This window comes from Phascolarctos cinereus, unplaced genomic scaffold, assembly GCF_003287225.1.
Source record: "Phascolarctos cinereus isolate Bilbo 61053 unplaced genomic scaffold, phaCin_HiC Scaffold_5;HRSCAF=322, whole genome shotgun sequence".
Taxonomy (NCBI): domain Eukaryota; kingdom Metazoa; phylum Chordata; class Mammalia; order Diprotodontia; family Phascolarctidae; genus Phascolarctos; species Phascolarctos cinereus.
Window position 1 is genome coordinate 1 of NW_027555958.1, and position 53,017 is coordinate 53,017.

Genomic DNA, 53,017 nt, shown 5'->3' on the forward strand with positions numbered 1-53,017 from the left:
TTGAGTAGTGGGCTGACCTAGTCAGACCAGCACTTGGGTGGCTGAATGGAGGATTGAGTGGAGTAGGAAGAGACAGGAGCCAGGCAGACCCACCAGCAAGCTGTTAGAATAGTTCAGGTGTGAGGGGATGAGGGTCTGCACCAGGCTGATGGCAGTAACAGAGGAGAGAAGGGAGTATGTTCTAGAGATGCTACAAAGGTGAACTCAACTAGCTTTGGCAACAACTTGGACAGTATCCTAGTTTGGGATCCTGAGGGACTGGGAATACAGTTTTGCCCTCAAGAGTAATAAAGAAGGTAGAAAGTGGGGAGGGTTTAGGAGTAATCATGATCTCCATTTGGGGTGTGGTGAGGTAAGGAGACCCTAGACGTCCAGTCTGAGGTGAGTGAAAGGCAATTGGTGAGGCAAAGTTGGAGGTTGGCAGAAATTCTGGGGTGGTGAAGATAGATCTGAGCTTCATCAGAATAGAGAAGTTCATTAAATCCATGGCAGCTGCTGAGATGACCCAGTGAGCCCCTCCACTGGCCCCTCTGAGAATGCTGTCATCTTACTTGTCAAACTCACTTTTTCCACAATACGAGTGGAAATTATTTGCTGGAATGCTCAGTTATAACTGGAAACTGCAGAGCCAAAAAAAGATAATGCCCTCCAAATCCTGGAACGTTCTTTGATCCTGGAATCCTAGAATGACAGAGCTAGAAGGGGCCTTAGTGGTCATTCACTCCAAGCCCCATATTTAACAACTCACTTTGGTTCTCTTGTGATGTTTGGCAAACTCATTTTTCCCCTTATCTGATGAGATGTCAGCACTCTGTCTCCTCACCAACCATCAGCTGGAAACTGGCAACTCAAGAAAGGGAGACTCAACGTAGAGCCCAGAATCTCCTCTGATGCTGGAATCCTGGAGGGACAGCTGGGAGGGAGCCAGGGGCTTTTGTTTTGTAGATTGCTTGTCCAGCTCACTTTGGCATCCACTTAGGGTTGTTTGACTTGCAGACACACAGCAAAGGCAGTAATCATTTTTTATACCAATACTTCAGTGTTTTGTCTCAGTGTTAAGAGTAGTGGGAGATGGCTGAGGTTGTGGTGCTGTTAGCATGAGGCTTGAGCCGCCATTATATTGGACATCCTCAGACCATTTGTTAGTTACACCCCCATGGTGCTGAGGCCCTCGTGGGGTGGATCTCCCTTGGATGGATTGCATGGAGCTACACAACCTGTGCCCTCATCAATACCATCTCATGGGGTCTTATTGCTTCATTTGAACACCCCCATTTTGGCAGGGTCTACAGCTACCAAACCCACATATGGGTGCTACAAAACTACCCTACTCTTGGTCAGTGGGCTCCGAATCTAAATTGGACCCTTTCTGTGGCTGAAGAGACTCCCTGATGAATGCATCCATCCACTCCATCAAGATTACAGCAATCCCCTACAAATCTCCTTAGTCAGAGTTTGATGTCTGCGTGCCTACATCATTCTTGAAATGGGTAGATCAGACATTGTCCCTGACAGTGCAGAAAGCTGTTACTGCATTTCCTCACTCCTTTGGAGCGATGTCATGGGAGGTCTGGATGCTCAGATACAGCCCAGGCTAGGGAGTCCCACCCGACTTGGCAGAGCGTGACTCTCAGGAGTGTTACTGGCGCTGGCACATGTTCCAGCCAGCGGCAGGTAACAGAGGCAATATTACCATGAGAGGCTTTACCAGTCTGCAGGAGCTATTCAATGATGTTGGTCAGCAGCCACACGGGGTCTTGCTGGAGGTGTGTTAATTTAAGAGAAAATGCCCGTGGGACACAGAAGTCCTGGGTCTGACAAGGTTTGCCTAGCCAGGTCCAGAACCTCGCGTTTCTGAGCCAGAGTGACGCCTGGTCTGGAGTCCCTCCATTAAGGATCTGAGCCTGGTCAGGCTGGTTTGCTGTATGCAGTGTTGTCAATGTTTCCCTGGCTTGGGCTTCTGGGAAGAAAGGTATTACCATTTCCACAATCAGCAGCAGTCCCAAGCCTCTTGTGATTGTAAACGCACCCGGCAGATGTAGGAAGCCACTGATGTCAACAGTATGATGCATTATGGCCTCAGTAATGAACAGCAAGGCCTGCTATAGGCCAGGTACCGTATTGGGTGCTGGGGATACAAGGACACAGCACAAGAGAATCCTGGTGCCAAGGAGCAGACGCTAAACACCCCAGAATGTCCGAGGTGGAAGGGGCCTGAGAGGTCATTTGCTTTAAGCCCCATATTTGACAAGAGCCTTTTGTGGTCTTACATAACCAAAGTTCTTTTTCCTCTTGCATCCATTAGCATATGTTTGCCTTGCAGATCCAGCAACAGTGATCAGAAACTGCCAGGTGGAAAAAGGATAGGGAAAGATGGAGGGAAGAGGGACCACTTCCCCACTCTATATGGAGCCAGGTCTTTCAAGTGTTGGAGGTCCCATCCGTCTACTGAGCTGGGTCCATCTATTGGAAGGCAGGCTGGGAAAGAGCACTAGCTGGTCCTAGATCTGCAGGTTCTCTGGCATTTGTTGTCATGTGGAAGCTCTGGCATTTTGCTTGGAATGAGCAGGAATATTGGCACTCATCATGAAGAATTCGTTTAAATGTTCCAGCTTTGTGGATGGATGGGTGATGGGCTAGATATAGTGAAGAAGGGTTGAGAAGAAAGTACATTCTTCTCTGCTGTACTGTTTTCATTCTACCTCTTAACACTCTCCATGAACCCAAATGTGCCAAGCCTATTCTTTTACGGGAGGAAGGAGAAGGCCTTTGCAGAGGATGGCCTCGGTCCCGAAGCTGAGCTCTTGGTTGTCCTGACCCATAGAAATGCTGGAGAAGAATTGCTTCATTTGGTCATTGTTAAGACCCTAGAATGTCCAAGAATCTTAGTGAGACAGAATTGTAGGGCAAAATGGGGCCAAAATGGGGTCACAGGTTTCCTGTGTTGGACAGCACATTTCTGTACTTATCAAAGTGACTGCTTTCCTAACTGCCTCCAAATTCAATTGCTGTTTAAAAGGGAAGTAGAGGCAGGAGAGGGGGGACAGCAGGCCATTATCCCACATTAGCCCTTAGCGAATGCCAGGCAAAGAGCATCCCCATTCTCTGTGCAAGTGTGGCAAGGTCCTGACGGTCATCTGACAAGCCCCACAGGAAGACTGAGGTCAAATCCCCCAAATCATGAACTCAGTTTCTTTATGTGATGTTTAACATCCAATTGGGAATTTCTCTTTAAGAATTTGAGGACTTCAAGGACATGGGCAATGGGAAGAGTGCCCCCCCCGTCCCAATCTGATATCATAAAGGAAGGAAGAGGGTCTTGCTTTTTCCTTCTGTGTCTAGACAGACCTTTTCATTAGTGCCCAGGGTGGTTTAGCAAAGGATGAGTGGTCCCTCCAGAGTGTCCTCTGGGACAAGACTGTTCACTCCAGTGCCTTCTAACTACCCCTTGGACCAGCTTCTGTTTTTAGGTGGGGATTTCAGATGTTTCTAAGTCTGCATGAAGTAACAAATGTCATTCCATAATTTTGAAATTCTTTAAAGCACTAAAAGACCCATGATTGTGAGCAGACTATTGGGTCTTCTTTTATGACAAATTAATTTTCTAGATATATTTTCTCCTTTATGACACTTTCTAAAATAGGGAACCCAATTGTTCCTTCTGAAGTTGTCAAAATGCATTTTCCATTTTTAATCTGCACTTGGCAACATTTGGACTTCATTGGTAGCATGGGGGGTGGGTGTCAGAGTTTTACAATGGGAGGAGACTTTAAAGGGTGTGAGGTCTCTCTGAGGAAAGGTCTAGAACTATTCCTTGACAGTCATTTTAGGTGAAGATAAATGCTCTGAAGCCCATTTTCTGTAGGTCTGTGCCAGCCCCAAGAGTGTGTGTCTGTCTTTGTAGGCTGTTGCAGGCTTCCCCAGGAGAATGGGGCTGTGTCTGTGTGCTCTCCTCCTTGCCTTGTCATCACTATTTGTTGACACCCCATCAGCTGTTTGCTTCCAGTCCTAGATGAGTATTTTTGTCCCTGTGGAAGAACTCGCCATGATGTGGTCAAAAGCCTTTACAGGTCTTCCTTGTGCATGTCTGTGAATGGAACAGGTAGGTTTAAGTGAGCACCCTCAGGAAAGAGAACTCTAGTGTTATTAGGATTTCTTTTTTCCCCTGAGATAGAAACTGGTAGGCTATTGGGGGGGGGGGATTGGCAAGACGCTTGGCGTTAGGTGACTTGCCCAGGGTCACACAGGTAGTGTCAGATATCTGAGGCTGGATTTCAACTCAGGTCCTCCTGACTACAAGGCCAGTGCTCTGTCCACTGTGCCACCTAGCAGCCCCAAGCTGGTAGATTATTACCTAGAATTAAATCTAGATTTACTTTGGTTGAATCAGTAAGCTTGTTTGTAAAGGTAAGAAATTATTTCTTTCATCTTCCTAAACTTGTGAGTGAGGGGGTGTGTGTGTGTGTGTGTGTGTGTGTGTGTGTGTGTGTGTGTGTGTGTGTGTGAGCTGGGACAGGTTGTTGTTTTAAGTGTTCTCATTTATATAGAAGCCTTATCTAGGCAAAAATCTATCTTATCTGGTCCTAATAGACTCATACACATTTTATACTATGTTTTCATTTTCTGTGCCTTTGAGGTAAAAGGGTTTCTGTTTGTTTTGTTTTGCTCTTTAAGTAGAATGGCAACCAAAGTCTTTGAAATGTCTATGGTTTTATGCTTCCTTAGGGTGGCATTTAATTTCTTCTTGTTCTAAATTTAGCCACTTTGGGTGAAAAGAGCAGGAAATGGAAGAATTCAGAGTGAAGAGCAAGATCTCTCTTCCTTTTTCTTTTGAGATGCTATTGCCTCAACAAATTTAAAAATTTAAATTTAATTTAAAAATTTTAAAAAGGAAGCAGGAAGTGTTGCATATAATAAAACCCACTCAGTGAAAAGTTGAAAATAAACTTGAGAAAACTAAAATGGCTGAAATAAGGTCTAAACAATATGTACAATAGTCATTAGTTTTGTATGTACAGAACTTCTCAATAATTTTACCATTAGCTATTTTATTGGTTAAGAAAAAAAGGTTGGAAATTTGAAGTCATTCTTTATTATGACTAATATTTGTTGACATGATTATCACAGAGGCAAAAATATGGAAAATGGGAGTTCCTCTAATCACCTTCTAGGTTATAGATATGTATTTCTATATTATGTTTTTGAGGATGAGGAAAGGGTTTTTATTTTGTTTTGTTTTTGGAAACTAGACCTATGGACTGTTTTTAATTGTGTTAAAAGATTCTTAAAATAGAAAGCTGTCACCTTTTATTATCTTGCTGCATACAATGATTTTGGGAAGCAAGTTCATCAGTCCCCCTTCCTCACTCTGGTTTTGCCAGGGCAATGCTTTGCATGTTTGCCATTGAGTTAACCTTTCCCTAATTGAACAAGGCATATTTTATTGCTGAAGAAGCATTTCATTGTATTTTGAGTCCTAAAGATATATCCAGTATGATGTTTCAAATATGTATGAAAATGGAGGATATGGAAAGGTTTGGTTTTTCCCCCTACAAGAAAGTAAAGCTGAATATGATTTGCCTTAGAAAGATTTAAATTGACAAAACAGGAAAATGATAAATGTTGGAAAAGATGTGGGAAAATTGGAACACTAATGCATTGTGGGTAGAGTTGTGAATCGATCCAACCATTTTGGAGAGCAATTTGGAACTATACCCAAAGGGCTATAAAAATGTGCATACCCTTTGACCCAGCAATAGCACTTCTAGGGCTGTATCCCAGAGAGATCATACAAATTGTACCCACATGTACAAAAGTATTTATAGCAGCTCTTTTTGTGGTGGCAAAGAATTGGAAATTGGAAATTGTGGAATGGCTGAACGAGTTGTGGTATATGAATGTAATGGAATACTATTGTGCTATAAGAAATGATGAACAGGCTGACTTCAGAAAAACCTGGAAAGACTTGTATGGTCTGATGCTGAGTGAAGTGAGCAGAACCAGGAGAACACTGCACACAGTAACAGCAACACTTTGATAGACTTAACCCTTCCCAGCAATACAAGGATCTAAGACATCCCCAAAAGCCTCATGATGGAAAATGTTACCCACATCCAAAAAAAGAACTATGGAGTCTGAATGCAGATCAAAGCACACTATTTGCTATTTTTTTCTTCTGTTGTGTTTTGTTTCCTCTTTCTGGTGGTTCCTCCTATTTGGTTCTAATTCTTCCTTACAACATCACTAATGTGAAAATACTGTTTAATGGGAATGTAGATGTACAGCCTATATCAGATTGTGCACTATCTTGGGGAGGGAAGGGGAGAAAAATGTGAAACTCAAAAGCTTATGGAAGGGATTGTTGATAATTCAAAATAATTTTTAAAAAAAGAAAGATTTAAATGCTATGAATGGAAAAAAAACACTCTATAAATTTGAAACCAGAGTGCATGCAGACTTAATGCTCCTTCAAAACAAGGGGAGAGGAGAATGGAGAATCTTGGTGCCCTCGATGTGTAGGATCCAACTCCAGAAGGCAAAAACCCCCGAGCTCTGGAGAGAATCACATTCAGCTTTGAGAATGTGGCCTTCTGGTATAACCCTAGTGCTAGATTAACTGTCCTCTGAGAAGGAAATGGGAAACACTCCTAAAATCTTTGATCCTCTCCAATACGTTTGGAAAGTTTGAGATTTTTCAATTAGATTAATTTAAAATCTGCATCAAGATTTTGACTTGAAGAGTAATTTCCGTATTGATGGAGAAGCCGCCTATTTGGTCCCTTAGAACAGAGGCAGCCAACAAACACCCAGCCCAGACCAACTACATGTAACTTGGAAATGTTTAACAGAATAAATGAAAGACAATACAACAAAGATCATGTTGATTTGGAGTTTGCTAAGTCAATCTGCAGTCTGGTTTCAGTTTGAGTTTGACCCCACTGACTGAGAGCATAACTGGGATTTATGTTGAGGGCCAGAACTGGAAAGTCTAAATATGGGATAAGGAATTTAGGTTAGAGCTTGACTCTTTCCTTTTCCTACCCATAAGGGCTTAATTATTCGGAACATTTGGCTCACCAACTGCCTAAGAGGTTAGAACACTGTGACCCTTAGACCTTGATAGTAAGCAGGTGTGAACAATTAAGGATGAGCATAAGGGCTGGGGTTAGTCAATGCCTCAGGGATTATTGTTAGCTTTCACTATATAATCCAGACCCTCAGAATAATAAATTGGCTCAGTCTTTCACTGACCCACCTGGCCCACGTTTCTTCATTTCACACTCCTCCGTTTGCGGCAACACTTAGTCATGGGTGACAGATTTACCTCATTTTATTGCACTTTGCTTTCTTGTGCTTTGAAGATCTTGAATGTTTACAAATTGAAAGTTGTCGGCAACCCTGCATTGAACAAGTCTATTGGTACCATTTCTCCAACAGCACATGCTCGCATTGTGTCTTTATGTCACATCTTGATAATTATCACAATATTTCAAACCTTTTTATCATATTACATCTGTTAAGATGATCTGTGATCAGCGATCTTTGACGTGGCTGTTGTAACTGTTTTGGGGTGCCATGAACCATTCCCATATAAGATGGAAACCTTAAGTGATAGATATGTGTGTGTTCTGACTGCTCCATGACCAGTTGTTGGTACAGCAAACTTCATTGTTGTCTTATTTTAAGAAACTGCCACAGCCACCCCAACATTCAGTAATCACCGCCCTGATCAGTCCAGCCATCAACATCAAGGCAAGCCTCTCCACCAGCAAAAGATTACAACTCACTGAGGGCTCAGATGATGGTTAGCATTTTTTAGCAATAAAGTATTTTTAATTAAGGTATGTACAATATTTATACATAGTATTATTGCACACTTAATAGATTATAGTATAATATAAGCATAACTTTTATAAGAATTTGGAAACCAAAAAAAAATCATGTGACTTGCTTTATTGTGATATTCACTTTATTGCAATGGTCTGGAAATGAACCCACATATCTCCAAGGTATGCTTGTACAAAGATTTGTGAAGAGGTTGCTTACAATCTGGATCCTAATTAATCTGATGATTTGTCCCCAGGAAATCTCTGGCCAACTCAAGCAGCTCTGTCTTCCTCTCTGTGTCAGGTCTCTTATGTTGTGCTGAGTTGCATTTCCTTTTCTTCTTCTCAATCCCCCCCAACTCTGTCTTCCATCAATCCCCTCTCATGGCAACTATGATAGACCTGGTTTTCAGAGGAATGGAAGACAAAAACCTACATACCTAGTCATTGGATTATATCTACTGCTGAGAGTTTGAAATGAATAAACTGGAATGTAATAAGAAAAAATGTATTGAACACAAATTAGCACACAAACTGAGCTACTAGAATATGAATCGAAAATCTGGTAGCTTATCAAGGGAATATAATGGTCTCTCCCATTGTTCTGTATTATTAAAGTAACACCCCATGAATTAAAAATGAAGACTTCTCTTTGATACAGTAAACTTCTTGAGAAATGCAATGTTAGATTTTAACTTGTTTCACGTTTTATTTGCTTAATCAATGACCTTGAACTTTAACGAGGAATGCGAGACCCACAATAAGATGTAACAATTAATTAGGTATCAAAACTCTCCTCCATTGGTGGGTTTGGGAAGTATTCTATCTTTTTAAAGCATACAGTTTAAAAATTACGAATGATATGATGTAATGATAGAGAGAATGCATGCTCTTCATGAAAATGCTTGCCTGTCTCTGACCTGGAATTCCACAAAGTAGAGGAACTTGACAAAGGGGAAAAGAATAAACTTACGTTAGGGTCATATTAAAAGTCGCCTTGCCCCACTGCACAAGAAAATAAGCAGTTGTGCTTTTTTGGCTGTGATGAATGTCTGACCATGAGGAAATGGGAATGAGACATGACAGACCGAGGCAGAGATTGGAAGAAAGGATGCCTCTCTTGGACTCCTAAGGAGGTTGATAGTATCAGAACTATCTGACATTCATTAGGACACCCTAAGTCAGGGGATCTTTACCTGACATCCAGGAACTTTTTTAGAAATATCTGTATAACCGTATTTCCATATAATTGGTTTCCCAGACAATGCTATTTTATGTATTTAAAAACATCACTCTGAGTCAGGGTCCTTTGGTTCCCGCAGACTGCCAAAGAAGTCCATGATACAAAAATAAGAACCCCTGCCCTAGATAATTGTTTGGCCACTGAGAAAATTAAAATTATTCTGTGTCATTTAACAATTGATTCAGTTCTGTAATTGACTGTTCTGTATTGCTGCTCCATTCTGTGTAATTGCTCAGTTCACATTTTCCCATCCCTGAGTCAGCTCTTCCTCTGAGTTAGTTACAAGTTAACTTGTTATCATCCCCAAATGTATAGTGTCCACCCTGCAAAATTCTTAGTCCCCAACAAACCCTTCTAAGTGCCAGAAAGCGTGCTAACTCAGGTCTACTGACAAGACCTGCAAGATTCATACAATTAGGTAAGGTACCAGAACTGGAACCTAGGGTTCCTGATTTCAATCTTCTACTTCCAGCATTCTCTCTACCACACCACTAGAAGATAATTAGCTTACAACAGAGGCCTTGTAATGCCAACTCCCTCTGCTCATTCGCAATGGTCTCTGTTTTGTTTTTATTCTTACTTGTCCTATTTAATATGTGGTTCATTTTGAAAGAGGACTTTAACTGTCCTTTGGCAAGTAGGTGGAATATAAATTGAAAATAAATGATAACTAGTTATAAATGATTTGGATTTAACTAGAACCTGGAATAACCCATTGTCCTTTTACTCTTCCAATAGCATAAATAGACTAAAGTTGCCTTTATATAGTACTCATGTTTAATTTAAAGTAACATGAGGCTTTTTAACAAAACACATTTAAGATTCTTGAGCCAGAAACCCTAGACAAGCAATTATGAGATTCCAGTACTAAATAACTAGGGGACTCCAGGGAACAAAGACTAATGTACTTTAATGAAGCATGACAACATTTTAGAGGACATGATACAAATTGAGATAAAGTACCATTTATATTTGGTAAAATATATTTTTGTCTAAAGATAACTTGATCTCAAGTAAACAATTATTGTTAAATATCATGGAGCATTATGCCTTGTGTTAAATAGTGTAATTACTTTCCAAGCCATGGGATTTCAGTGAATGAGTCATTTTTTTCTAACGAATTCCTTTCTTGCAACTCATATACAATTTGGGGATCACATTTAGTTATTCATTTTCCCCATACAAAAGTATATGCCCTTGGTGTAAATGCCTCAATTTAAAATAGTGAAATTGCACATAATTGTGTTTACTTATATATGAATATATTGTATTTCCCTCCTCCCCCTTGCCTGCCCAGTAGAATGTCAGCTTCCTGAAGATAAAGGATTGTTTTATTTCTGACTTTCTATCTCTGGAGCCTATTACAGTACCTGGCACTAGGTAACAAGGGGTTGATAAATGCTTCTTAATAAAAATAATAACAAAATAAAATGGTGAAATTGCAGTCATACAAAATAAATTGGCCAGGGTTCTTTTTGTACAAGTGTGCTTATATTATTAAAGCCTTATCAACTAAAGCAAAAACAAACAAACAAAAGACCTGCAAGATGCTGACGGGTCCCACAAAACAACTAATGTTCCTTAATTGTCAGAGAGGGATGGTCACTAGGCCCCCAGGTGTTAGCCCCATTGTCCCCACCTCTGTACTCCCCAAAAACACACACACACACACACACACACACACACACACACAGGGGAAGTGTGTCTACACCACCACTAGCCTCACTCTCTGGCCCAGGGGGCTCTTCCTTCCTAACCTCCCAACCCCAGCATGCATGGTGTCCTAGACGACGGGGGACCAGCCCCAGCCACCCCTCCTTCAGTGCCCCCAGCTCACTCTCATTCTCTAACGGTTCGCCTTTGTGTGGCTGGGCCCCAGGGGCTAAGACTGACCAGAAGCAGTCCCTGGCCTCTAAATGTGTCCATGAGGGTGGGGGCCGAGCATGGGCGCTGCCCTCTAGATCTGTCCAGCGCTTACCTTCCCCCTCCTCCCTTGAAGCTGACTCACAGCCCTCGGGTCCCTCCCTCGGCCCATTGGCCAACAGCCCAAGCCGGACGCTGGCTGTTTCGAAGTCCCCCATCCCTGCCAGCCCGCTCCCCTTGCTCCGAAGCACTGTCTTCCAGGGGGCTCAGGCGGCTTTCCTCAGTTCCCCGGCTTGGGGGCTCTTCTCTCCGAGGCCAAGCCTAGCCCAGCTAACCGGTGCCCTCCTCCCCAAGTCAGGCCTCCAAACATTTGTCATTTGCCCCTCCTCCCCTCCCACGTGCAACCCTGGTCCCTCGTGCTTGTGGCCGTCATCCGCCATGCTGCCTGACCCTGTCGCCCCGGACCCTCCCCACGGGCCCCTCTGTCCAAAGTGGATCCTCTCTCCCTTCTATGCAGCCGCCGAGATGCTCCAGGGGGCCCCTCCCTATGGTCTCCAGGTCACATAACCCTAACCCTAAAGGCGGCGTTCAAAGCCTCTGCCCCGCACTGGGGGTCCGGTCTTCGAAGAGAATCCCCTGCCTCCACTCCCTGACGGCGCCTCCCTCCCAGGCCTGCACGGCTGAGGGAAGAAGAGCGAGACCAGGCGCACGCGTACAACCCACCCAAGCCTACAAACTACGTTTCCCAGAAAGCAGTGCGCACACGGCAGTCACACCCGCCCCCTCCCTGGGCTGCCATGGAAACCGCGACGGACGCCTGGCTCTCACGTGACTTCCGCTGCCTATCGGCCGTCTTCCGCGTCTGGGCCGTAACTTTCCGTGGAGTCAGTACGACGGTCCTCTCCGCCTCCAGGGAGAGACCGAAGTGATAGCGTCTGAGGGCGGCACAACCAGTGCGGAAATCCGTTTTGCATGATTTCACACGTGTGATGGGTGTCCGATTGCTTGCCTTTCTTTATGATCGGAAATAGAGTCTGAGGCTCCAAATTCTGAGCATGATGACTTTTTTATTTGCAAGGCAAACAGCTGCCAACAAGCAAAGTCATCTGCACTCAGAGACAAAGGAGTGATTTACGGAGGTTATTTTTATAGTAGAAAAAGGGGAATTACAAGTTACAGGTGCCTGAGAAATTTGCTTTGAACATAATTCAGTTGGACGAGGTAAGTCACTTGACCTGCAGTTGGGCCAAGCACACCCAGGGACAGTCTGGTGTAACTTGTTCTTGTGGCCGATATTTGGGGCTGGACGTAACGGGGCGTCTTGGGCGGGAGGGCGGGACACTCTTTCGATTCGTTATTCCATTGGGCAAGAGTCTCCCATCCGTCATCCTGTTCGTTGGGGGTGATTGCTCTAGCTGGAAAGTTACGGCTGAGGTACGGGTGGTCTGGAGTGTGGGAAAGAGAGGAAAGGTCTGTGCCAACCTCAGCTCTGCAAAAGCAGGAGTTTACCCTGGCTGACAAGAAGAGGGACGCAGCCCCTGACAGAAATTCTCTTCATAGCCAGCTTAATAATACTGTGATTGCATATCTCTTCATCCAAAAGCTATCTGAATGAGACCTTACAAACTGAAATAAATCATCAGGATAATCAGTACTAACTTGATTAGGAATTATTTCTTTCACCTCCATGGGTTGGGGAGGGAGAGAATTTGGAACTCTCTCTCTCTCTCTCTCTCTCTCTCTCTCTCTCTCTCTCTCTCTCTCTCTCTCTCTCTATATATTATATATATGTATATATACATATGTGTATATACATATGTGTATATACATATGTGTATATACATATGTATATATATATATTTTTTTAAAGGAGCAATTAACTTGTCCAGGGCAAACTCAGCTTCCTAATTCTGTGTTCTAGGTGGTCGTGTCAGATTGGAGAACTTCAGAGTTAATTGGGGAGAAGTGTTTTATGATATTTTGACCAATGTGCATTAGTTGTTTAGGGCTTAGTGTTGGAGATGAGGATTCAGTCATTTACCTACGTTAGAAGGAGCTTGTTCACAAGGAAACACACAGACTCCGCCATTTCTTAGGAAGGAGACACAGGAGGGCTTCTAGTACCTCTCTCACTAGCAGGTTCGCTTTTTGATCCCGACAGGAAGATAGGAATAGAGTCATAATAAGGGGTTAAATAAGCTCACTTTATTCTAGTCTAGTCTTCTCAAAGGGAGTTTGCTGATAATGAGAGCACTGATGCCTACAGCATTCCCTAACAGCCCTTCTCACAGGGGCCAGCGTGAAGGGGGGGAAACTACCCCTCCTCTCAGTGGGGTCAATCCGGACCAGTACAACTTGTGCCCTCCCCTAAATCCCCTCAAGCCTCGATAGGAGCCTGTTGAGGCAAACACACAGATTCCCCCTCCCAAGCCTTGATGGCGGCTGGTCAAGGCACAAAGCATTCAGCCTTCACATTCACCCTTATGGGTATCCCCAGTCACTGACCAGTGCTCACTTTATAGAGCAACAGACAAAGAAAGCGTATTGCTAGCAATAGCCTCACAATTTTACATTGCTTCATCCCTATATCTACTGCAACTATGCAGTAGAAACTGTTTTCAACCATGATCATGACAGCTCACATCCAGCACCTGGAGAGTATATGGCTGTGGATCCTGAGAAGAAAACTCTAAGAAAGAATAACAAAAAATCCACCCAATACACACTTCCTTACAGAGGTTTCTCATTTTGAGGTCCTGTTTTTAAGTCAGGAAGCAGGGAAGCACGTCCAGAGAAAAGGGGTATGTCCTGTTGCTTGAGAGCTCTAGTATATATATATGGCTCCTGGAAGCAGGAGGAAAAGCAGACAGGATCTAGTTTTCTGTGTTACCTGAGAGGTGCCTGAGCAGCCTGGGAGAGACTTCTGCCAGTCTTAGGCTGAGGGGGAGGATGAGTACCAGAGTGCCAGCCCCACAGATTGACCAGTCCAGGGAGATACCCAGGACCAGGGAGGAAGTGGTCCTGGGGCCCCCATCACATTTGGACTGAGGGAGCTCCCTTTTCAGATGGATATTGACAAGTAGTTGTTTGTCGGTTCCAAAAGATGTAACTGCCTTGACAGAGCTAAGCCTTGCATGAAGGGCTCTCCTCCCGAAAGGAGGGCCTCCTGCCTAGGGTTGGGCTGTGTACATTCTTTGATCCGTGCAGCCCCAAAGAAAATCCTGTTCTTCTGTGACTGTTAATGCCAGGTGAGCCATAGGAAAGGACCTGTTTTGGCTACTCAGGAGAACTTCCTACGTGAGGGATTCCCTGGTGCTGGTGGCCCCTGGTGATGTGCTGAGCCTCAGGATGACTCCAGAAATGGGCTCCATAGATAGATGGGAGAAGACAGTAGAGTCTGGGAAGTGGGACTGGGGGACAGCCCCTGAGCAAGTCCCTCAGCAAGACTTTCAGAGACAGGCCTTGACTGTCGGTCCTAGAACTGAGGGGGAGGGAATGAGCTTGAGGGGAATTGGGAGGTTATATGTGTTTATGATGAGATTAAGCAAAGATCCCTCTATTTCTATATGTTTTTAAAAATTTTTCCCAATTAATATAGAAACTCCATCTTTTTTAAAGATAAATTTACTTATTATAGCTTAGTCATTGATAAATGCAAACATCCCAAAATATAAAGAAGAACCAGAAGAAGGATTTACATGAGACGGAATTTCTTTTGGGAAGTTTGTATTAAATTTCACATCATAGAAATATCATTACCAGGTTTACTTCTTTTTGCTTTCAAAGACACATCTTTTCACAAACTATGTGGTCACACACCTTGTTCTGAGTTGTGGGTTACCTAGGGCAGTAGTAGAAAGACTCCTAGTTCACTGGTGACCCACATAGCTTAAGGGGTGTCGGGAAAGACCCTTAGGACCCCCACAGATAGGGGGCAGAATGAGGGATGGGGGATGGGCAGCCTGAGAGCCTGACGTGAAGAAGAGCTGGAGGAGCCTCCTTCCCATGTCTTGGTTGGATGCTCTGGATGGGGGTGGACGGGAGAAGGCCAGGAGGGGAAGGCCCTGAGGGAGGGGATCAGTCCCCAAACCAGTGAGGGCCCAGGCCCAGCAGCAGGCAGGTGTCCAGTGGAGGGGACCAGGGAGGGAAAGGGCCTGGGGCTCGTGTCATGGGGGTAGCTTTGAAGGAGTGCGCTTTTCTTGGGGAGGCCACGATAACTGTTACCCGGTATTTGTAGGGTCCGATGGGTTCTGTTTGGGCTTGGTGTCGGGAACAGCTCCCCAGCATTGGAGCCATCCAGGAGGCTGCGGGCCCTATTAGGTAGTGAGTTCCCCAGCCCTGGTGGGTTTCCCCTGGAGCCCAGCTGATCCCTCGTTAGGGGAGCTGTAGAGTGTGCAGTCCTAGGCCCCAGATCTCCCCCTGGAAGAGACCTCCGAGGCCATCTATCCATCTCCCTCATTCTACAGGTGAGGAAATGGGTCCAGAGAGGTCAGGAGTTACCCAGGGTCACACTAGTTGTAAATCTTGAATGCCAGACTCGAACTCAGGCCCTATTCCTTTGATTGAACCCTCTTGCCACTGCACTGAGCTTCTTCCTATTGTCTCTGGTGCCTCTTCCAAGCTCTGAGGTTCTGGATTCTTGGTAGACCAGGCTCCTGGCTTCTTCCTGCCTGCAGGTCCTCTTCATTCCAAGCCGGCCAGGAATAAATAAAGCCTGCATATTTGTATCTTGTGTTTGCCTGTGTTGTGTCAGCAGGGGTAGGTGAGAGGTCCTGGGAGCCCTCAGAAAAGGGAGTCCTCTTTTTATATCCCCAGTACTTAGCACACAGCCTGGCACACAGCAGGTGCTTAATAAATGCATGTTGACTGACTGACTGATCCTCAGTCTATTCTCTGTACAGCTGCCAAAGGGCAGGGCTGCCCATGTCACTGGCTTTGTTCAGTAATCTCCAGTAGCTCACTCCTCTGTTTGTCATCTGAGATCTTTCCTCTTCAGCCTTACAACGAGGTAATTTCCTCCCTACACACACGAGGGTGCAGTGAGGCTCCCTTCTTGCCATCCCTCACACACGACTGCCCTTTCCCAATTCCATGCCCTCCCCTCTACCTCTAGAAATTCTGGGTCTCCTTTCCGACCCCTTCAAGCCTTTCCTCCTTCCCTGAGCTGCCCCTAACTTCTCTGCCCTCCCAGACGGACATTTTTCTGATGGTAAATTGAGTCATTTTTTTGTCTCAGCTCCCACCCAGCCCATAGTCATTGAGTGTGCATGGCATCAGGCAAACTAAGGCCTAGGAAAGTCAAGGTCACCCACTGCATCGGCCCATCTCCGGTGGGCTTAACTTTTGTCTTGCTAGACATCGATGTCTTTGGGCAACTCTGCCTCACGTGAATCCGATTCACTGGCAATTCAAGACATCACCCTGAGATTCCTTGATCCCCTCAAGAACTGGGCACGCCCACTGCTCACAGGGCGAAAAGGCCCTTAAGAGGGGAAAAGGCTGTTTGTACAAAAATCATAGCAGCCCTTTTTGGGGGGGCAGAGGACTGAAACCTGTCTGAAGGAGGCGCTGTCCGGGGACTAGCTGGCCAGACTGGCATGTGAACGAAAGGATGGCCACAGACCCCTAGAGAGGGAGGAAGGAATCTCTACCAGAATACAGATATCCAGATTAACAAAAGAGGACTGCAACAACCCAGTGTGGGAACCAGAAAAGTTAAAGAGGTGCAGAGAAAACTCCAAAGGAAAAATCCGAGATGGGGGCGGGCGAACAGACAAGGGAAATTGCATAATTTATTCATTCCATTATCTCAATAATCTGTTGGACATCCTACGGAAAAGGAAGCGCCTAGGAATCTGCCTGTGATGCAGCCACGGGCCAGAGGGGGCAAGTGGGGGCATGGAGGTGTGGGGGGAGGATTGTAAGGGGTGTCTTGGGGCGCATGAGAGCACGTGAGGGGAGCACCCAACCCTCCCCTTCCCCCCTCCTGCTGGGGGGGTGGAGCTGGGATTAGGAATAGAGGGGAAGCTCCAGGGCCCCGCCCACCCCCACCCCGCCCCTCCGCAGGAGGAGCACCTCCTCCCCGCCCGGAAGTAGCTGCGGCTGGGCTGGGAAGGGGGCTCGTGGCCTCCTGGTCCACTCTCGTGCTGCCGCCAGGGCTGCCCTGGTCACTGCCAGGCAGCCGACCGAAGTGGGGCCGGGAGCGCCTCTGTCCAGCCCTGCGCCTCCCTTTCCCCGCCTTGGCACGAGCTGGCGCCTAATTAGTGCCTGTCCGGATTCTACGAGGAGGTGCCCAGAGAGGGGAAGGCTGTGGGACTCAAAACCGCCCCTTCCACGTGGGACGGCTCTCAGGGAGCTTTCAGCCAAAGGCCCTGGGAGTGAGCCTTCTCCTGCCCCCGGGGAGTTTATGTTCTACCGGGATGGGGGTGGGGGCCAGAGATGATAAGGGAGAGCCCTGTAGGCCGAGTACCCAGCTTGAGCAAAAGGGTGGAGGGGAGAAAGGCAGATGGGAGGCAGGCCTCTTCATCTCAGCCTTTCTGGTCAGTGTCATGTTCTCGTGCAGGGGAAGGTTCGAGTGCTGCTTTTGTCCTAAGTGGCTAATGGCCAGCCCAAGGTCCATCCTGTCTTCTGGGGCTCTCCTTTCCAAAAGAAGACTGCTTCCCTGGTGCCCCCAGGGTCAGCACCAAGCGTCACTGGCCTCAGCAGTGGAGGGAAACTTCACCCAGGCAGCATCAGAGCACAGTCAGGGAGAAAGAAAGCCCCAAGAAGGGCAGCCAGGCCAAGACCTGAGCTTTTGGCAGGAGAGGTAAGATTGAATCCTTTGCTCCCAGGGACATTGGAGAGCCCCTGGGACCTCTTGGGCAGAGCAGCACCTCCATCTGAACTGGGCTGTATGATTTTCCTGTTGTATCATGTTGGCCAATCTGATAGGTGTGGTGTGGTACCTCAGAGTTTTGATTTGCTTTTGATTTACATTTCTCTAATCAATAGTTATTTAGAACATTTTTTATATGACTATAGATGGCTTTAATTTCTTCACCTGAGAACTGCACGTTCATATCCTTTGACCATTTATCAACTGAGGAATGACTTGTATTCTTATAGATTTGACTTAATTCTCTATATATTTTAGAAATGAGGCCCTTATCAGAGACACTGGTTGTAAAAATTCTTTCCCAATTTTCTACCTTCCTTCTAATCTTAGTTGCATTGGCTTTGTTTGTGCAAAAACTTTTCAATTTAATGCAAAGTTATCCACTTTGCTTTTCGTAATGTTCATTATCTTCTGTTTGGTCATGAATTCTTCTGTTCTCCATAGATCTGACAGGTAAACTATTCCTTGCTCTCCCAGTTTGCTTATGGTATCAGCCTTTATATCTAAATCATGAACCCATTTTGACTTTATTTTGGTATATGGTGTGAGATTTTGGTCTGTGCCTAGTTTCTGCCATACTCTTTTCCAGTTTTCCCAGCAGTTTTTGTCAAATAGTGGGTTCTTAGCCCAGTGAACTGAGCTGTATGAAGGTTAGTTGTGGAGAGGAGTCAGGGAGGCCAGTGAGGAGGCCATCGAAATAATCCAGGAGGGCCAGGAGATGCCTTGAACCTGGGGAGAGGTTGAGGACTTGGCAACTGATTGGATGTGGGGAGGGGTGACGTGGAGTGTGGGAGAGAAGGGCCAAGTCTAGCTCCTAAGCTGTAAACTGGGGTGACTGTCAGGATGGCAGTGCCACTGAGGAAGATAGGGAAGTCAGAAGGAGGAGTGGGCTTGGGTTCAAGGTGGAGACTGAACTATAACTCTGTTGAATGCCCCCAACACACCTAGGGAAGATTAGTGCTCAGGAAAGGAAGGATGACTGGGCTTGGGTTTGGGAGTTCCCTGCATAGAGATGATCAGTGAACTCTTGGGAGCTGATGAGAACAGGAGGAGAATATGTGTAAAGAGAGAAGAGAAGAGCACCCAGGACCAAGCCCTGTAGAGGGATGATTATGGATGAGGAATCAGCAAAGGAGATTGAGGAGGGTGGGTCACAAAAACCCAGAGAGAAGAAAATGGCCCTAAGGACAAGGTGATTAGTCAGTGGGGCAGAGAGAGGTCAAGGAGAAGAATGAGAAAACACCATTGGATTTAGCAGGAAAGAAATTGATGGTGACTCCTTGAGGGAAGTGGGCGTTGGGTGGGAACCTCTCCTGGAGGGAGAAAAACAGAGATCCCTCCTAGAGGGATGAAAACCGGAAGGAGGTAAAATGAATTAGAAGGTCTCTTGCAGATGTAGTCTTACACATAGGAGGCAACTGGGAAACTTTTCCTGGGTCTGAGTGGATGGATGGATGGATGAATGGATGAATGGATGAACAGATGGATGGACAGATGGGTGGGTGGGGAGATGGATGGGTGGGTGACTGGATGGATACATGGATGGGGTTGGGTGACCGGATAAGTAGAGCTCAGGCCTGGATTTATTTCAGGTTGGCAGATCAACTGCTGCCCCTCTGGAGACTGAACTATGACGAACAACTAAAGGTGATGGTCTAACTCTTGAGTAACGGCTACACACCTGTGGGATGTGTAGAAGGAGCTTTCTTTGTCCCCTGATTCTGAGAAGCTACAGGAGGCCCTAATGGTGCAGGGCCTGACCTTGGGTCTCCGTGCTTGGCTACTTCTGCTGACCTGTCCCTCTCTCTTTGATTCTTTTGGGTCATTCCCATTCCCTGGAATCTCAGGCTTTGGTCCCAGCCACCATCGCTCCCTGCATGGCTTCATATTTCTCTGCAGGGTAGAGGGCAGCTGAAGAGGGATGGACATGGGATTTCTTCCATGTAAGAATTCCCCAGATGGGAAAGCTTCCTCTAATGCTTCCTGACAGTTTGTCTGTGGCCTCACTGCACATGGGCCAGCAGAGAGGGCTCAGTCCCTTCTTCCTTTTAGAGACATACTTTGACTGAGACCTGCCCAGGGGACTCTGGCTCTAGTGCCCACTGCCAGTGTTAATGGTGAAGGGGCAAAAGTGCCCCATCCAGCACTGGAGTTTGCCACTTTTGCAATCAGCTGGTCTCATCCAGTTGCCTGAGTAGGCCCTCCTCTCTGTTCCCACCCTTTGTGTTCCCAATTTAAAGGTGACCGGGTTGTGGGGCTGGGCTGCCCCTGCTCCCAGTGAACTCTGCCACAGGGCATGATTTTCAAACCTCTCCTGTCTTTGTCACAGCCCTGGCACTTACCCTTTTGGGGAGGGGGCCTACTGTCTGTGCCCCTTCCCAGGGTGAGCCCCACCACCCCTTGGCATCCTGTGGTGAGGGACTGCAGATCAGCTTAGACATCCCTATGGTTCACCACCCCAATACCTGATGTTTCCATGGATCAGGGCAGCCCCTTGCTGGGAGAAAAGAGATACCAGTGGCTTTGGAGGGAGAGAGGAGACCATCACAGGCACAGGGACTGGTGGGAGAAGCAAAGGCCCAGTGAAGGAAGATGGGGCAGCCTGAAATAAGGCACCAGACTGTGGAGGGCCTCGAATGCCAGGCCCAGGCTAGTGAATGCAGTTTGGTGGGTGACAAAAGGTTGCTTTGAGCTCTGGGACTGGAGAAAGACCAGCAAGGCCAGAGAGAGCCCTACATCCCTTTGCCTGCTGCAGGTCAAGTTTGAAGTGACCAAGAAGACCTTGGAGCAGCTACAGGGACGTCTCCACAAGCTGGGAGCTGCAGTGGCCGAGGCCCCAGGGCCAGGCGCCCTCCTCCAGCCTTTCTTCCCGTCTGTGAGTTCCTTCTTTCTGCTTTGGGACCTAGCCAGGGCCCCCAGTGGTAGTGACCCCGTCTGTAGCCAGGGCCCCCAGTGGTAGTGACCCCGTCTGTGGCCAGGGGCCCCAGAGGTGATGACCCCATCCATGGCCCCTTCCAGGCCCATTCCCGCTGGGGATATTGTCCCTTGGCTGTGCACAAAAGAAAGGTCACTCTTTTCCTGTCCTTAGGGTTAGCAGCCTGTTTTAAACTGCTGCCTCCCCCCTCTCTTCTCCCTCCTTCCCTATCAACCTTCTCTTGCCAGCCTGTCATTGATGGTTACAGAAACAAATCTGTCTTCTCTGTAAACCGGGGCCCAGATGGCCACCCGAGGACTGTGGGGTGCTTTCTGAGATCCCCTGGAGGTGAGTCTGGGGGAATGGACAGGGAAGGGTCTGAGAGACAAGGGCAGGCAAGGGAGGGAGCAGTGGAGAACAGGGGATCTCGTGCCTCAGCTTCCCCAGGCCATTTTCTCTCTCCCCTGCCTCCCCTCCTTTCTCTCTCTCTCTCTCTCTCTCTCTCTCTCTCTCTCTCTCTCTCTCTCTCTCTCTCTCTCTCTCTCTCTCTCTCTCTCCCCCTCTCTCTCTCTCTCCCTCTCCCCCTCTCTCTCCCTCTCCCTCCCTCCCTCCCTCCCTCTCGGTGTGTCTCTATCTCTCTCTATCTCTGTCTTTCTGTCACTCACTATGTTTCTCTGTCTCTCTCTGTCTCTCTGTTTGTCTCTGTCTCTCTCTCTCTGTCTCTTCTCTCTCTGTCTGCCTCTCTCGCTCTCTCTCTGTCTCTCTGTCTTTCTCTATCGGACAACTGGCCTCCTGGTTCCAAAAGCAATGACCGTCCTCATTTCCAACCTTCCCTAAAGCTAGTTGCTTTTCTGACTGGTAGCTTTGCCCTGAATGGTTCTGGTTCAGTCCAAGAAGCATTTATGAAGCACCAATGTTTTCCTGGGGATACAAAGATAGCAGAGTAACAGTCGCTGCCCTCAAGGGCTTATCCTTACCTTCCTGATAAATTGAAGAGGAAGGAGGGAGAAGGCATGAATGGCTAAGGAGATGAGGAGGGGCTTCCTATAGGAGGCAGCTCCTGATCACAGCTTTCCAGGGAGCTCTAAGATGCACAGTCCCCAGTTTGGGGAAGAGCAAGCAGACTCATCATGGGAGAGATGAGGGAGTTAGCTGTCTTAGGGGGAGCCTCATGTTGAAGAGATCCGAGTGAGCCATTGGGTCCCATGAAGAGCCTGTTGGGCTCAGTGGGGGCATCTGTGGCTGACCAAAGCCACTGTGTCTGAGTCGGGAGGGACCCAAGGAGAGTCTGCTTCCTGAACCTCCCCGGCCAGTGGGCATCTTGCATGCACTGGAAGACCTCGGGGGAGGGGGAGCCCCCACCTCCGCACTCTGGGACCAGTTTGGGGGTTAGGGAGTTCTGGGCATGGAGCCTCACTACACGTCCCACCGATGGCTCCTGAATAGAAGAAGGCAAATCCATCGTCCACTTGATGAGGACAGTTAGCAAGCCCCCTGTGGCTTCTCTGACCACACCCCTCCCTGGCCCTTCAGCCTATCCCTCCCCCCAGAGTCTGGCCAGCACATCAGTGTTTCTCCTAAACTGTAACCTCCAGAACTGAGCACGTCCCTTCCTCCAGGGGGATCTGAGCCAGGCTAGGGATGGTCACATGAAGTCATCTAGCTGGGGGAGCCAGACGTTCACTAGTGGCACCTTGACCACGACCTTTTCTTGTTAGGACCTTTCTGGACATCTGCCTCTCCTGCTCAGACACGGTTAGGGTCACACATCCTGTTTCTAGATAGCTTTGGAAGAAAAAAGGCCAAATAAATCTTGGTGTTTCCTTAGGAAAGATGATTTTCTGTGTACCTGCTGGCCATCTGAGAACCCTTCCTGCCAGGCACCACCAGGTCGCCCAGGTAAGAAGGGCCCATGGGAGCCGAGTGCTGGCAGGGGGGGCTGCAGTGGCAGAGGGTGGGGCTCCCCAACCAGTCAGGGCTTCTGCCCCCAGAGCCACACATCTTTGTCTAGATTCACTCCCGTCTCCTCCACCATCTTAACTCTCTTGTGACAAAGCTCATGTCAGCAGAACACATTGACTCCTTGGCCGTGGGGACCGATCTCACCCATTCCATGCTCACGTTGGCCCCCCCTTAAGGTCCAGGGCTTAGATGCCCTGAATGGGGGTTAGAAGAGGCCCACTCAAAGGCTCACCTAGACGTCCATCAGAGGGGCACCTTCAGACCCATCTGGGAGCCTCCTTGTATTCACTTGGAAGAAGCAGAGGAGGAGATTGGTCGAGACCCTAGAAATGTTGATACAGAGAGAAGCACAGGAAGAAATCGTTCTCTCCATTTAGAGCTTCCCTCCCTTGGCAAGCAAGGTGGGGGGCCATGGGTGTGAGAGGAGGCAGGCGTTGCCAGACATGCCAATGGGTCAGTCTGTTTCTGAACTGTCACCATAAAGAGCCCCTGGGGGCCCTTGGTCACCCAGCCAAAGGCCAGACTTGAACCCAGGACTTCACGGCCCTCGGTAGAGGCCCAGACTCTACCTCAGGTCAGACCCAAACATGGATGTCAAGCCAGGCAGGGACACTGGGGGGGGGTCTCCCTTCTCTGACTGGGCCCCGGTGGTTGGCACTGCTCCATCTTCTTGGCTTCCCAGTGCTATGAGGTGTTTCTGCGACAAACCCCCCGGAACCCCAGCCTTGACATTCACCAGCTTGGGCCCTGGCGTCGACTGAGGGTGCGCACCAGCAGCCAAGGCCACACAATGGCCATCATCACTTTTCATGCCCAGGGACTAAGTCAGGTAACAGCCTGTGACTCCACAGTGGCCCCTCGGTGGTGGAGCTGACGGGGAGAGGGCTGTGGCCCAGGAGATGCCCTGGGAGTCAGATGGGCCCCAAGGCCAGCCTGGCGGTGGGCCTGGGCAGCTGTCACGGAGCTATGCCTCATGTCCCGGGGGGGCAGGGCTGGCCATCTCTGTCCACAGCTCCTCATTTTGGGTCCAAGCAGGAAGACATCTGTTCTCAGAAGGAAAGAGCCAAGGAATTCTTCATGTCAGGACAGGGGTCTGTGTGTGACCTGACCTCTCTCTACCTGAAGGAGAGGTGAGCCTGGTGGGGTTCAGGACCCAGGCTGGGGCTGCCTGTGGGGGCCATTCCTCATGGGCTGCCCCATCTCCATCTTCAGAGTCACACCCAGCCCACAGCAGTCCTGCTTCCACCGCTACCAGCTGCTGGCAGGGGAGCCCCATGTGTTTGAGGACGTGCTTGGCTTGAAATTCCGCATCTCTCCAGGGGCCTTTTTCCCCCCAAACACGGGCGCCACCGAGGCACTCTTCCGGATTGTAGCAGAGCTGGGTGGGGTAGACCAAAGCACTGTCATCCTTGACCTTAGCCATGGCACAGGTCGGTGGCCACTCACCCAGGCAGGAGGGATGGGGAGGGAGTCTCATGGCCTCCATCCCTGATCCCGGCCTCTGACTCTCCTGTGTACAGGTGTCACGGGCCTCTCCCTGGCTCAGCGGGCAGCCCAGGTCCTCAGCCTGCGGCTGGTCAGGCAAGCTGTGGAGGATGCTAGGTGGAGCGCGGCCTTCAATGGTACAGGAGGGGGCCTGGAAGGCGCACTTCTTACCTCTTTGGGAGGTGTGGGCAGGGGGCAGAGGGGCCAAAGGCCTGCTCTACCTGGTTCTCACCAGAATCCCAGAGTCACCTCAGAGGTCAGGGGTCCATGGATGGATCTCAGAGGGTCAGTGAAGTTGGATGGGGGAGGGGGGTGGGGAGGGGAGATAGCAGAATCATCTTTACTTTTCCTTGCCTCTAGCCCAGTTTGAGAATCTCCTATTCTTTAACCATGTGAGGAGGGGTGGGTCCGGCGGGGTCTGTCACACAAACTGGCTTACAGATCCCTAAGGAGCCCTCCGTGGTCACCCACAAAAGACCCCTGGGGCCAAACACAGCCAGGCCAGTCCCACCCCCCCCCAGCCCAGTTGGGATCTGGGGAAGGAGCTTTTGCCACACGCAAGGATCATACCTTTCTCCTGCAGAGATCACCAACTGGGAGTGCCGGCAGTGTGACATGGAGAAGGCTGTGAACTGGCTTGGGAAGTTTCGAGGGGATGGTCGAGCACTGATGGCACTGGTGGACCCTGTGGGTGCTGGACTGCGTAAGCGTGTCCCGTGGGACTCATCCCCCCAGCTTGAGGGTTCCCGAGGTTCTCCCTGCAGGCTGGCCCTCAAACTCAAGGCAGCCCCGCTTTGATGTTTATCCTTCCCCCCGCTTCCCATTTCTGCCATCAGCTCACAGGGTCATTCGTGCCATCCGGGGCTGCCCAGCCATCCAGAAGCTAGTGTTCATCTCTGGCCGGCCTCACGCAGAAGACATGGATACTTTCTTTCAGTGAGTGAGGGAGGCCTGAGCTGGGGAGGTGTCCCCAAGGGGGCTCTGGGGCTGACCAAGGACCCCGGTGTCTGCAGGCTCTGCTGCCCTGCGTCCTCTGGCCCGGACCTCCCAGGTGAACCTTTCACACTGAGCCGAGCTGTGCCTGTGGACATGTTGCCGCATACTCTGTCTTCGCAGCTGGTTCTGGCCTTCACCCGCTGACCGGCAGATGGAGGGGCCAGGCCTCACGCCCAGCTCCCCTCATCTCATTGTCGGGGGGTGGAGGGGGTGCCCATTTTGCTCAAAGGGAACTCTCAATAAATGGTCATGGACAGAATCTGCAGGGTCCAAGCTTGTTGTGGGCCTCCCGGTGTGGATAAAGTGGTTTTCGAGGAGTGATATCCAGCTCCTTGGCTATTTGACCAGCAGGGAAGGGGAGACTGGGGAGAGTTGAGGACTCTTCACTCTTCCACCTGGACCCCCAGCCAGCATCACCCTGGACATGCAGCTGGATGGGAAGCAGTAGTGGGTAGAAGCCCTGAGTTCAAGGTCCCAATACTGACTGAGCTGGGCACAGACTGACCCAGACCTTGAATGGGCAGGGTCAGAGGACACAGATGGCTGGGGGGGGGGGGGAGCTTTACAGCCTCTCTTTGGAATTCTTTATTACCAGTGTCTTCCCCCTTCCCATTTTACAGAGGAAACTGAGGCACAAGCAGAGGGTCAGGGATGGGGGAGAACCGCAGGGGCCATTTCAGCCCCGACTCGGGATTAGGACAGCAGCTGTGGACCTCCTCCCAGCAGCCCATTTTCTCTTCTGTTCGCCTGGAGAAGGGTTCAGCCCTAGCATGGCTCTAGCCTGCCCAGACTCCCGCCCCGCCCCGGCAGGGTGCCAGAGCCATCGAGACGAGCGGCCTCCGAGCAGCACGGGAAGTGTGCCCGGTGGGAAGAAGAGGCCCTCCCCCCCACCTCCCGCTGGTCCTCATGACCCTGGCTCCGCCTCCCCTACCCCAAGGTGGGGGTCCTGAAATCATAGAGATGAAGCCCAGAAGGGCCACGGAAAAGCACTAGGTGTTCTGGTTCCTGGCGGACCCATGTGACCTTGGCCCCGCCCTCACCACCCCAACCACCGAGACGGGTCGGCCTCCGGGCAGCCTAGAGCGCACCGGAAGTGCGCTGGGCAGGCGGGGTAGCGGCTCATACCCACGAGCGAGCGGAGGCACTTCCTGTCTATCCCTTGCTGGGCGCACGTGGTTCGTGGGCGCACGTCCCGAGTGGGGACAGCGTCGGGCCGTGGGTTCAAGTCCCGGCGCGGAGCCGAGGGCGCTAACACCTCTCCCCGGGGGCTGTTAGAAGGAGTTGTCAGTGGCGCCTCCCCCCGCGTGGGTTTCCCCCTCCCCCGGGCAGCTCTCTGGCCCCCCACCCCACGTGGGTGACCTGTGGGGGGCGGGGCCTCCTCCTGTGGATCTTCTCTCCTTTCTGGGTAAGTGTCCCCTCCCTTCATGCGTGAGCTCCCGGTGGGGGCATCTCCCCTCCTCCTGCCCACCCCTGAGTGTCTGTGGGGGGTGTCAGCGGTGCCTCCTCCCGTGGGGTCTCCCAAGCCTGAGTGGGTGCCCCGTCCCCTACGAGCCTTGGGTGTTCTCTTTCCCGCGTGTCCGTGTCTCTCCTCAGAGCCGGGGTCCCAGAATCAGGAGCAGCATCGGACCGAGCCCCGCTGGGTCGGGGGCTGCGGGATGGCGGCCACTGGGGCCTCCCGACCCCGGCAGGTGAGACCCCTGCCCCCCTCCCAGCTGCCATCACGGGTGGGCCTGGGGGAGGGGGAGGGCCAAGACACCCCAGGATCTTCCCCTTGGGGACCCCAATTCAGCCTTCCAGTCCTCAGACTTCTCAGGGATGGGGGAGGGGAGGGGGAGCATGATGCACTTAGGACCAGGCTGGGCACCTTTGGAAATTTGGGGGTATCTGCCTCAGGGAGAGGGTCCTGCCTCCTCCCCCTCCTTTCCTCTCCCCCCTCCCACCCATCCCAGGGCTCTGCTCTGATGTGACCTGTCTGCAGGTCTGGGGTCCGGCCCCTGGGATGCTAACTCCGATGGAGCAGCCTGTCCCAAGGACCCTCTTCTTTCCACCTGTGAAGGTTGAGCCGGAGGGGATGACTCAGGATCTGCTGTCCAGGGGAGAGAACGGTGAGTTGGGGGTCTGTTCCGGTCTACTCTGGGGTCTCCCCCTCCAGCCCCTGAAGTTTAAACTCTAGTGACAGGTTTGCCTAATTGGTAATTCAGGAAAGCTGGACCTTAATCTTCCCAGACTATAATTACAGGTGAGGAAGAAAATTGGGGTTCTGTCACTGAGCCCAGTTTTTGTTTTAGGGGACATTTCTCAACTTGGGTTGTTATCTCTTGTTTTTGATTATGGCTCAGTTTCCCACAGGTATCTAACAAGCACGCCCTGTCTTGTCTCTACTGACAACTTCCCCAGGGAGATGGGTAGAGTAGGGTTACCCTCATTTTGCAGAAGAAGCAGCTTCCGTTCACAGAGAGGGAAGCATTTGTCTCTAAGGCAGGGGTCAAAGAAAGTGGATGGGAAAGATTTCATCTTTATTTTCACCAGACTTTAACAGAAAATTAGCATATCCTAATATAATATTTCAAAGTTTTTAGGATGTAAAATTTAAATGAAAAAAAATTCATCATTCCCCTCCCCTTCCTAAAGAAAGGGCCCCTTAGCTTCACCAGACTGCCAAAGGGATCTGAAACACACACAGAAAGGTAAAACTAGAATTCTGCACCAAAGGAGATGTATAAGGTCACTTTAACGTTTGCCTAATACATGGAATAACCTTCACTTTTTTTGAGGCAACATGTTTGTTTTTTCAACTAATAAGCATTTTAAAACTGTTTCTGTCTCTCCCACTACCCCTTCCACCCTCCATCCGCACCCTAATGCACATAGTTGACTAAATAGAAAAGAGCCCCCAAATAAAGCCCTTGGTAGGCAGCTGCATAGACATCAGCAACATCTTTGCTCTTTTGGCCTGGCGGATTGTCCTGGCATTAACCAGAGCTCTGGAATCTGCCAAAGCTGGCTTTCTCTGAGTTACTGCTGCAGTTGTGTAAATGGTTGTTCTTGTTCTGCTCTCATGCCTCTGTCAGTGCAGAGAGATCTCCCAGTATGCTCTGAAAGTCTGCTTCGTCATCTCTTAAAGCACATTTGTATTTTGTTGTATTTGTCCAGTCATTGTCCTGTCTCATTTGTGGCTACCACGAAAAGAGACATCATCAGTCTCTTTGTCCTTCTGGATCCATTCCCTCTTTATTTGCTCTCTGTGAGGTCTAGGGCTGGTCGTGGTGTGTTTGGGTCCGAACCATGGCAGGGTGGTGATTTTGTGGGCCTAGTTACGAATGGCTTTGCAGAACAGCCAGAAGGATCCAGAGCTCCCCAAGAAGGCAGCGATGCCCCCACTGCTTCACCCCCTCCGGCGTCGACTGCCTCCGTTTTCTGTCATCTTTCCCAACTTGCTGGGGGTGAAGTGAAACCTTGGGGTGTTAGAGGTTTAAGCTGTTCTTTCCCATGGTTATTACTAGTTTGCCTTTCTTTCCAGGGTGGTTTGTTCGTACCCTTTGACCCCTTCTGTGTTGTGGAATGGCTCTTGGTCTTCTCTTTTTCCATTAGCTGTCCATATGTCTTGGATCTCAAGCCCTTTTAAGAAAGCCCAGTTGACGGCTCCTCTTTTCCAGCTAAGAGCATTACTATTCGGTCGATGAGTATTTGTTGGTTTTGTTCACAAGTCAGTTTTTCTCATTGCATGTAATCAGTCACCAATTTTCAGGATTGCCACAGTCCTTTGGTTGGTTAAGAATTCACCACCACCCGTGGCTGTGAAAAAGGAGATGATTTACTTCTAATTTTTTAATGATGTGGTCATTAAAATTCTGGCCATTGACCAACTTTGAATTGATTTTGGAATATGGTGTAAAACATTAGTCTAAACCTAATTTTCAGCCAGAGTGTTTACCTTGGGATTACTGCGTTCTGTTATTTCCTGAATCTCTTTTGTCCAGTCTGGGCAGCTTGGTGGGCGGTAGCCCAAGGGTTGGAAAACCTAAGCTGTCCAGCCTCAGACACTCTGTAAAATAGGATTGTTGTGAAGAGGATCAAATGAGAAAATATTCATTTTACATACCTTAAAGCTCCATCTAAGTGCTAGCCATTCATAGTTGTAAATCTGTTCCATGGATAGTTTTCTGTTTGTTAATCTCTGCCAGTTGATTGGGATGATTTCTCCTAGTGTGAGGTCTAAAAATGCTATTTATTGGTACTTCAGTCCTTCCTTTCTTCATTATTTCCCCAGATTCTCAGGATATTTTCTTTTCCCAAAAGAATGTTGTTATTTTGTCTCACTCTGTAAAGGGTCCCTTTGGAAGGTGGATTGGTGTAGCACTAAATTGATAGATTAACTTCAACAGCAGTGTCACTTGTGTGATTGGCACTGCCCAGCCATGAGCATTGAATTTTTTTCCAGCTATTGAAGTTGTCTTTTATTTCCAACCGTTTTGTAATTGTATCGTCAGGTATTGATTGACTCAGAGCTATTTTGTGTGTTTTGTAGTTCTTTTGAGTGGGACTTCTCTTTTTATTATTAGATTCGAGTTTTATAGAAAAGTTGTTGATTTTTGTGAGTTTGTTTTGTAGTCTAAAACTTTACTGAAGCCCTTAATTGTCTCTGTTAGTTTCTTTGCTGATGCCTAAAACTTTAAAGTCATTTCACCTAGGAGTAGTTTTGTGTCTTCTACCAATCTGTAGACTTTTAATTCTTTCACTTGTCATTTCTGTTGCCAGTATTTCTAGAATTATTTCCAATCATTGGGAGGGAATCCTTCCTTTACTACTGTATTTAATGGGAAAACTTTGAGTTTCTTTACTGCTTAGATGATAGCTTTTGGTTTTGAATGTTTTTATTCTTAATGATTAATTATGTTGATTGTTTTCCTAGTGTTGAACCATTCTTGCATTCTAAGTATACATCCAGCTTGATAATAGAAAATGATTTTGAATTAGTAAATTGCTGTAATCTTTTAGCCATAATTTCATTTAATTTCTTTTTAAAAACCTGTTTGTTAATAATATTGACTATAATTCTCTTTCTTTGCTTTATCCTTTCCTAGTTTAGGTATTAGGACTATATTTGCCTCATAGAGCATTTTGGTTGAGTTTTCTAGACCATATGGACCAGGAAGTTTTTTTCTCCCTTTGATAACTCTTTTACAATTCTTTCCTTTCCTGTGATTGGAATATTTAAGATCTTTATTTAGGATTTTGTTCATTTGAGTATTTAACATTTTGGTAGGTCTTTACTTCTTTTACTAACTCTGAGTGCAACTCTCTAACTACCATACCACCCTGTGTTTTGTTTCTGTTTTTCTGGAGGTGATCTGGAACTTCTTTTGATTGTGCTTTGTTTTCTGAATTCACACATTCAGGGCAGGTTTCTTGTGTTATTTTCTGCATTAAGGAATTCAGGTTTTTTTAACTGACACATTATGGGAAACCTATGATTCTTAAATTGCCTTTGCAAGTTGTCTTCAAGGTCAGTAACTTTGGCTTATATAGAGATTATGTGTTCTTTCAAAATGTTTCTCTTTCAATCATAATTCAAAAGTCCAGAGGTATGAAAATGGATCCTACCACCTAACTACTCCTAGACATGATGGACTTAAAATCCAAAATGAAGCGTGCATTTTTGGTCATAGTGATTGTGGCAGTATTTTGCTGGATTATGTGGGGGGGGTTTTTTGTTTTTAATTGTTTTATTTGGGGGGCAGCAGGAGAGAACAGAAGGAAGAATACATAAGTAGGACAGCTTTGAAAACTACGTATTGAATTATAAACCTAAAAGGAAAAATTAGTTGTATATAATAGATTCATAGTTTCATTTATAATTCTCTTTCTTACTATATAAATGGAAATGTTCATTTTACTTGGTGTTATGTTCAGAACTTTCTTAAAATATGGCTTCCAAGTTGCCTTCTGTGATTTTTGCGGGTTCTGTGGCCAGTTAGTGCCGCACTAAGGAAGATCTGGAACCCAGGTTAAGACTGTGAATTATTTTGCCTATCTGTCCATAGGCAGTTCTAGGACCATGTTCTGGACCATGTTCACATTTGGCCCTTCTTACATCTTCCTCACTTTTCATCCCCTAAAGCAGATTTTATCTGAATTCTTTTTCATGCTCTCATTTTGTTTTGTCTTTTTCTAAGGTGATGAGGACAAGACAGGGAATGGAGAGACAGCATTGAAGCATGAAATTGTAGACAGCAATGATTGGCTTTTCCAAGCAGAAGACAAAGTAGACATGCTTAGTGAACATGGAAGCTCTTTTGTCCTGAATGAAGAAACAACTTTGAAACAGAGAATCCTAGATCATAACAACCAGCTCTTCCTCCACACAGAGGAAAAACCAGGCCTGCTTAACAAATATGAAGACTTTTTCAGCAGCCAGAATTCCACCTTAGTTGGATTTAATGTATTCCAAACTAATGAGGCGCCATATGACTGTGGAGAACACTTTGTTACCGTGTCCCACCTCACTCAGCATCAAAGCATTCACACTGGACCAGGGCGCTACGTATGTTATGAGTGTGGGAAAAGTTTTACCCGAAGCTATCACCTCATCCGACATCAGGTTATTCATACTGGAGAGAGACCCTTTTCATGTAGAGAGTGTGGGAAAACTTTCAAGAGAAAATCAACCCTTACTGAGCACCAGAGAATTCACACTGGAGAGAAACCTTATAGATGTAACAAATGTGGGAGAGCGTTCAGTCAAAGCCAAGATCTCTTGGAGCATCAGAAAGTGCACACTGTTGAAAAACCTTACAAATGTGATGACTGTGGAAAGGCTTTTAGTACCAGCTCAAGCCTCCTTCAGCATCAGCTCATCCACACAGGAGAAAAACCCTACAAATGTGGTGAATGTGGGAAAGCCTTCAGAAATAGCTCAAGCCTGCTTCGGCATCAGTTCATCCACACAGGAGAAGAGCTTTATAAATGTGACGAATGTGGGAAAACTTTGAGTAATCGCTCAAGCCTTTTCCAGCATCTAAAAATTCATTCTGGAGAGAAACCCTATCATTGTAATGAATGTGGGAAAGGCTTCATTCGTAACTCATACCTCATTGAACATCAGAGGATTCACACAGGAGAGAAACCCTATGCATGTAAGGAGTGTGGGAAGACTTTCCGACGTTCCTGGTACCTCACAGAGCATCAGAGAAGCCATGCTCCAGAGAGAGCATATAGATGCACTGAGTGTGGGAAAGCCTTCAGAGACAGCTCATGTCACTTCCATCATCAAAAACTCCACACGGGAGAAAAACCCTTTGGTTGTAATGAGTGTGGTATGGCTTTTGGGCGCAAGTCACGGCTTCTGGACCATCAGAGAATCCACACTGGAGAAAAACCCTATGAATGTGAAAAATGTATGAAGAGTTTTAGCCACCGTTCACAACTCCTTGAACATATGAGAACTCATACTGGAGAGAAGCCTTACGAGTGCAATAAATGTGGAAAGTCATTTACTAGGAATTCTGGCTTTATACGTCATCAGAAAATCCATACTGGGGAAAGGCCCTATGAATGTAACCAGTGTGGCAAATGTTTTAGCAATAGTTCATTTCTTATTGAACATGAAAGAATCCATACTACAGAGAAACCTTACAAATGTGAAGAATGTGGGAAAGCTTTCTGTAAGAAATCATACCTCACTGGACATCAGATCACTCACACCAAAGAGAAACCCTATGAATGTCATGAATGTGGGAAATCCTATAATCGGCGTTTCCGTCTTATTGAGCACCAGAGAATTCACACTGGAGAGAAACCCTATGAATGTGGTGAATGTGGGCGATCATTCAGTCGAAGTGCACTTCTTATTGGACATCAGATAATTCACACCAAAGAGAAGCCCTATGTATGTAATCAATGTGGGAAAGCTTTTAGTCTGAGAAAACATCTTGTTCAACATCAGAGCATCCATAAGGATGAGAAACCTTATGAATGCAACGAATGTGGAAAAGCCTTTAGGCACAAATCTACATTTCGTGATCACCAGAAAGTTCACACTGGTGATAAACCCTGTAAATGTAATGAGTGTGGGAAATCCTTCAATCGGACCTTTCATCTTATTGAACACCAGCGGACTCATACTAAAGAGAAACCCTATGAATGTAATGAATGTGGGAAGTGTTTCAGTCGAAGCTCAGTCTTTACTCAGCACCAGAAAATTCATAGTGAAGATCATAAACCTTTTGAATGTAATGAGTGTGGAAAATCTTTCACTCGAAATTCCGTCTTTATTAAACACCAGAAAATTCACACAAAAGAGAACAAACCCAATGAATATGGGAAATCCTTCAGTCAAAACTCAGTCTATATTCAACAGCAGGAAATACATACTAAAGAGAATCTAGATTAATGAAGATGTTTTTGTTGCGATGTCACAGCTTTTTCAGAATTGAATATTACACTTGGGGGAGAGGTGGTGATGGTGAGAAAAGCCTTTGTCATACCTCAAGCTTTATTCAGCACATATGGGTTTACTAGGAAGCAAACCAGGAATTCTGATGGATAGAAACTTATAATTAAATTTATCCAAGACCTGTTGAATCAGATATACAGGGAACTTCCACAGGACCAATTAAAGCTTTGACAGTGTGGGGGAGATATACTAAAAGTATCAGCAAGCTGTGACTAAGCCATCCCTTCTGGAAAGGAGTTCACCCCATATTTTTGTGTGCCGGGTGAGCTGATTTTGGTAATATAAATTATATTAATCCAGAGTAGTAGAAACGAGGTTATCGCATGTTACCAGCTCGGCAAAAGCTTAAATGCTGGGGATACTACCCATGTCCCTTAAAAAAAGTTTCATTTCACCACTTTTTTTTTCACCCCATGTAATGGTAGATCCTCCTTCCTTGCTTTCCCCCCTATGGAATCCTCCCTTACAACAAAGACAGCAAGCAAATTAGGCTTACAAAATGACAGTGTCTGATGATTGAGGCAATATTCTGTACCCATCACCACCTTCCACTTTTTTCCAAAGAGGAGGGAAGTGTTTCCTCCTTGTCTATCCAGCATCAAGGTTGGCCATTGTGGTTCAGCTGTCCCTTAGGACTATTCTGTTTATCTTCTTTTCATTATTGTGTGTACCATCTGCCTGGTTCTGCTTAGTTAGGGGGATCTGAGTTTAAATTCTCTTTTGTTGCTTACTATCTGTGGGAATGTGGCTATGTCGCTAGCTTTCTGGATCTTATTTTTCTTATCTGCAAAATGAGGGCACTGAAATATATAGCCTCTGGGGTCTCTTCTGGCTCTAAATCAATGGTCCTAAATCTTTCTGTATTTCTCTGAATTTTTCATATTCATGATTTCTTATAACACAATAATATTCCATTATTTATGTTCCATAGCTTAGCCGTTTCCCAATGGATGGATAGCTTTTTTTTTCCTTCTACTACTAAGTAGTAGAAAATTATAAATGTTTTAGTATATATGGGCCAATTCTATTATTGGACATATGCCTAGTAGTGAGATCAGTAAATCAGAGCATATGGTTGGGTGACTTTTCTCCTGTAATTCTCAACCGATTGTCAAAATCATAGAAGTTTTCTGCCTCTCCATTAGCCTGTCTTCAGTGGTCTATTTCCTCTATCATCTTTGCCTACTGAATGGGTGTGAGGTAAAGGCTAAGTTGTTTAAATGGTATGTCTCTCACTATTTATTAGTGGTGGTTTGCTGTTTCCATTTCTTTGGAATATCTTGTTATTGACCACTTACCTCTTTGGGTGTGTCTTAGACATGTGTGAGTTACCTCCATTTTGGATATTAGATTTTCGAAAGATAACTGATGCAAAGATTTTCCCCATTCCACCATATCTTCTGGCTACATTGTTTTATCCAAAAGCATTCTAGTCTTATATCATCAAAATTGTCTAATTTGTCTTATGGACTCTCGTTCAGTTTTGGGGGGGGTTTTTTGTTTGTTTTGTTTTTGTTTCCTCATCCAAAGATAATGTATGATGACGATCTAATCACAACTTCTGTCATCAGAGAGTTCTTAAATCATAATTTGTATCGACTAATCCCTCTAACTTTGAAGGATCAGGCAGCAAAGAGATATAATTTGAGAAGAGAAACATCAGGGCTAGTTTTGCAGGAAATTGTAGCCCAACTGCTTCCCTGCTGTTCAAGCAAGAGCAGACTGATTTAACCAATAAATGCATATTGAACCAGAGGTGCATGTTGCATCGAATAGGATTTGTTCATCAGGTTTCCACCTCCTCTCTCCCAGAATAGTTTGTAGTATAAATGAAGTTTCCAGTGTTGCTGAGGGCATGCTAGCATGAGGATGTAAGATAAGTCTACTCTTAAAGCAGCCCAGCTCTGACCAAGCCTTTATGATACCTTGGGTTCAAGATTGGATTAAGATGAAGCAGCAGGGAATGCTTAGCGGTTAATAAAAGGAGGCTTATTTAACCACAACTAGGGGAGAGTGTTCAGAGTGGGAAGGAATGTTCAAAAGGAAAACACACGTGATCTTGTTGAGCATAGCTTCTCTCCCCTGTCCACCAACTGGAGCACCACCGTTTTGGCTACTTGGTTCATTTATTGGAACATGTAGTGTCCTGAACCAAGTAGTAAGGATGGTTCCAATGTCTTTTAAAGAAAACTGGCCTCCCCTGGATAAGGTGGGACCTGAGGATATTGCTCCCACCACAGCTCTCAAGTATCAAAACACTAAGCTAGAGTCCCAGCTGGTTATTTCTAACATTTTAAAACACTGCACAGTATTTTGACTGGCTCCAGCTCTCTTTATTGCAGGCAAAGAAGAGGTCAGATTAAACCGTACAAAGTATGTTGCAAGTTAGGTGAGGACAAACTACTGTACATACAAGCACAGGTTTTTAAATTTTTTTAACATTTGTATTTAAAGTTTTGAGTTCCAAATTCCATCTGTCCTCCCCACCCGCGACAGTAAGCAATCAGATATAAGTTATACATGTGCAATTATGTAAAACATTTCCAGATTAGTCATTTTGTACAAGAAGACTGGAGTAAAAGAAAAAAAATGAAAGGAAAAAAACCTGGAAAATAGTCTGCTTCAGTCTGTATTCAATATCAGTTCTTCCTCTGGAGGCGGAGAGTCTGCTTTATCATGAGTCTTTTGGGATTGTCTTGGATTATTGTATTGCTGAGAAGAGCTTAAGTCATTCACAGTTCTTCATCAAACAAGATTGCTGTTACTGTGTACAACGTTCTGGTTCTGTTCACTTTACTTTGCATCAGTTCATATAAGTCTTTCCAGGTTTCTCTGAAATCATCCTGCTTGTCATTTATTACAGTGCAATAATATTCCATTACAACCATATACCACTGATGGGCATTCCTTTGATTTCCGATTCTTAGCCACCACAGAAAGAGCTGCTTTAAATATTTTTGTACAAATAGGTAAAGGTAGTTTTTGAGAGAGATCAACAAAGGAGCTCTAAAAATCATTTTGCCTCATTGATTCAGGACTTGTAAGAAACCTCAAAGGGGAGGCATGATTCTTTCATTACAGGTCCTATGAACAGGAAGCTGCCTGTGCAGGGAAAAGAACTGATTTGGGAATTAAAGCCTACACAGTTGTAAATCAGAAGCCCATATGGTACATTCCTATTGATTTGGGGGGGGGGGGGTGAGGCAGTCAGGGTTAGGTGACTTGCCCAAGGTGACACAGCTAGTAAATGTCAAGTGTCTGAGATCAGATTTGAACTTGGACTTTCCTGATTCTAGGGCTGGTGCTCTATTCACTGTGCCACCTAGCTGCCCCTTGATTTTGATAACTGGAAAAAGATGTAGCCAGAAAAATGGATGTGGAAATTACCAGTTCCAAAAAAAGGATGAAACCAATCTCAGAATGCCCGTTCGGAGCCCCTGTTGGAGTGTAACATTTCCAAGTAAGAGTTTTCCATCTCTGTGGACACTTGATGGGTATAAACACATTTGCAAACTTTGTGAGGTAGTTTTCTTTTCTAACCTTCCCAAAGGAAAAAACTCTTCATCTGTGAGACAAATTCAGGCATCCTTGGGTATTTATTGTGAGGAGCCCTGCCTGCCCTAAAAAGAGCCCAGGGAATCTGTCCTTCCAGGAGAATCCTGCTGGAGTCCTGAGGGCTTCTACCCTAACCCACTTCCTAGGCCATCAACAGCTTCTCTCAGAATTCTGATGTGTATCCTAGTTCACGGCAAATGTGAGCTGCACTTGTAGGACAGCTGTCTGGTTCAGGAAGGGGTCAAGCTGTGTTCCAGCTGACATTTTGCAAACAAGTGCCCAAAGAGGACTGGCAGCCCCTTTTTTGTCCCAAGGAATTGCCCAATAGTCCAGGCTCTCACTCCAGCCCAGAGTCATGTGCACGGCTCTGACTTGGCTTTGGGGTTGCTGTCTCCCTGCTGGAGCAGTCAAACCCACCAGTTTTGTACCAGCGTTTGCTGGTGCCCTTTCTGCCTGGAGGCTCTGTGGACCATCCATGCTCAATATCTTCAATGACTTTTTTATAGAAGTAAGGCTCATAACTAGTCTCAGTTGAGGTTAAGCCAGCCTTCCTTCCCAGAGGTGGTCAGGGAGACTAGGCAGGCTAGCCTGGGAATGGGGAGAAGTGTTACAGGAAAACAGGTTTGTGGCGGCCTGGATGGGGTGAGACCTTGAGACTCCAGGCCTAATGGAGTCTTCAAGTGAGATACAGTAGAGGCAGAAAGGCTTAGAATGCAAGTGAGGTGCTGACCATACCAAGAGCCAATGGAAAGCAGACAAACTCCCCTAAGAATTATGTAGTTGGTGACAGCCAATGGAAGGCTTGGGAACATAGTGCTAAGGAAAAACCTGTCCAGGGTTTAAATAGCAATCCCTATTCAGCACCCATCAGGCTGGCTAGAAAGAGGAAAGGGGGAGTTGACCCTGATTGCATCCTGCTGTGCCCTGTATTTAATGTCCATGCTATTTGATACTGCTCGGAAAGTATTGTCTAACCTTGTAAGGTTTAGGGCTATTAAATAGAAGCCAGTCTATAAGCTTTTCTCCCACAATGCGGCCTTGAATCAGTTAAGGATTTACATTTGGGACATTTTAAAGCACACTTGCCAAGCTGCCTTCAGTGACACCAAAGTTGGAGAGGAAGCTTCTCCCTGAGGGGCAGCAGGAGCTACACCGAGGTCTCTGCATCTTCACCTGTGCTAACCAGCTGCAGGTGGTATGGGAAGGATAACCACTCCAGTGTCGTAGCTACTGGTGCCTGCCTATGTGGAGAGCCATCCACTTTCCTCCAGCAATGTGGCTGGGTGTTCTGCAGCCAGTAAATGAGCCAGAGCAAGGTTTGTAAGGGTCTTGGAGGCCAGGAAGCCCTTGGTCCAGATGCAGCTGAGTGGCCCCCAGGGCCATCTGCATCTTTGGGATATCAGCTATTTTGTCTGAGGCTCAGGGTGGACCCTGCACCTGTGTTCCCTAGAAGGCCATCACTCTTTGTCTCAGGGAAGCAGATCTCAACACGTTTGTGTTCTAGGCCTCATCGTCAACTGGAAGTGACTGAATCTTCAAGGAGGCAGCCAATGTTTACCAGGTTCTGAACTGAGAAGACTGCGAGGACTGGACCTGGGATTGGGGTCCTCACTGCTGACGTTCTGTAGAGGTTTGCAAAGTGCTTTACTACATCATTCTACTTGAACCTATGTTTGGAGCTGGAAGGGGCACTTGGAGGTCCTCTAGGGCAAGACTTCTTAAACACAATGAATGCAAGTAAAACACATTTATTAAGCACTTACTGTGTGTTAAGTGCAGGGATACAAAGAGGAAGGAATACACATTTATATAGGACCTACTATGTGTCAGGCACTGTGCTAAGCATTCTTTATAGATATTTGAACCTCACAACCTTGTGAGGCAGGTACAATTTTGACCATTTAGCAGTTGAGGAAACTAACTTGAACAGGGTTACCCAGCTAGTCAGTGTCTGAGGCTGGATTTGAATTCAGGTCTTCCTTGGTGTAGGCCCAGCACTCTGTCCACTGCGTCATTAGCTGCCTCAGAAAAAACTGTCCCTACTCTCCAGGAACTTACCTTCTATGATAAGAAGAGAAGTCCTGCATTCTTGGGATGAATGAAAAAGCATTTATTAAATACAACATGCAAGGTATTTGTATCCTAATGAGGAGGACAGTACACGTGGAAGGTTTTTGGCTGCGAGTTAGCCAGAAAGGCCTTCAGGTGTTCCTTAGAGCATCACCATTGACTGTAAGGCCTCTCTTTGGTGTCCTTTCCGCTAGTGAAATGCCAGTTTGCCAAGGACTTCAGTGATGAACCTTCCTCTAGTGTATCTTAAGTAGCTATGACAGCAGCAGCATAGAAACAGGTGGCTAGGGTCTGCTTCCTCAGGTGATGGCTGTTGGGGCTGGTTGGAAGCAGGACTGAGTCTAAGGGTGCTGCTCCTCCCGGAGTTCTTGGGCTGTGCCATCTGTTAGCGCTGGTGAGGAAGCTTCTCCATGATGGCAATAGGGTCCAGGCTACAGACAGCACTGGCAGCCTGTGATGTGACTGCTCTTCCCCAGGCTCTGGGGCTCTCTCCATCAGGGGATGAGGAGAGGTAGCTTGACTTGCCTGGCATACACTGCTTCCTGTAGTAACACATTGCGGAAAAGAGATTGGAAGCTGCCGAGAGTCAATCTTAGAGGTGAATCGTGGCTGGCATTTGTATGGCAGCATAAGAGTTGCAAAGGCCTTTATAGCCATGGGGTCCTATAAACCCTGTTATCCCTAGTCTACAGATGTGGAAGCTGAGGCTCTGAGAGGTGTGATGGCTTGCCTAGGGCTGCACAGCTATTCAGTGTCAAGATAGAATTTGAACCCAGGTCCTTCTGACTCAAGCCAAACCACTAGACCAGGGGTGGGGAACCTGAGGCTACTTGTGGCCTAGGTCCTTGGGTGTGGCCTGTTGCCTGAGCCCAAGTTACCCACCCCTGCCATAGCCCAAGGGCAACCCTAAAGCTTTGGTCACAGCAGAAAAAAATCCTGAATGACATCCAGGCAGCCTTGACCTGAGCCATAGCAGAAAACTGGGCCAAACAATTAATGCCCAATTGAGGTGGTGTCTCAAGATGAAGCAGATCCTGCTTAAACCAAAGAGGTTCTCCTTTTGATCCAAGTGTAGGCTCTCAACCCAGACACTGAGGTTAGTGATAAAAGCAAGCCAAAGAAAATGGCAAATACCATGAAAAACCTTAGGCTGAGACACCCAAGAGATAAATCCCAAAGAAGAGAGTAACCCCCAAATACAAATAGAGCCTCAGAGGTGGGGGGGAAATGTCCTGACCACAAAGATTACGAGAGTACCTGCAAGAAATAAAACAAGATGCACGCTAGAGTAGCTAGGGAGGAAATAAAGTCAAGGAGAATTGATGCTGGTTTAATCTTGGGATATGAACAGGCAGGTCTCAAAGACTTATCAACAAACATGAAAAAATGCTCCAAATCACTATGAGAGTAATGCACATGTATCAGTAAGGTGTTACGGGCTGCGTAGCACTTATAATTTGTTTCACAGGTTCAGATCTGTACCCACAAAGACACGTTCACACTTTTCCTAGCTTATAAATGATTTAATAATGATAATAATCATAAACATACATGCACATAAATGTGATTAAATATGATTATGCAATCTTAGAAGCAAAGACTATTAACAGAGAGAAAGATAAAGAAGAAGAAATACATCACCAATCTGAGGAAGCACCACCTCCTGAACATCTGGCTGGGGGAGTCCTGTATCACAGCCGTCAGGGTCTCCCTTGGGAAAGTCCCTATGGCAGAGCGTCCTCTCTGAGAGAGACTCCCCAAAGTCACTTTCCCAAGAAAGACCCTTGAAAGGGATATAGAGAAATAGTCACACCAATGATTCGTGGTGAAGTTGCAGTCATTCAGAAAAGCTTTTAGAAATATGCCCCCAGATTCCATACCACTACTAGATCTAGAAGAGATAAAAGAACAAGAAAAGAGACATATATACGAAATATAACAGCTCTTTCAGCAATTAGAAATGAAGAGAGTGCCTACCTATTGAATGGGTAAGCAAATTATGGTATGTGAATGTAATATTTGCCATAAATGACAACATGTACAGTTTCAGAGGAAATGGAAGACTTCTAAGTGAAGTGAGCAGAGCTAGGAGAACAATTTATACAATGACAACATTTAAAAAAAAACAACTGATGTGTTTCCATTTCAAAATGTCTATTCAGCTCTAGCCTTTTCAGCAGGAATTCATGGAAATTCTCTGTCTCATTAAATGTCTATTTTCTCCCCTATAGGATTATACTTAGCCTTGCTATATAGGTTTTTCTGGGTTGTAAGTCTTTACCTTTTGGGACGATCATTCCAAGCTCCATTTTCTTCTCGAGTGACAGCTGTCAAGTCTTATGTAACCCTGACTGTGGCTCCTCATTGTTTGAGCTCTCTTTTGGACTACTTTCATTGTGTGCAGACTAATTTAGTGTTAAGGTTTGTGTATACACAAACACAGACACATTCATTTCTTCTGTTGTTTTAGCACCATAAGCTTTGAGAACTCTGGTGTAATGACCAACCACGATGCCAAGGAGTGAGGAACAAGCAGAGTACCCCCACTCCCCTCTTAACAGAGATGTGATAAAATTAAGGTGCAGGATGAGATAGACGTTTTTGGAAATGGCCAATGTAGGAAGTTGTTTTATTTGACTGTGTGTATTTGTTATGAGGGTTTTTAATTGTTCAGTGAGAGGGGAGAGTGAGAAGAATAGAAAAATCAGGAAAGAAAGGTAGAAGGAAAAAGAGTAAAAGAAACTGCTTACTTCCTTCCAGTTTCACATGTCAGTTTATTTTCTCAAAAATGGAAAATGCTTGGAATGTTCTCCTGCATATGTGATCAAATAAGCTACAATGCAACATGAACTGAAGCTGGGGGAGAAGCAAAAAAAGGATTCTATAGTTTTTGTTTTGTATATATGGGGAGAGAGAGATCAAACAAGAGACAGACCTGCTGCTTGGAATGGAGACAACACTGATGACAGAGAGAAGGCAGAGCTGTTGAATTATTTTGCTTCTGAGTTTTCAGCCAAGGAAAATGATCTTTGAACTGGAAAATAGAAACATACCATTTATACCTCTCTTCTTTATCTCAAAACTTTGACCACACACACACACACACACACACACACACACACCCCTTGCTCTCCCTTTCCCCAGCTAATGAAATAGCCCTTCTTTGTCATGGCTAGTTTCTCTACACGTGCCCTTAACACTCTTTGGTGCCACACCTTCCAAACTGCAGTCACAGGTTGGGTCTCCTGAGGGATAACTACATCATCCAGGTATTGAGGAGTAACCCTGAGGAATGAAGATAAGCCCTCACTGGTGTTCTCCCCATCAACAACCAACCGGTAGCCTCATTCATATTAAAATTAATATGAATGTATTTCTTCTCCCTCCCACCCCTTACTAAGTAAAAAAAAGTCTATTTCATTCTGTACCCTGAGTTCATTGTATCTTTGAGGAGGTGAGTAGCAGGTTTTCTCATCAATTCTCTAGAACTATGGTTGATCATTGCATGGACCCAAGTAATTAAGTCTTTAAAATGGTGTTATTCTTGTATAGGTTGTTCTCATGCTGTTCACTTTAATCTATACCAATTCATATGACGCTTTCCAAAATTATAAAGGCTTTTAGGGCAAAGAAAATTCAATTAAGCAGGTGTTTAATAAATGTTAATGATTGGATGTCGTGTAAACATCTTAAACTCAACATCCAAAATAGAACTCGCCACCTGTCCCTGCCCTCCCCCCAAGCCTTTCTCTCTTTCCAATTTCCCTGTGTAGATGATACCTGTAGAATTAACCTTTATGACACCTCATCATATCAGATACATTGAAATAGCTGCTGGGGGGGTCTCCAACAACACCCATTCTCTACTCCATCACCAAAGTGATCATCTTAAAGTGCAAGTCTAACTCCTCATTAAATTCCAGAGGCTCCCAAATATAAAGTCCTCTTTCCTGTTTGACATTTGAAGTTGACCCTATTAACTATGATTGAGGCAGCTATATGGCACAGTGAGTGCTGGGCTTGGAGTTAGGAGGACCTGAGTTCAAATCTGTCTTCAGACACCTAGTAGCTGTGTGACTCTGGGCAAGTCACTTGGCCCCTCTCAGCCTGCCTCCGTCTCCTCATCTACAAAGTGGGGGTGATAGCACCTACCTCCCAGGTCCTGTGTGAGTGTAAAATGAGATGATGATTGTGAAGTGCTTAAAGTAGTCTCCATGTAATTTTTTGGTTAAGATTCAGTGGATTTTCCACATGCACTAGAATGTGACCTTCAAGTGTTTGGGCCTCAGCAATGGGCCAATGTCAAGCCGTCTTATGCTGTCACTCAATGACATCAATCTGCCACTCAGGAATTGCTTTGGCTGCATCACAGAGATGTCGATATGCGCTATCATGAGCACACTCACTTGATATTCTGTTGCTTTTTTTATTCGATGTTGTGAGCACATTACTATGTGCTCTAGTGTATTCATACCCCGAGTGATTGCGATGTCTCTTCTCCCCTGTCCTTGGCTCAAACCCCCACCAGCTAGGTTGCCTCCCCACACACGCATCCACTGTTAGGCAATAGTTACCCAAAAGTTAGCTTTTGCTGTTGTTCAGTTGTGTCCAAATGTGCATGACCCCTTGGACATTGTCCATGGGGTTTTCTTAGCAAAGATACTGGAGTGATTTGCCATTTCCTTCTTCAGTGTGTCCCCATTTTACTGACAAGGAACTGAGGCAAACAGGATTAAGTGACTTGCCCAGGGCCACACAGCTAAGTAAGTGTCTGAAGCTAAGTTTGAACTCATTCCAGGCCTGGCACTCTATCCACTGCACCACCTAGCTGCCCATGCCATATAAATACCAATTAGCTTTTACAAAGGGATATTACTTTGGAGACATAATAGTAAGGGTTAGTGTTGGGGGCGAGGTAGGTGGCAGGTTGTGAGGAGCTTTAAATGTCAAAGATCCTGGAGGCCATAAGGAGTTTAATGACGTGGTCAGAAAAATGACTTTGGCAGCTGTGTGGGAATCAGATTGCAGCAAAGAGAGGCTAGAGACACTGGCTAGAGCCTATTGTGATAGTCCATGTGAGCAGCAATGAGGTCCTGAGTGACACCGACCCATAGGGACAGAAGCAGGTGGGACACAGACCGAGTCTCTGCTGCTAGGGACTTGCAATTCATGCCAGATGCTGCCTGCTCTATAAATCCTTGAAAAACTTATGGGGACAACACAATGTATTTGGAGGAACCAATTTGTGTGAACAAAGGGGCTTAGTACATTCCTTGAATAATATACTTTCCCTACATCCAATACAGTTTACTCCAATTTGATGGTTATTAGTGGTAATTAATATGGTAGATCTCTTTCTTTTTTATTTTTTGTTACATTTTAAGCTCCAAACTGTTTCCCTCCCCACTCCCACATTAGAGAAGGCCATCATTTAACAGTGATTTATAAATGTATGGAAAACCACACTATACATACTTCTATTTATCCATGCTTTCTCTGGAGGTGAATAGTATCTTCCTTCATAGGTCCTTTGTAGTTTGTTTGAGTATTTATAGTACTCAGAATAACTTGATTTTTCACAATTATTCTTCAAATGATATTATTGTGACTATATACAAAGCTTTCTTGGTTCTGCTCACTTCATTCTTTATTATTTCATGCAAGTCTTTCCATCTCTTTTGGTCTTTTTTGCCTGTTTTATTCTTTTTTTTTCAATTTTTAAGATAATTTATTTTCCTCCAATTATATGCAAAAACAATTTTAAACATTCACTTTTTAAAATGTTTGAGTTCCAAATTCTGTCTCTCCCTCCTTTCCTCCCCCGCCCCCAAGATGGCAAGCAATCTGATATAGGTTATACATGTACAATCATGTGAAACATTTCCATACTAATTATTTTGTGCAAGAAAACAAGAAGGAAGGAAGGAGGAGAGAGAAACATATGCTTCAGTCTGTATTCAGATAACATCAGTTCTTTCTCTGGAAGTGGATGGCATTTTTCATCATGAGTCCTTTGGGATTGTCTTGGATCATTGTATCCCTGAGAAGAGCTAAGTCATTCACAGCTGATCATTGTTACAATGTTGCTGTTACTGTGTACAACTGTTCTCCTGGTTCTGCTCACTTCACTTTGCATCATATCATATAAGTCTTTCCAGGTTTTTCTGAAGTCATCCTGCTTGTCATTTTCTTATAGCACAATAATATTCCATTACATTCATATGCCACAGCTTGTTTAGACATTCCCTAATTGATGGGCCTCCCCTCAATTTCCAACTCTTAGCTGCCACAAAAAGAGTTGCTATAAATATTTTTGTACAAATAGCTCCTTCCCTTCCCCCCCTTTTTTTTAAAATCTCTTGGATACAGGCCTAGTAGTGGCATTGCTGGATCAAAGGGTATTCACAGTTTTATAGCCTTTTGGGGTACAGTTCCAAATTGCTCTCCAGAATGGTTGGATCAGTTAATAACTCAAACAACAGTGTATTAATGTGCCAGTTTTCCACATCACCTCCAACATTTATCATGTGCCTGTTTTGTCAGTTAGCCAATCTGATAGGTGTGATGTGGTACCCCAGAGTTGTTTTGGTTTGCATTTCTCTAATCAATAGTGATTTAGAGCATTTTTTCATGTGACTATAGATAGCTTAGATTTCTTCATCTGAAAACCACTTGTTTATATCATTTGACCATTTATCAATTGGGGAACGACTTGGATTCTTATGAATTTGACTCAGTTCTCCATATATTTGTGAAATGAGGCCTCCATCAGAGATACATGTTGTAAAACATTTTTCCCTGTTTTTTGCTTTCCTTCTAATCTTGGTTGCATTGGTTTTGTTTGTGCAAAAACTTTTTTTTTAAATTTTGTATGATCAAAATAATCCATTTTATATTTCATAATGCTCTCTATATCTTGTTTGGTCTTAATTTTTTCCTTTATCCATAGATCTAGCAGGTAAACTATTGCATGCTCTCCTAATTTGCTTATGGTATCACCCTTTATGTATAAATCATGTTTTTTGACCTGATCTTGGTATACCATGTAAGATGTTGGTCTACTCTATACCTAGTTTCTGCTATACTGTTTTCCAGTTTTCCTAGCAATTTTTGTCAAATAATGAGTTTTTCTCCCAAAAGTTTGGGTCTTTTGGTTTATCAAACACTAGATTACTATGGTCACTTGCTACAATGTGTGGTGTACCTAATCTATTCCACTGACCCACTACTTTATTTCTTAGCTAGTCCCAGATTGTTCGAGTAATTACCACTTTATAATACATTTTGAGATCTGGTACAGCTAGGCCACCTTCCTTCACATTTTGAAAATTGATTCCCTTGATAGTCTCGATATTTTATTCTTACAAATAAATTTATTATTTTTTCTAGTTCTATAAAATAATTTTTGGTAGCTTGATTGGTATGACACTGAATAAGTAAATTAATTTAGCTAAAAGTGTCATTTTTATTATAGTGGTTCAGCCTACCTATGAGCAATTAATATTTTTCTAATTACTTAGATCTGATTTTGTGTGAAAGTGTTTGGTAACTGTATTCATATAGTTCCTGGGTTTGTCTTGGCAGGTAGACTCATAAGTATTTTATATTGTCTACAATTATTTTAAATTTAATTTCTCTTTCTATTTCTTGCTGCTGAATTTTGTTGGTCTTCCCTTTTTTTTATCTTTTTTTTTTTGTCTTATGGAACACTCTGGTCTTGGAGGATTTTTTTTCTTTTTTAATGTATTCTTATTTTTGTTAAATATTTCTCAATTATATGTTCAAAAAGTTAACATTCATTTTTTTAAGTTCTGAGTTCTGAATTCTATTCTTCCCTCTCTTGGTAGACACCCATGGTTAGTGGGCATGACATAGATGATAATCCCGCAAAATAGACTGAGAAGAGTCAATCATATAGCTAAAAGGAGAACCAAGAGAGAATTAGGGTTAGGGCTAAGAACCAAGATGGTGGGGTACACTAACTCCTCTTTTTCTGGTTAACTGTTTCCTTATGATTTAAATAGCATTGGGTTTGTTTGTGCATAAGCTTTTAAAATTTTGTGTAGTCAAAATTATGCATTTTAACTTCTGGCATCTTTTATCCCTTGTTTCTTCATAAACTCTATCCTTACCCATCATTGCAAAAAGGCATTTCTTTCTCACTCTTCTAATTTAAGATGTGAAATTTTAAGTCATGTACCCATTTGGAGCTGATCAATACTTAATTTCTCCTAGATTGCTCTCTAGTTTTCCCATCAGTTTTTGTCTTATGGAATACTGTAGTGCTGAAGTTTTTTAAAAGTATATTCTCATTTAGCTAAATATTTCCCAATTATATATTAAAAAAACCCTAACATTCATTTTTGAAACTCTCCTTCCCTCTCTTTCCTCACCCCTTGAGAAGGTAAGCAATATGCTATCGACTGTACGTGTGAAGCCATGAAGGACATATTTCCATATTAGCCATGTTAGGAAAGGAGAGAGGGAGAGGGAGAGAAAGCAAGAGTGAGAGCGAGAGGTTTAAAAAAATGCTTCAATCTGCACTCAGAGTCCATCAGTTCTCTCTCTGGAGGTAGATAGATAGCATTTTTGATCACAGGTCCTTTGGAATTGTCCTAGATCATCGTCTTGAGCAGAGCATCCAAATCCTTCACAGCTGACCATCCTTACGATATTGCTGTTACTGTGTACCCTGTTCTCTTGGCTCTGCTCACTTCACTTTGCATCAGTTCATGTAAGTCTTCCCAGGTATTTCTGAAGTCATCCTGATCAGCATTTTTTACAGCATAACAGTATGCCATCACAGTCCTATACCACAAGTTATTCGGCCATTTTGCAATTAATGGGCATCCCTTCAATTCTCAATTCTTTGCCACCACAAATAGAGCTGCTATAACTATTTTTGTTCAAATAGGTCCTTTTCCCTTTCTTTGATCTCTTTGGGATATGCATGTTTTTATAACCCTTTGGGCATAGTTTCGAATTGTTCTCCAGAACGGTTGGGTGAATTCACAACTCCAGGAACAGTGCATTCACTAATGCACTAATTGAGACACTTCTCAGTTTTTCCACCTCCCCTTCAGAATTTGTCATTTTCCTTTTCTGTCACGTTAGCCAATCTGATAGATGTCAGGTGAAATCTCAGAGTTGTTTTATTTTGTATTTTTCTAATCAAGAGTGACTTAGAGCATTTTTTCATGTGACTATTGATAGCTTTGGTTTCTTCTGAAAATTGCCTGTTCATATGCTTTAACCATTTATCAATTGGGAAATGGTTCATATTTTCATAAATTTGGTTCAATTCTCTATATATTTTTATTTCATTAAATATTTATCAATTACATGTAAAAATGTTTAACATTCATTTTTTAAAATTTTGAGTTCCAAATTCTCTTCCTCCCCTCCCCCGCTTAAGAAGGCAAGCAATATGATATTGATTATACATGTGAAGCCATGCAAAACATTTTATATTAGCCATGTTGCAAAAGAAAACACAGACTGAAGGGAAAGAAAAGAAAGTAAAAAAGTATGCTTCTATCTGAATTCAGAATTCAACAGTTCTCTCTCTGACGGTAGACAGCATTTTATCATAAGTCCATTGGAATTGTCCTGGATCGTCATCTTGATCACAATTGCTAAGTCTTTCACAATTGATCATCCTTACAATATTTTTGTTACTATATACAGTGTTCTTCTCATTTCTGGTTCTGCTCACTTCACTTTGCACCATTTCATGTAAGTCTTTCCAGGTTCTTCTGAAAGCATCCTGATCAACATTTCTTCCAGTATTTATAGTATTATACTTAGAGTATTCTGTCACAATCATATACCACAACTTGTTCAGCCATTCCTCAATTGATGGGCATTCCATTTCCAATTATTTGCCACCACAAAAAGAGCTGCTATAAATATTTTTATATAAGTAGGTCCTTTTCCCTTTCTTTTTGATCTCTTTGGGATACAGACCTAGTACTGGTATTTTCTGGTTTAAAGGGTATGCACAGCTTTATAGCCCTTTGGACATAGTTCTAAGTTCTTCATAGTGGTTGGACTAGTTCACAACTCTGCCAACAGAGCCTTAGTGTCACATCCTCTTCCACATTTGTCCACCTCTTCTTCAGCATTTGTTATTTCCTTTTCTGTAATGTTAGGCAATCTGATGGGTATAAGGTTGTATCCCAGAATTATTTTAATTTGCATTTCTCCAATAAGTAGTGACTTAGAGCTTTTTTTTTATGTGAGTATTGATGGCTTTGGTTTCTTCTGAAAATGTTCTGTTAATAGCCTTTGACCATTGATCAGCTGGGGAATGGCTTTTATTTTTATAAATTTGGTTCATTTTCATATTAATTTGATAAAATGTGGCCTTTATCAGGGAAACTTGCTGTCAATTTTTCCCCCATTTCCTATTTTCCTTCTAATTTTGGCTGCATTATTTTGTTTGTGCAAAAGCTTTTTAATTTTATTTAATTAAAATGATCTATTTTGCTTCCCGTGATCCTCTCTTTCTCTTGTTTGGTTATAAACTACCTACCTATACAAACTACCCACATATACAAAAATGTTTATAGCAGCTCTTTATGGTGGCAAAAAATTAGAAATTGAGAGAATGCCCATCCATCGGGGAATGGCTGAACAAGCTGTGGAATATTAATGTAATGGAATACTAATTCAATAAGAGATGATGAGCAGGCAGATTTCAGAAAAACCTGGAAAGACTCACATGAACTGATGCTGAGTGAAGTGAGCAGAATCAGGAGAACTTTATACACAGTAAGAGCAATGTTGTAAGGATTATCAACTGTGAAAGACTTAGCTACTCTGATCAAGACAACGATCCAAAACAATTCCAAAAGACACATGATGGAAAATGCTATTCACATCCAGAGAAAGAACTGTGGAGTCTGAATGCAGATGGAAACATACTATTTTCACTTTTTTTGGCTTTCTTTTTGTTTGTTTTTTCATGTTTTTTCCCTTTTGTTCTGTTTCTTCTTTGACAACATGACTAATGTGGAAATGTGTTTAACATGATTGCACACGTATAACCTATATCAGATTGTTTGATACCTTGGGGATGGGGGAAGAGAGGGAGAAAAACTTGGAACTCAAAATCTTATGAAAAATGAATGTTGAAAAATAAAATGTCAACAAGTTTTTAAAAAAAAAGTTTTCCTTTATCCATAGATCTGACAAATAAAATTTTTGATGTTCACCTAATTTGCTTATGTCACCCTTCATGTCTACATCATGTACCCATTTTGACCTTATCTTGGTATATGGTATGAGATTTTAGTCTATTCTTAGTTTCTGCCAAACAGCTTTCCAATTTTCCCAGCAATTTTTTTTTGTCAAATAATGAGTTCCTACCCCAAAAGCTTGGATCTTTGGGTTTATTAAACACAAGATTACTATGGTCATTTACTACTATCTATTGTGTATCTAATCTATTCCACTGATCACCACTCTACTTCTTAACCAGTACCAGATTTCTTTGATTTTGCCATTTAGTTGATATAGCTTGGGGCAGCTAGATGGTACAGTGGATAGTGAATCAGACTAGAATTAAGATCTCAGTTCAAATCTCACCTCAGATACTTACTAGCTGTGTGGCCCTGGACAAGTCATTTAACCCCTATTTGCCTCAATACCTTATCTGTAAAATGGGGACACGCTAGAGAAGGAACAGAAAGCCACTCTAGTATCTTTGCCAAGAAAACCCTATGGACAAAATCCATGGGATCATGTAGAGTCAGACACAGCTGAACAAGAATGATATAGCTTGAAATCTGGTACTGCCAAGCTGTCTTCCTTCACATTTTTTCCATTAATTCCCTTGATATTTTTGACCTTTTGTTCTTTCAGATGAATTGTTATTATTTTTAGCTCTATAAAATAACTCTTTGATAATTTGATTGGTATGGCACTGAATAAGTGATGTAGGCAAAATTGTCTTTTTTATTACATTGGCTCAGCCTACGCACGAGCAATTAATATTTCTCAAATTATTTAGATTTTGTATTTGTGTGAAGACTGTTTTGTAAATGTGTTCATATAATCTCTGGATTTGTCTTAACAGGTAGACTCTCAAGTATTTTATATTGTCTACAGTTATTTTAAATTGAATTTCTCTATCTCTTCCTGCAGGGTTTTGTTGGTGGTATATAGAAATGCTAATGATTTATGTGGGTTTACTTTACATTCTGCAACTTTGCTAAGGTTGTTCATTGTTTGAACTAGTTTTTTTTTAGTTGATTCTCTAGGGTTCTCTAACTATACCATCATATCATCTTTAAAGAGTGATAGTTTTGTTTCTGTGTTGCCTGTTTATATTTCTTCAATTTCTTTGTCTTGTCTTATTGCTATAGTTGACATTTCTAGTACGATATTGAATAATATCAGTGACAGTGGGCATCCTTGTTTCACACCTGATCTTATTGGGAAGGCTTCAAGTTTATCCCTGTTATAGATAATTGCTTGCTCTTGGTTTTAGATAGATACTACTTAACATTTTAAGAAAGGCTCCATTTATTAGTATGTTTAGTTGTGTTTTTTAAAAATTTTTTTTATTTTTTTAGGCAGTTGGGGTTCAGTGACTTGCCCAGGGTCACCCAGCTAGTAAGTGTCAAGTGTTTGATCTGAGGCCGGATTTGAACTCAGGTCCTCCTAACTTCAGGGCCAGTGCTCTATCCACTGCGCCACCTAGCTGCCCCTTAATAATGTTTTTAATAGGAAAGAGTGTTGTATTTTTATCAAAGGCTTTTTCTGCATCTATTGAAATAATCATATGGTTTTTGTTGTTTTTGTTATTGATATGGTCAAGTATGCTGGTAGTTTTCCAAATATTGAACCAACCTTGCATTCCTGGTATAAATCCAGCCTGTTCATAATGTATGTTGCTATTGTTTAGTTGCTTCAGTCATGTCTAACTCTTTGTGATCCCTTATGTTTTGGGGGTTTTTTTTGGTGGGGGGAGGTTCTTGGCAAAGAGACTGGAGTGGTTTGCCATTTCCTCCTCCAGCTAATTTGACAGATGAGGAAACAGAGGCAAACAGTATTAAGTGACTTGCCCAGGGTCACATAGCTAGTAAGTGTCTGAGAGCAGATTTGAACTCAGGTCTTCCTGACTCCAGGCCTGGCACTCCATCCACTCAGCATCTCGCTGCCATAGTGCATGGTCTTTATGATATATTGCTATAATCTCTTTACTAGCATTTTATTTAAATTTTTTGCATTGATATTCATTAAAGAGATTGGTCTATAGTTTTCTTTCTGTTTTTACTCTTCCTATGTCAAAAACATTTGTGTCATAAATGGAATTTGGTAGGATTCCTTCTTTACGTGTTGTTTCAAATAGTTTATATAGTATTGGGATTAATTGTTCCTTAAATGTTTGGCAGAATTCACTTGCAAATCCATGTGATCCTGAGGATTTTTTCTTAGTGAGCTCATTTATGGCTTGTTCATTTTCTTTTTCTAAAATAGGGTTATTTAAATATCCTACTTCCTCTTCTGTTAATCTGGGTAGTTTATATTTTTGTAAATATTCATCCATTTCACTTAGATTGTCAGTTTTGTTTACATATAATTGGGCAAAATAGCTCCTAATAATTGCTTTAGTTTCATCTTCCTTGGTGATGCATTCACTCCTTTTATTTTTGATACAAGTAATTTGGTTTTCTTCTTTCTTTTTTAAATCAAATTAACCAATGGTTTCTCTATTTTATTGGCTTTTTCATAAAACCAGATCTTACTTTTTATTAGTTCAATGATT

General features: G+C 44.5%; 2 protein-coding genes across 8 annotated transcripts; both read left to right on the plus strand.

The window, feature by feature from the left end:
- Positions 1 to 11,803: 11,803 nt before the first annotated feature.
- LOC110203504 (tRNA (uracil-5-)-methyltransferase homolog B-like) lies at positions 11,804 to 25,422 on the plus strand. Of its 5 annotated transcripts, XM_078154567.1 has the most exons (14): positions 11,804 to 12,153; positions 15,834 to 15,940; positions 17,495 to 17,737; positions 19,399 to 19,453; positions 20,562 to 20,681; positions 20,969 to 21,068; positions 22,549 to 22,619; positions 23,365 to 23,511; positions 23,673 to 23,812; positions 23,895 to 24,112; positions 24,203 to 24,304; positions 24,751 to 24,870; positions 25,004 to 25,103; positions 25,181 to 25,422. In XM_078154567.1, the coding sequence occupies exons 3-14, from the start codon at positions 17,532 to 17,534 to the stop codon at positions 25,305 to 25,307; spliced, it is 1,506 nt and encodes a 501-aa protein (XP_078010693.1). In that variant the 5' UTR covers positions 11,804 to 12,153; positions 15,834 to 15,940; positions 17,495 to 17,531; the 3' UTR covers positions 25,308 to 25,422. The 5 variants fall into 5 exon arrangements, with proteins under 5 accessions (XP_078010693.1, XP_078010692.1, XP_078010691.1 ...); XM_078154566.1 differs by lacking the exon at positions 15,834 to 15,940; XM_078154565.1 differs by lacking the exons at positions 11,804 to 12,153; positions 15,834 to 15,940 and adding an exon at positions 16,991 to 17,309.
- Positions 25,423 to 25,517: 95 nt separating this feature from the next.
- LOC110203503 (uncharacterized) lies at positions 25,518 to 37,134 on the plus strand. Of its 3 annotated transcripts, XM_020980005.2 has the most exons (4): positions 25,518 to 26,568; positions 26,757 to 26,851; positions 27,142 to 27,268; positions 31,340 to 37,134. In XM_020980005.2, the coding sequence occupies exons 2-4, from the start codon at positions 26,819 to 26,821 to the stop codon at positions 33,553 to 33,555; spliced, it is 2,376 nt and encodes a 791-aa protein (XP_020835664.1). In that variant the 5' UTR covers positions 25,518 to 26,568; positions 26,757 to 26,818; the 3' UTR covers positions 33,556 to 37,134. The 3 variants fall into 3 exon arrangements, with proteins under 3 accessions (XP_020835664.1, XP_020835662.1, XP_020835663.1); XM_020980003.2 differs by having other exon boundaries at positions 25,518 to 26,851; XM_020980004.2 differs by having other exon boundaries at positions 25,518 to 26,851; positions 27,220 to 27,268.
- Positions 37,135 to 53,017: the final 15,883 nt, after the last annotated feature.

Coding starts and splice junctions, on each gene's coding strand:
- LOC110203504 (XM_078154564.1), top strand. CDS start 17,352: ATGGGGGTGGGGGCCAGAGATGATAAGGGAGAGCCCTGTAGGCCGAGT. Junction 24,113..24,202: donor TGACCTTAGCCATGGCACAG/GTCGGTGGCCAC, acceptor TCCTGTGTACAG/GTGTCACGGGCCTCTCCCTG. Junction 24,871..25,003: donor CCCTGTGGGTGCTGGACTGC/GTAAGCGTGTCC, acceptor TTCTGCCATCAG/CTCACAGGGTCATTCGTGCC.
- LOC110203503 (XM_020980003.2), top strand. CDS start 26,588: ATGCGTGAGCTCCCGGTGGGGGCATCTCCCCTCCTCCTGCCCACCCCT. Junction 26,852..27,141: donor GGGCCTCCCGACCCCGGCAG/GTGAGACCCCTG, acceptor ACCTGTCTGCAG/GTCTGGGGTCCGGCCCCTGG. Junction 27,269..31,339: donor GCTGTCCAGGGGAGAGAACG/GTGAGTTGGGGG, acceptor TCTTTTTCTAAG/GTGATGAGGACAAGACAGGG.